Source organism: Hemiscyllium ocellatum, chromosome 12, assembly GCF_020745735.1.
Source record: "Hemiscyllium ocellatum isolate sHemOce1 chromosome 12, sHemOce1.pat.X.cur, whole genome shotgun sequence".
Taxonomy (NCBI): Eukaryota; Metazoa; Chordata; class Chondrichthyes; order Orectolobiformes; family Hemiscylliidae; genus Hemiscyllium; species Hemiscyllium ocellatum.
The window spans coordinates 3,216,198-3,288,286 of record NC_083412.1 but is presented as its reverse complement, the minus strand read 5'-3'; the positions used below and the strand labels follow the sequence as shown (position 1 = coordinate 3,288,286).

Below are 72,089 nucleotides of genomic sequence, written 5' to 3'. Positions count from 1 at the left end.
GACAGAGTATTGCAGAACAGGCCTCGCCAATGTCTGTGCAATCTCAACATAACGTCCCAAATCCTACACTCAATGGACTGAGCAATAGTCAGGCATGCAAAGCACTGCCTTATCCATCCTGTGATGCAAACTTCAAGAATTATGTACCTGAACCCGGAGGTCCCTCTGCTCTAAAACACTAACTGAGGCCCGAACATTAATTGTATAAGCTGTACCCTTGTTTGTTTTACCAAGTGCACGACCTCGCATTTATTCAGATTGAATTCCATCTACAGGTTTTCAGCCCATTCACCCATATCATAAAGATCCCTTTGCAATCTCAGCAAACCTCCCTCACTGTCCACTATGTCACCCTCCAGCCTTCCAGCCCATCACACATGGCTGTCAATGGTACAAATACCTTTGTTAGCGGCTCCACAGTTCCTTCCCTAACATCCCACAATGCCCTGTGATACATGTAATCAGGTCCTGGGGCTTTCCATACCTTTGTGTTTTAAAACGTCCAGCACCGCCTCTTCTATAACATGCCCTCTTTTCAAGGCATAGAGATGTACAAGGGAAACAGACCCTTCGATCCAACTCATCCATGCTGACCAGAAGATCTAAATAAGTCCATCCCATTTATCAGCATTTGGCCTATGTACCTCTAAACCCTTATTATTCACATACACATCCATTCCTTAAATGTTGTCATAGTATCGGTATCTGGTACTTTCTCTCTCAGCTCATTCCATACACACATCACCGTGTGCATAAAAAAGCTGTCCCTTCAGTCCCTTTTAAACATTTCCCCTTTAACCTTAAACCTATGCCCTTTAGTTTTGGACTCTCCAACCCCTGGGAAAAGACCTTGAATGTTTACCAATCCATGCCCCTCATGTTTATATAAACCTCTGTCAGGTCACCCCTCAGTCTCTGATGCTCCAGTGAAAATAGCCCGAGCTTATTCAGCAACAACCCGGCAACATCTTGTCAATCTTTTCTGAACACTTTCAAGCTTCACAACCTCCTTCCTATAGCGGGGAGACTGGAATTGCAGTGAACTCCAAATATGGTCTAACGTATTCCTCTTGTTCCCTGAGTTCCCCAGTCTTTGTCCACAGTAAGTTCTGGAGTCACAAAATGTGTGTAAAGTCTTAGCCATATCCTGCGGTTCCACACATCAATGGTCTCATTGATCTTTAAGGAACACTATTTTGTCTCGAGTTACTCTTTTACTCAATATATTTATACAATCACTTTTGGATTCTCTTTATCCTTCTCTGCTGAGTCTATTTCATGTTCCCTTTCTGCATTCCTGATTTCCACCCAAAGTGTATTCCTACAGCCCTGTATATCCTCGGGGATTCCCTTGATCCAGCTGGCTATACCTGACATGTGCCCCCTTTTCCTTGACCAGACCCTCAATAGACAGCCAGTGTTTCCGAGTGCTGTCAGCATTGAGCTGCACACACACAGGAACATGCTGGTGGTGATCGCTCAATTTAGCTCACTTTTAAAATATTCTCAGTAGCCAGACTTCCCTTTTCCTGCAAATAGATTCCCCCATTACCTTTTGAAAGTTCCTGTCTAATACTGTCAAGATTGGTCTGGTCCCATTTCATACCTTGAACTTGTGGACCAGACCTGTCCTTTTCCATCCCTATTCTTAAGCTAAGAGAATTGTGGTCATTTTGGCAAAATGGGTTCCCACTCACTCCTCTGAGTATGACTAACTTCATCGAGTCTCCCCAAACATCCCTACCTCTAATGTTCAAGAGAATCCACAATCCTCCCTATTGCGTTAACCTCCTCCAGTCCCTCTCATGGACACCATCTATGTAAACGTCTCCTGTTCCTGACTATATTCTCCTCCTGTTCCAATAAACCCTTGTGAACTTGTAACCTGGTTCAATCTCTGCAGTGCTCTGTATAATGAGCCTCACTGTACCTGGAACGTGGCTTCAATTCCAGCCTTGGCCGACTGTCTGTGTGAACTTTGCATGTTCTCCCCCCTGACTGTGTGGGTTTCTTCCGGGTGCTCTAGTCTCCTGCCACAGCCCAACATTTGCAGAATACGTGGATTGGCCATCATAAATTGACTGTAGTATCCAGGCAAGTGTGGTTCAGATGAGTTCACCATGAGAAATGCAGAGTTTATTGGACAGGGAGAGGGATGGGTCTGGTTAGAATGCTGTTTAGAAGGTTGGTGTGGACTTGTTGGGCCGAATGGCCTGTTTCCACACTGTGGAGATTCTATTCAGTTTATTGCACAGTCCTGTCAACCATCCCTGTCTCTTGAACCTTGCCTCATCCCCAATACTCTCTTTATATGTGGAGTCTCCAACAGTCTCTAAAACACTCCTTGGTGATGTAAGTTTCTCCAGTCCTTACCACGATCGATATGACTGTCACCTCTTCCTGCTTTTAGAACAATCCCTGTTGTCATTTGTTACATCACTCCCAATCACTGTTCCATCCTGAAATCCCCAAAAACATTTATATCTCTGTAAACCCATCTGGACTATCTATACTTCCTTTTGACAGTCCCATTCTGAGACTTTCTCTATATCAAAAATGTCATTAAATGTAGGTCACCCTTATTATTGCAACCTCCCTCCAGCCTTACAACACTGAGGATCTGTAGAAGCTCTTTTCAAACTGACAGCCATTTCTGTGTCTGTAATCTCCTCCACTCTCCATAATACATTCTCTCTGACTTCTTCTGTAGTCCATTAAACACTCCCTAACACTGTCTGTATCAGTGTAACCTTCTCCAAAAACACAACCTTCCCTATCTGTGTAAATTCCTACACTGGTCCCTATTCCTCTCAGCTCCGCCTAACAATACAACCCTTCATGTTTGTGTATTCACCTTCAGTCCCAACATTCCTCCCTATCTGTGTAACCTTCCACAGGCATTTTTGCTTCAGTCTCTTCAAGTGTCCCGGTCAGTGTAATCTCTTCCGGACATGAAAACTCTCCCTCTCTTTAACTTTCTCAGGCCACACAACGCTCACGATCTGTGACCTACTCCTGTCGGAGAACCCTCCTTCTGTGAACTGCTCCTAATCTTCAACAATCTATGAGCTCCTGCAGTCTTACAGCCCTCCCTGTCTACAAAACCTCTTCCAGTCCCTAAAATGCCATCAGTCTATGGAGACCCGACCACCATCCCTATCTGTGTAAACATCACTCTCCACTCGAACCCTCGCGACCGCAGGAACTTCCTCCTGTTTTTGTAATGCTCCCTTATCTTTGAAACTGTCTCCAACCAAACTTGCCACCCCAATCTCTCAAAAACGAACCCAGATTCCACAGCCTCCATGTCTAAATAACCCCCAGAGCCTAAGCCTTCCTAGATCTATAAACATCTTCAGTCACGATGACCCTCCATATCTCTGTTTGTTCCGCCAGATGTAACAAACCTCTTTATCTCTGTAATCTACTCAGCTGCCAAAAACAGTCCCTGTCTGTGTAATTCAGCCCTGTCCTACCAACAACCTTATCCCTGTAAACTTCGCAATCGCTTGTAGCATTCCAACTGTTGGTAATTTTTATTAATGACTTGGATGAGGGCATTGAAGGATGGGTCAGCAAGTTTTTAGATAACACAAAGATTGGAGGTGTCGTTGACAGTATAGAGGGCTGTTGTAGGCTGCAGCGGGACATTGACAGGATGCAGAGATGGGCTGAAAGGTGGCAGATGGAGTTCAACCTGGATAAATATGAGGTGATGCATTTTGGTAGGTCAAATTTGAAAGTTGAATACAGGATTAAGGATAGGATTCTTGGCAGTGTGGAGGAACAGAGGGATCTTGGGGTGCAGGTACATAGATCCCTTAAAATGGCCACCCAAGTGGACAGGGTTGTTAAGAAAGCATATGGTGTTTTGGCTTTCATTAACAGAGAGATTGAGTTTAAGAATCGTGAGATCTTGTTGTAGCTCTATGAAACTTTGGTTTGAACGCACTTGGAATACAGCGTCTAGTTCTGGTCGCCCTATTACAGGAAAGATGTGGATGCTTTGGAGAAGGTTCAGAGGAGGTTTAGCAGGATGCTGCCTGGACTGGAGGGCTTACCTTATGAGAAGAGGTTGACTGAGCTCAGACTTTTTTCATTGGAGAAAAGGAGGAGGAGAGGGGACCTAATTGAGGGATACAAGATAATGAGAGGCATAGATAGAATCGATAGCCAGAGACTATTTCCCAGGGCAGAAATGGCTAACACGAAGGGTCATAGTTTTAAGCTGTTGGAGGAAAGTATAGAGGGGATGTCAGAGGCGGGTTATTTACACAGAGTTGTGAGAGCATGGAATGCGTTGCCAGCAGCAGTTGTAGAGGCAGGGTCATTGGGGACATTTAAGAGACTCCTGGACATGCATATGGTCACAGAAATTTGAGGGTGCATACATAATGATCAGTGGTCGGCACAACATCTTGGGCTGAAGGGCCTGTTCTGTGCTGGACTGTTCTATGTTCTATGGTCTAATTAGAGACAGTCAGCATGGGTTTGTGAGGGACAGGTCATGCCTCACAAACCTTATTGAATTCTTTGAGGATATGACAGAATACGATGATGGCTCATGCAGAAAAGAAGGAAAATTGGGATACAGGGAAATCTATCTGTCTGGATACAGGATTGGATGACCCAGAGAAGACAGAGGGTGGCAGCAGATGGACAGTGTTGAGCCTGAAGCTCAGTGACCAGTGGGGTTCTGTAACAATCGGCTCTGGGACTCTGCTGTCCTTGATTTTTGTCAATGACTTGGATTGTGGGTTAGTACGTTTGCTAATCACATGAAGGTTGTTGGAGTGGTGGGTAATGTGGAGGGCTGTTGTAGGTTGTAATGGGACATTGACAGGACGTAGAGCTGGGCTGGGAGAGGCAAATGGAGTCCAATCTGAAAAAGTGTGAAGTGATTCATTCTGGAAGGTCGAATTTGAATACAGGATACAGGGTGAAAGGCAGAATGCTTGGCAGTGTGGAAGAACAGAGAGACCATGGGGTCCATGTCCATTGATCCCTCAAAATCACCACGCACATTGGTAGGGTTGTTAAAAAGGCATATGTTGTGTTGGCTTCCCGAAGAAGGGGATTGATTGTAAGAGCCGCGAGGTTTTACTGCATCTTTATAGCATCCTGGTGAGACCACACTTGGAATATTGTGTTCAGTTCTGGGCCCCTGTTTACAGGAAGGATGTGCAAGTTTTAGAGAGCGTACACAGGAGATTTACCAGGATGCTGCCTGGAATGGAGGGCATTTCTTACAAAGAAAGATTGAGGGAGCTACGCCTTTTTTCATTGGAGTGAAGAAGGGGGCGAGGTGACTTCATGGAGGTGAACAAGTTGATAAGAGGCACAGAGAGAGAGTGAATAGTCAGAGACTTTTTCTCTGGTGGAATAAATGGCTATTACAAGGGGGTGTAATTTTAAGGTGATTGGAGGATGGATAAGAGGATCGAGAATGGTAGGCGGTTGGATGGACTGCCAATGGTGGTATTAAAATTAGACACATTCGGGACATTTAATAGACTCTTGGACAGACACATGGATAATAGTAAAATGAAGGGTATGTAGGTTAGTTTGATCTTATAGTTGGATAAAAGGTTGGCATGAAATCATGGCTGAAGGGTCTTGGGCTGAACTGTTCTGCGTTCTGTGTTCTGTCTGGTAAACTGGGTGATAAACTCAGATCAGTGTAAAAGGATATGGCATTCAGGAGGAGCGAGTGAACTGGATACAAAATTGGCTTGATCGTAGGAGACAGAGGGTGACGGGAGACATGTTGTCTTTCTGACTGGAGGCATGTGACCAGCGGGGTAGTGGGCCCACTGTTGTTTGTCATTTAGATAAATGGTTTGGATGGGAATATTGGTTTCCTGGTAAGTCATTGTTTTGGGTGACACTGACATTGATGGTAAAGTGGACAGTGAAGAAGGTTATCCATGATACAACAGGATGAACAGTACTGCTGGGATAGTGGGCTGAAGAATAGCAGATGGAGTTTAATTAGATAAATGTGAAGTGTTCCATTTGGTGAAACAAACCAGGGTGGGACTTGTACAGCTAATGTTCGGGCCCTGGGTGGTGTTGTCAGTCAGAGACCCAGGGATGCAGGTACACAGTTCTTTGAAAGTGGTGTCACAGGTAGACAGGCTGGTGAAGCAGGTGTTTGGGATGGTTTCCTTCATTCGGGAGAGCATTAAGCGTAAGAGTTGGGATGTCATGTTGTGGCTATAAAAGACATTGGTGGGGCCAACATTAAAACATTGTTGATCAGTGGGAAGAACTCATCTAGTTCACTAACCTCCTCTAGTGAAGGACATCTGACATTCGAACCTGGTCTGGCTAATATGTGACTCCACTCCCACAGCAATATGGCTGACTCTGAGCTGCCCTCTGGGTAATTAGCAGTGGGGTCAAAGTTCGTTGTTCCAGGCAGTGACACCCACATCCCATGAATGAATATATAAATATACCTATGTCCCTCCCTACCTCTGCAAACCCCTTCAGCTGCAGCAATTCAGACTGGCTTTGTAACACCCAGACCACTCTCTGTAACACTCTCACCACCTCCAGCACCTTCACCTCTCCCTGTTCCTATTGTGTCAATGAACCCTGACCAAGGTTCCCCTTCCCACAGCCCTGCTCCTGTGAGCAGACCCATTGCAATCCATTAACATTTACTCCTAAAACACACTCTCACTTCAGGACTTTATGGTGATCTTCTCAGCCTCATAATCTAGTATGATCCCTTTTGTCCTGAGTGAGGGATCAGTGGGAGTTTCTTGCTGAGGCTTTTAGTGTTTCAGTGGAATGTCCTTTTGTTGAGTGATTTACACTGTTCCTGCAAATGTTTTCCACTGTTCATTTACAGACACATATTTCAATCTGTTTACCTTGGTCAGTTCTCCTCTCAAACTCACATCATTGGCTATTTTTGTTTCTAGTTGTAGCTTGTTCTTTCTGTGATTCACTTTAAAACTTTATATTTCTTTAAACTGTATTTTATCACAATTTCCCGAAGGATCTCTCCAGGTGACATTACTCATTCACTAAGTTTCATGACACGGTCGCTCTGCGATAGTTATGTCCCTTAACAGTTGCACAATGTGTTTTTCAAAGAAACACTGAAAAAAAATTAACCGAACTCCCCTTCCAATATCAATGTCGTCCGTGTGATTGTCCCAGATTATACAAATATTGAAGTTTTCCAAAATTATCACAATGCCTTTGTTAAAAAATTCCAATGAGTTCCTGTTTAATGCAGTGATGAGCAATGGAATGCTGTTCGGTGGCTAAAACTGCTGCTTGTGTCCTTGGCAAGTAGTAGACAGAGTTTACATTCAGACTGACTCTACTTCATGATCTGCGGCCAAATGCTTTCTCTGTAATGCCTTTGTTATCCATTATTGTTAGCGTTACCCATTTTGCCTGAGTTTGCTCAAGATTACGAACCATTGAATATTTTTGTTCACCCTGTATCCGTGTCTCCCTGGTGTCTAAATCTCTTTTATCTCTGTGTCACAAATCCATCGACCTTATTGCAGCAACGTTGTCCATTAAAAAAAACATAATAATCCTCTCTTCCACAATTTTCTGTCACAAATCTATTTGCTGATGTACAATTTTAGTTAAACTCTGTCCCATCCTGTTCCTTTCTGCTTCTCTTCAGCCACATTCCCATGTTGTTCCATTGCTTCACCTTTTCCCTTTGGATTTGGAAAGCTCCTTTCACCTGCATCCTCTCTGTCAGTTTAATGCCCTGTCCAATAACCTACCGACATGACTGGCCAGGACACAGGTCCCAGCACAGTTCCAGGGGGACCATCCTAATGGATTATTTATCAAATCAGGTCTGGGATGTGTGAGTCTCTGACTGACCAGCCTTTCTTGCCCAGCCCTAGAAGCCCATGAACTGAGTGACTTGCTCGGCCATTTCAGAGGGTCATTGAGAGGCAAACACTTTGCTGTGGGTATGTCGTGCAGACCAGGTCAGGATGGGCAGATTCCTTCTCGAAAGGACAAGTGTTTGGATTTGTTGTCCATGAGTAATGGTTTCATACTTAATTGTGGATTGTTAATAATTATTTTTTAAAATTATTGATTTCAAATGTCTCCTTTTCAGATGGCGGGATTCAATCCTGCCTCCCCTGAATATTAGCTGAGGTTTTGGATATATTCTCTCACAATAATACCACGAGGCCATTACTTCACCTGCTCACTGGGTGCTCATCCCTGAGCACCGATACCAGGGCATCATGAAGCTAAACCCATTCTTCCAACATGACTGTGTGATCCTGACATCTTCCAGCAATCTGGGGCTATTACTTAATATCGCTCCATTTTACAGATCTCTGTGGGACTCAGTGCCATTCTCCATGTGTAACCATCACTGCATCTGTTTAATTTCCCATTCTGTCTATTTCTCTGTCTCCTGTAGGTACTCAGGAAGGTCCTGACTCAATAGCCTTCCCAGCTGCGGGGTGGATTGTCCATCACCACATTGAAAGCAGTTGGTCTGCCAGAGGGAGACAAAGGGCAGGGAGATCTGGAGCCTTCAATAAATCCTGTAGTGAGGTAAGGCCCCCCACAGTGCACAGAGCAAAGAGCAATGAGAGGGCTCCAAACATCTGTTAACACAACATGACATAGACACAGTGCTGGAGGGGAGCACACACACACACACACACACACACACACACACACACACACACACACATACACACACACACATACACACACACACACACACACACACACATATACACACACACACACACACACACACACACACACACACACACACACACACACACACAATGTAAGTTCTGTTATATTAAAGCTCACTACTCTGCAACACTGTATCTATGACATGTCTTGTAGTCAGTGTCTTCAATAACGTTTAATTCCTGTATCAGATCCTATCGCTCTAACCTCCTCCCTTCCTGATCGTCCCTCCACATATTTGAAATGTAATGCATTCCAGACGACCATCCCTATCCCTGTAACTTTGTTCAGTGTCTACAACATGCCTTATCTCGGTAATCTCCTCCTTCAATAAGGTAAAAACAAGGACTGCAGATGCTGGAAACCAGAGTCTAGATTAGAGTGGTGCTGGAAAAGCACGGCAGGTCAGGCAGCATCCGAGGAACAGGAAAATCGATGTTTCGGGCAAAAGCCCTTCATCAGGAACAGAGGCCGGGAGCCTGGACAGTGGAGAGATAAATGAGAGGGGGTGGGGATGGGGAGAAAGTAGCATAGAGTACAATAGGTGAATAGGGTGGGGAAGAAGGTGATAGGTCAGAGTGGAGGATGGGGGAAGGTAGCAATGAGTACAATGGGTGAATGGGGGTGGGGATGGGGGTGAGAGGTCAGAGATGAGGATGGAGTGGATAGGTGGGAAGGGAGATAAGCCATTAGGACAGGTCATGAGGGCGGTGCTGAGCTGGAAGGCTGGAGGTGGGGTGAGATGGGGAAGGGGAAATGAGGAAACTGGTGAAGTCCACATTGATGCCCTGGGATTGAAGGGTTCCAAGGCGGATGGTGAGGCGTTCTTCCTCCAGGCGTCGGGTGGTGAGGAAGCGGCGATGGAGAAAGCCCATGACCTGCATGTCCTCGGCAGAGTGGGAGGGGGAGTTGAATTGTTGGGTCACAGGGCGGTGGGGTTGATTGGTGCGGGTGTACCAGAGATGTTCCCTAAAGCGCTCTGCTAGGATGTGTCCAGTCTCCCCAATGTAGAGGAGACCGCATCGGGAGCAACGGACACAATAAATGATATTGGTGGATGTGCAGGTACAACTTTGGGTGTGGAAGGCTCCTTTAGGGCCTTGGATGCTGGTGAGGGGAGAGGTGTGGGCGCAGGTTTTGCAATTCCTGCGGTGGCAGGAGAAGGTGCCAGGAAGGGAGGGTGAGTTTTTTTTGGGGGGGGGGCGTGGAACTGACCAGGTAGTCACGGAGGGAATGGTCTTTGCGGAAAGTGGAGAGGGGTGGGGAGGGAAGTATATCCCTGGTGGTGGGGTCCGTTTGGAGATGGCGGAAATGGCGGCGGATGATTTGGTTTATGCGAAGGTTTATAGGGTGGAAGTTGAGCACCAGGGGCATTCTGTCCTTGTTACGATTGGAGGGGTGGGGTTTGAAAGCGGAGGTGCGGGATATGGACGAGATGCGTTGGAGGGCATCTTTTAACACGTGGGAAGGGAAATTCCGATCTCTAAAGAAGGAGACTATTTGGTGTGTTCTGTGGTGGAACTGGCTTCCTGGGAGCAGGTACGGCGGAGGCGGAGGAATTGGGAATAGGGGTTGGGAATTTTGCAGGCGGTAGGTTAGGAAGATATGTAATCTAGGCAGCTGTGTGAGTCGGTAGGTTTGTAAAAAATGTCGGTGTCAAGTCGGTTGTCATAAGGGGATGGAGAGGTCCAGGAAGGGGAGGGAGGTATTGGAGATGGTCCCGGTAAATTTAAGGTCAGGATGGAATGTGTTGGTGAAGTTGATGAATTGCTCAAACTCCTCAAGGGAGCACGAGGTGGTGCCAATGCAGTCATCAATGTTGCGGAGGAAGACGTTGGGAATGGTGCCATTGTAACGACGGAAGATGGACTGTTCTACGTAGCCAACAAAGAGACAGGCATAGCTGGGGCCCATACGTGTGCACATGGCTACCCCTTTGGTCTGGAGGAAGTGGGAGGATTTGAAGGAAAAATTGTTAAGGGTGAGGACAAGTTCAGCCAACCGAATGAGAGTGTCGGTGGACGGGTACTGTTGTGGACGTCGGGAGAGGAAGAAACGGAGGGCTTTAGAGGTCCTGGTCATGGTGGATGGAGGTGTAGAGGGATTGGATATCCATTGTGAAGATGAGGCGATGGGGGCCAGGGAAACGGAAGTGTTGGAGGAGTGGAGGGTGTGGGTGGTTTCTCGAATGAATGTGGGTAGTTCCTGGACTGGGGATAGGACAATGTCGAGGTAGGCAGACATGAGTTCGGTGGGGCAGGAGCATGCTGAGACAATGGGTCGGCCAGGGTGGTCAGGCTTGTGGATCTTGGGAAGGAGGTAGAACCGGGCAGTGGGGGATCCAGGACAATGAGGTTGGAAGCTGTGGGTGGGAGATCTCCTCCTGAGGTGATGACGTTCTGTATGCTCTGGGAGATGACGGTTTGATGATGGGAGGTGGGTCATGGTAGAGGGGGTGGTAGAGGGAGGTGTCTTTGAGTTGACATCATGGTTTCAGCGGTGTAGAGGTCAGTGTGCCAGACTACCTCTGCACCCCCTTTATCTGCTGGTTTGATGGTGAGGTTGGGATTGGAGCAGAGGGAGTGGAGGGCTGGGCGTTGTGAGGGTGAGAGGTTGGAGTGGGGGAGTGGGTAGATAGGTTGAGGCAGTTAATGTGTCGGTGGAAGTTGGAAATGAAGAGATCGAAGGCAGGTAATAGGCCAGCTCAGGGTGTCCAGGCGGATGGAGTGTATTGGAGGCCGGAAAAGGGGTTCTCAGAAAATAGGCGGGAGTGTTCATTGTCAAAATAAGCTTTGAGGCGGAGGCGGTGGGAGAAGTGTTCGACGTCACGGCGTGTATAAATTAATTGATGTGTGGACGGTGAGGGATAACGGTGAGGCCTTTGCTGAGGACTGATCATTCGTCCTCAGTGAGGGGGAGGTCAGGGGGAATGGTGAAAACTCGGCAGGACTGGGAGCTGGGAGGTGCCGTAGGTGTGGAGCTGGGGGCGGCGACGGTGCCTGTAACTGGTGTGGGTGTGGTGTTAGGGGGAATGGGGATGGAGTCATGAGCAGGAGTGGTGTTCCCCTCAGGGTTCTAGGGGCGGGGATGTTGACGGTGGGACTTGGGGGTGGTGTCAGCAGAATGCAGGTGAGTGGTGTTGGTGGGGACAGAAGTGGTGGCAAACACGGGCAGTGGGGGGGAGCGTGGAGGTCACTGAGTGTGTGACATCAGCAATGGTGTGAGGTGCGGAAGTGATGTCACTTGTGGTGTATGAGGAATTGTGAGGGGCGGAAATGGCATTTACTTTATTTTAACCAATAATTTCCTGTCACAAATCTATTTGACAATGTTGTATTTTAATTAAACTCAGTCCCTTAATGTTTCTTTCTGTTGGTCTTCATCCACATCTCCATGGTGTTCCAATATTTCAACTTTTCTCTTTGGACTTGGGAATTTCCATTCACCTCAGACCTGTCCCCTCCTCATCTGTGTCCGTTTATAGCACACTGCATAATCCTGGTACCAGAGGAGCCTATCCCAATAAAATAGCTCAGTCCTCCCTGAGTACTGGGAGCAGTGCTCACTGGTCAGAACCACTTCTGATGATACCATTGTGTGATCCTGACACCTTCCAGCACTCTGCTGATATCACTCAGTCTCTGTCCATGTGATATCCCTCACTGTGTGGGTCTATTGGCTGCCTCTGTCAGTGTCTCTCACTCTTGCAGTTACTCCAGATCCTGAGCCAACAGCATTCCCCACTCCAGAGGGAAGCAACTGCACAGGCCATGGATGGAGAAGGGAATTTCCATATCTCTGTGGGACTCAGTGCCATTCTCCACTGTGTAACCTTCATTGCATTAGTCTAATTTCCCATTCTGTCTACTTCTGCCTCCTGTAGGTATTCCTGATGTCCCTGACTCAGCAGAATTCCCAATTCCTTCTCGTCCATCACCACAGTGAAGGTGGTTGGTCAGCCAGAGAGAGATGGAGAGTGAGATCTGGAGCCTTAGTAAATCCTGCAGCCGGTAAGATCACTCACAGTAAACAGCACAGGGAGGAGTTCATGGGCTTTAATTCAGACCATGAGGGCATGATGTAGGAACAATGCTGTGCAAGGAACATGAGAACATTCTCTGGCTTCATTATCACCATCTTGTCTGTCAATTCATCTGTTCCACAGAACCCTCCCTATGTCTGCCAGCTTCTCCACTGTCTGTTTCATGGATACCACTTCCCCTATCTCTATCAACCCCTACAATCCTGCTTATCCCTGTAAGCTCCTCATATCAGTAAAACTCTCCAAGTTTCTGCCTTTGCCTTTAATCCTGGGTTCTGTCACATCTCTCCTTAACTGAAGAAAATTAACTCTTCAGTTCCTTAAGCCATCCCTGTCAGTGTAGTCCTTTCCAGACCTGAAAAACCTCCCTGTCTTTGTGACTTTGTTGAACTCCTACTACCTTCATGATCTCTGTAACCTTCCCGTCATGACAACAAAAAAGCTCTGTACCTTCGTAACCTCCTCCAGCTGTTAGACTCCTCCTTGTCTCTGGACACAAAGCAGAGTGACGCTGCTCCTCTCATAAATTAGTTTCTGCATTTCTAATGATGACTATATACTCTTCCTGTCTCTAAGACACACTCAGTCTCTGTAAACTGTGCTGGTCCCGACTGATGTAATTTCCTTCAGTAACTACAAAACTTTATACCTTTAATCTCCTCCAGACGCGACCACACAGTTTATTTCTATAACCTCCACGAGTGATACAGTCATAGAGATGTAGAGCACGGAAACAGACCCTTCACTCCAACCCGTCCATTCCGACCAGATATCCCAATCCAATCTAGTCCCACCTGCCAGCACTTGGCCCATATTCTTCCAAACCCTTCCCATTCATATACCCATCCAATTGCCTCTTAAATGTTGCAATTGTACCATCCTCCACCACATCCTCTGGCAGCTCGTTCCATACACTTACCACCCTCTGCTTGAAAAGGTTGCCCCTGAGGTATCTTTTACACCTTTCCTCTCTCAAACTAAATCTATGCCCTCTAGTTCTGGACTCCCTGTCCCCAGGGAAAAGGCTTTGTCTATTTATCCTATCCTGTCCAAACCCCTCATAATTTTGTAAACCACTGTAAGGTCACCCCTCAGCCTCCGAACCTCCAGGGAAAACCGCCCCAGCCTGTTCAGCCTCTCTCTGTAGCTCAAATCCTCCAACCCTGGCAACATCCTTGTCAATCTTTTCTGAACCCTTTCAAGTTTCACGACATCTTTCCGACAGGAAGGAGACCGGAATTGCACAAAGCATTCCAACAGTGGCCTAACCAATGTTCTGTATGGCCGCAACATGACCTCCCAACTCCTGTACTCAATACTCTGACCAATAAAGGAAGCATACCAAATGCCGCCTTCACTATCCTATCTACGTGCGACTCTACTTTCAAGGAGCTGTGAACTTGCACTTCAAGGTCTCATTGGTCAGCAAAACTCCCTTGGAACTTACCATTACATGAATAAGCCCTGCTAAGAGTTGCTTTCCCAAAATGCAGCACATCGCATTAATCTGAATTAAACTCCATCTGCCACTTAGCCCATTGGCCCATCTGGTCCAGATCCTGTTGCAACCTTCTTCGCTGTCCACTACACTTCCAATTTTGGTGTCATATGTAAACTTACTAACTATACATCTTTTGCTCGCATCCAGATCATTTATGTAAATGACAAACAGAAGAGGGCCCAGCACTGATCCTTGTGGCACCGCTCTGGTCACTGGCCTCCAGTCTGAAAAACAACCCTCCACCACCACTCTCTGTCTTTTACCTTTGAGCCAGTTCTGTATCCAAATGGCTAGCTCTCCCTGTATTCCATGAGTTCTAACCTTGCTAATCAGTCTCCCATGGGGAACCTTGTCGAATGCCTCACTGAAGTCCATATAGATCACATCTGTCACTCTGCCCTCCTCAATCTTCTTTGTTGCTTCTTCAAAAAACTCAATTAAGTTTATGAGACATGATTTCCCATGCACAAAGCCATGTCGACTATTCCTAATCAGTCCTTGCCTTTCCAAATATATGTGCATCTTGTCCATCAGGATTCCCTCCAACAACTTGCCCACCACTGAGTTCAGGCTCACCGGTCTATAGTTCCCTGGCTTGTCTTTACCCACCTCCTTAAACAGTGGCACCACGTTTGCCAACCTCCAGTCTTCTGACACCTCACCTGTGACTATCGATGATAAAAATATCTCAGCAAGAGGCCCAGCAATCACTTCTCTAGCTTCCCACAGAGTTCTCGGGTACACCTGGTCAGGTCCTGGGGCTTTATCTACTTTTAACCGTTTCAAGACATCCAGCACTTCCTCCTCTGTAATCTGGGCATTTCGCAAGGTGTCACCATCTATTTCTCTGCAGTCTATATCTTCCATATCCTTTTCCACAATAAATACTGATGCAAAATATTCATTTAGTATCTCCACCATTTCCTCCGGCTACACACAAAGGCCGCCTTGCTGATCTTTGTGGGTCCCTATTCTCTCCCGAGTTACCCTTTTCTCCTTAATATATTTGTAAAAACCCTTTGCATTCTCCTTAATTCTATTTGTCAGCCCTATCTCATGTCCGCGTTTTGCCCTCCTGATTTCCCTCTTAAGTATACTCCTACTTCCTTTATACTCTTCTCTGGATTCCCCCGATCGATCCTGTCTGTCCCTGACATTTGCTTCCTTCCTTTTCTGAACCAAACGCTCAATTCCTTAGTCATCCAGAATTCCCTATAGGTACCAGCCTTCCCTTTCACCCTGACAGGAATATACTTTCTCTGGACTCTTGTTATCTCATTTTCTGAAGGCTTCCCATTTTCCAGCCATCCCTTTACCTGCGAACATCTGCCTCCAATCAGCTTTCAAAGGTTCTTGCCTAATACCGTCAATATTGGCCTTTCTCCAATTTAGAACATTAACTTTTAGATCTGGTCTATCCTTTTCCATCACTATTTTAAAACAAACAGAATTATGGTCGCTGGCCCCAAAGTGCTCCCCCACTGACACCTCAGTCACCTGTCCTGCCTTATTTCCTAAGAGTAGGTCAAGTTTTGCACCTTCTCTAGTAGGTACATCCACATACTGAATCAGAAACTTGTCTTGTACACACTTAAGAATTTCCTCTCCATCTAAACCTTTAACACTATGGCAGTCCCAGTCAATGTTTGGAAAGTTAAAATCCCCGACCATACCTACCCTCTTATTCTTACAGATAGCTGAGATCGCTTTACAAGTTTGTTTCTCAATTTCCCTCTGACTATTGGGGGGTCTATAATACAATTCCAATAAGGCGATCACCCCTTTCTTATTTCTCAGTTCCACCCAAATAACTTCCCTGGATGTATTTCTGGGAATATCCAACCTCAGAACAGCTGTAATCCTATCCCTTATTAAAAATGCCACTCCCCCTCCTCTCTTGCCTCCCTTTCTAACCCTCCTGTAGCATTTGTATCCTGGAACATTAAGCTGCCAGTCCTGCCCATCCCTGGGCGATGTTTCTGTAATAGCTATGAGATCCCAGTCCCATGTTCCTATCCATGCCCTGAGTTCATCTGCCTTCCCTGTTAGGCACCTTGCATTGAAATAAATGCAATTTAATTTATTAATCCTACCTTGTCCCTGCCTGTCCTGACTGTTAGTCTCACTTCTGTTCTCAGCTGTACCTGTCTCAGATCAAGCTCTCAAAATCCTCCCTGTGATTGTTACCATGTTCCATCCCTGCATTCCTCCAAATCCGTGTAAAGTCCTCCCATTCCTAAAACCCGCCCTGTATCTGTCATCTGTTCCAGCTTCCACAACCCTCCCTATCTCTGTAAGACACCCCCCCCCCCACACCGTCCCAGTTACTACAGCCTGCTGTATCACTGAATGCCAGTCGTCACTATAATATCAGGGTTAGGTGTCAAAGCAGGAACACTGGACTGGGTTAGATATCAGTCCTGATCATATTGAATGGTGGGACCGACTCTGTGTTCAAATGGTCGATATCTGCTCTTCTTTCCTGTGGTTCTCTATAAACTTACTATCTATATAACCTCCTTCAGTCCCCACAGTCCTCCCTATCTCCATAAACTCCTTCAGTCCCCACGACTCTTCCTATCAATGTAACCTGAATCCTTCCCCACAAACCTCCCTAACTCCATAATCTCATCCTGAACCAACGACCCTCCCATTCAGAGTAACCTCCTTCAATTCCATGATCCTCCTGATCTGTGCAACCTTCTTCAGGCCCAACAGCCCTCCGACCTCTTTGTTCTCTTTCAGGCCCCACAGCACTCTCTACCTCCATGATGTTCTTCAGTCACCACTGCTCTCTCTATGTCCATAATCTCATACAGTCCCCACATCACTCCCTATCTCCATAATGTCCCTTCAGTCCCCATGACCCTCCTTATTTCCAAAACATCTATTACCTGTTGAACCTGTAAGCTCCCTTTTTCAGATTGTTAAACACGAACTCCCATAACCCTTTCTGCTGCCAGTCTGAAACCAAACAGTGTTGGCCTGATAGTAGGTCGGGAGCTGGAATGTGTTTGAAAGGATATGTCAGTGAACAATAACTGGACCCTTAGAAACACACTTAATAAAAAGAGAATGTTGCTTTGAGCCTGTAGGATTGTATTTTTATTGGTGTGAGCATAAATGGCAGGATAGATACAGGTGTAGGAGTGGCTGTACCGAAGATACGATTTATTTGAATTTTCAGAAACCTTTACACAAGTTTCAATAAGGGCTAAAGAGTAACTTGGGAGAGAATAGGGCACCATAACTGGAGGTGGTTGAGATATTATACAAAATAGTGATGTCAGAATTTTCTGTGGAGGAAGACATGGAATCTCGGGAACTTGGGGAAATAAATAGCGATGTCTTGGAAAGAATCCTCTCCAGAGAAGAGAAAGTGCTGGAATCTTAAAACAATTAAAGGTTAATTAATCCTCAGTAGCTCATTGGGTCTATGCCTGAATATTCATGGGAAGCTAGGGAAGAGATTGTATTGTCCCTAACAGAGATATTTATATTATCAACAGACACAATGAGTTACCGGAAGAGTGGAGGGTGGCTAATGTTACTCCATCACTTAAGGGCTGCAGGGAAAAGCCAGGAAATCACAGCCCAGTGAGCCAGTGCAGGGTAAGTTGTTGGAGGAGATTCTGAAAGAAAGGAGCTCCATATATTTGGAAAGGCAAGGGCTGATTCGAAATATTCAGCATGGCTTTGTGAGTGGGAAACCGTGTTTCACAAACTGGATTGACTCTTCGAGTGAAGAGATAGATGAAGGCAGAGCAGTCAAGCATTGTCTACATGGACTTCAGCAAAGCATTTGACAAGGTTCCAAGGGATGTAGAACATCTAGTCAAGAGGAAGAAGGAAGCTGACTTAAGGTTGAGGAACCAAGGATCAGAAGGAGGGCTCTAGAGAGTTACATGGGGCAGCACGGTGGCTCAGTGGTTAGCACTGCTGCCTCACAGCACTAGGGACGCGATCACAATTCCAGCCCCAGGTGACTGTCTGCGTGGAGTTTGCACATTCTCCCATGTCTGCGTGGGTTTTCTCCGCGTGCTCCGGTTTCCACCCACAGCCCAAAGATGAGCAGGTTAGGTGAATCAGCCATGCGTTGTTCAAGAAAGGGAATAGAGATAATCCTGCGAATCACAGACCTGTCAGTCTTCTGTCTGTGATGTCCAGATTATTGAAGACTCTGAGATACAGGATTTATGATTCCTTGGAAAACCATAGTTTGATTAGAGAAAGTCATCATGGCTTTGTTAGGGACAGGTCATGACTCACAAATTTTATTGAATCCTTTGAGAATGTGACAAACCCATTTACGGCTCATTGAGAAAGTACAGAGCATGGGATACATGGAAACCTGTCTGTCTGGATACAGAATTCCTGGCCCATAGAAGACAGAGGGTGATGCCAGATGGAAAGCATTCAGCCTGGAGCTCGGTGACCAGTGGTTTTCTGCACGGAGAGGTTACAGGACCTCTGCTCTTGGTGAGTTTATGAATGACTTGGATTTGAGAGTGGAAGAGTGGGTTAGTAAGTTTGCCAATGAGACGAAGGTTGGTGGAGTGGTGAATAGTGTGGATGTCTGCTAGAGGTTGCAATGGGACATTGACAGGATGTAGAGCTGGGCTGAGAAGTGGCAGATAAAGTCAAATCTGGAAAAGTGTGAAGTGATGCATTTTGGAAGGTGAGACTTGAATGCAGAATACAGGGATAAAGGCAGAATACTGGATAGTGTGGAGCAACAGATGGATCTTGCATTTCATGACCAGAGATCCATCAAATTGCCACCAAGCTGATAGTGTTGTTAAGAAAGAATATGTTGCATTGGCTTTCATTAGCTGGAGGATTGAGTTTTATAGCCATGAGGTTATGCTGCAGCTCTATACAGCCCTGTTTACATCCCAATTAGAATATTGTGTTCAGTTTTGATCACCTCATTACAGGAAGGACGTGGAAGCTTGAGAGAGGGTAAAGAGGAGATTTACCAGTATGCTGCCTGTTCTGGAGAGCATGTCTTATGAAGAAAGGTCGAGGGAGCTAAGGCTTTTCTCATTGGAGTGAAGAAGAGTGTGGTGTGATTTGGTAGAAGTGAACAAGGTGGTGTGAGGCAAAGAGAGAGTGAACAGTGAGAGACCTCTTTATCCCATGGCATACATGGTACCAGGGGGCATGATTGTAAGGCGATTGGAGGATGGGTAAGGGGAGATTTCAGATGTAGGTCCTTTACACAGAGAGTGGTGGGTGGGGAGAACGGGATATTTTAACAGACTCTTGAATAGGCACATGGATGATAGTAGAATGAAGGTTATGTAAGTTAGTTTGATCTTACAGTTGGGTCAAAGATGGGCATGACATCATGGCCGAAAGGTCTTGGGCTGAACTGTTCTGTGTTCTGTGTTCTGTTTGGTAAACTAGGTGATAAGCTCAGATCAATGTAAAATGATATGCTATTCAGGAGGAGCTAGTCAACTGGATACAAAATTGGGCTTGATGGTGGGAGACAGAGGGCAATGGGAGGCATGTTGTTTTTCTGACTGGAGACATGTGACTAGCGGTGAAGTGGGTCCCCTGTTGTTTGTCATTTGGATAAATGGTTTGAATGGGAATATCGGTTTTGTGGTAAGTACGTTTTTTTGAGTGACACTGAAATTGATAATATGGATAGTGAAGAAATTTATCCAAGATACAACAGGATGAACAGTACTGCTGGGACAGTGGGCTGAAGAATAGCAGATGGAGTTTAACTCGATAAATGTGAAGTGATCCATTTTGGTGAAACAAACCAGGGTGGGACTTGTACTGCTAATGTTCGGGCCCTGAGTAGTGTTGTCAGTCAGAGACCCAGGGATGCAGGTAGACTGTTCTTTGTAAGTGGTGTCACAGGTAGACAGGTTGGTGGAGCAGGCCTTTGGGATGGTTACCTTCTTTGGGCAGAGCATTGAGAGTAGGAGTTGGGATGTCATGTTGTGGCTGTACATAAAAGCATTGTTGACCAGTAGGAAGTACACATCTGGTTCACTTACGTCCTTTAGAGAAGAACATCTGACATTCTAACCTGGTCTGGCCTGCACGGGACACCAGACCCACAGCAATATGGCTGACTCTGTGCTATACTCTGGGTAATTAGCAGTGGGGCAAAGAATGTTTGTCCAATCAGTGACATCCTCATCCCATGAATGAATAAATAAAAATACCTATGTCCCTCCCTACCTCTGCAAACCCCTCCCGCTGCAGCAATCTGTACTGGCTTTGTAACACCCTTCAGACCCTGACCACTCTGTGTAACACTCTCACCACCTCCAGCACATTCAGCTCTCCCGGTTCCTTTTGTGACATAAAACCTTGACAATTATTCCCTCTTCCATCTGACCTCCTCCTGCGAGCAGAACCTTTGCAATCCCTTTAAAACTAACTCCTAAAACATTCTCTCACTTCAGGATTTTAAATACTTATTGGTGATCCTCTAAGCCTGATAATCTAATATGATCCTTTTTTACTTGAGTGAGGGACCGATGGGAATTTCTTGCTGAGGATTTGTCTGTTTCAAGGGAATGACCTTTTGTTGAGTGTTTTACACTGCTCTTTCAAATGTTTTCCACTGCTCATTTACAGGCACATATTTCAGTCTGTTTAGCCTATTTACCTTGGTCAGTTCTTCTCTCAAACTCATGTTATTGGTAATTTTTGTTTCTAGTTGTAGTTGGTCCTTTCTGTGACTCACTTTAAAACTTTATATTTCTTAAACTGCACTTTATCACAATTTCCCTGAGGATCTCTCCCGGTGACATTACTCATTCACTAAGTTTCATCACACAATGGTCACTCTGAGATAGTTATGTCCCTAGCCAGTTGCACAATGTGTTATTCTAAGAAACAGTGAAAACTAATTATCTGAACTCCATTTCCAATATCACTGTTGTCGGTGTGACTGTCACACATTTTGTGAATATTGATGTTTCCCAAAAATTATCACAATGTGTTTGTTAAAAAATTCCAATGAGTTCCTATTTAATGCAGTGATGAGCAAGGAAATGCTGTTTGGTGGCTAAAACTGCTCTGCTGCGTGTGTCCTTGGCAGAATTTCCATTCAGACTGACTCTACTTCATGATCTGTGGCCAAATGCTTTCTCTGTAATGCCTTTGTTCTCAATTATTGTTAGCGTTACCCACTTTGCCTGAGTTTCCACAAGGTTGTGAGCCATTGAATATTTATGTCACCTTTTGTTCACCCTGTAACCACATCTCTCTGGTGTCTAAATCTCTTTTATCTCTGTGTCACAAATCCATCTGCCTTGTTGATTAGACTTCGTCCATTCAAACAAAACCATAATTTACTCTTTCCCAAAATTTCTTATCACAAACCTACTCACTGATGTACAGTTTTAGTTAAACTCTGTCCCATCCTGTTCCTTTCTGTTGCCTTCAGCCACATCCCCATGCTGTTCCGATGCTTCACCTTTCTCTTTGTATTTGGAAAGCTCCTTTCACCTGAACCCTGTCCCTGCCTCCTCTCTGTCAGTTTAAAGCCCTGTCCATAAACCTACCGACATGATTGGCCAGGACATTGGTCCCACCACGGTTCCAGGGGGACCATCCTCTTGGATTTTTTATATAAATCAGGTCTGGGATGTGGGTGTCTCTGGCTGACCAGCCTTTATTGCCTATCCCGAGCTGCCCATGAACTGAATAGCTTGCTCGACCATTTCAGAGAGTAATTGAGAGGCAAACACTTTGCTGTGGGGATGTCGTGCAGACCACGTCAGGATGATCAGATCTCGTTGTCGAAAGGACAAGTGGGCGCCACGGGATGGCTCAGTGATTAGCACTCCTTCCTCACAGCACCAGGGTCCCAGGTTCGATTCCAGCCCTGGGCGACTGTGCGGAGTTTGCACATTCTCCCTGTGTCTGCGTGAATTGCCTCCGGATGCTCCGGTTTCCTCTCACAGTCCAAAGCCGTGCAGGTCAGGCGAATTGGCCATGCTAAATTGCCCATAATGTTAGGTGTATTAGGTCGAGGGAGATGGGTATTAGTGGGTTACTCTTCGGAGGGATGGCGTGGACTGGTTGGGTCGAAAGGCCTGTTTCCACACTGGAGGGAATCTAATCTAAGGGATTATGATTTTTGTACATCAGCAATGGTTTCATATTTATTTATGGATTGTTAATTGCTATTTTTAAAATTATTGATTTTAAATTCCACCATATCTTATGATGGGATTCAAACCTGCCTCCCCTGAACATTAGCTGAGGTTTTGTACAAATGCGTTAACAATTATGTTACTAGGCCATCACTTCACCTGCTCACTGGTTGCTCATCCCTGAACACTGATACATGAAGCTAAACCCATTCTTCCAACATGACTGTGTGATCCTGAAGCCTTCCAGCACTCCGGTGATATCACTCAGTATCTGTCCATGTGGTATCCCTCCCTGTGTGGGTCTAATTGCTGCCTCTGTCAGTGTCTCTCACTCTTGCAGCTACTCCAGATCCTGGGCCAACAGAATTCTCCACTCCAGAGAGACGCAACAGCACAGGCCAGGGGTGGAGTTTGGGATTTCCCAGATATCTGTGGGGCTCATTTCCATTCTCCATGTATAACCCTCACTGAATCAGTCTAATTTCCCATTCTGTCCATTTCTTTGTCTCCTGTAGGTACTCGGGAAGTTCCTGACTCAATAGACTTCCCAACTGCTGTGCGTCTCATCCATCACCTCATTGAAGATGGTTGGTCAGCCAGGGAGACAAAGGGCAGGGAGATCTGGAGCCTTTAATAAATCCTGCAGTGAGGTAAGATCACTCACAGTGCACAGAGCAGAGAGCAATGGGAGGGCTGCAAACATTGGCTAACAATACATAATATAGATACAGTGCTGGATGGGGAGCACAGTATAGACACACCCCATGCTCAATCACCACGTCTACTTTAACTTTAGTTGCACTGAGACACATCGGGAGTTCATAGTTATCAATCCAGTCCTGTGATGTCTTAGTGAGCATCAGTACAACAGAGGGGAGAGTAGGCCTCCGACAAGAGGTTGGGAATGCTGCCTGGGATCTTTCTGTTCTGTGTTCTCCCGCCAACACTGTACTAAGACTCACAACTCTGCAACACTGTATCTGTGGCATGGCTTGTGCACAGTAGTTGTCCCTGTAACCTGCTCCATTCCCGATAGTCCCTCCACATAGTTGAGACGTACTGCATTCCAGACTACCATCCCTATCGCTGTAACTTGTTTCAGTGTCTACAACATGCCTTATTTTGGTACACTAATCCTCTTTAACTGGATACAGAGTGATACAGCACGGAAACAGAACCTGTGGTCCTACTCCTCAATACTGCCCATGTTACCTAAACTGAATGAGTCTCATTTGCCTGCATTTGGCCCTTATCTCTTCAAACCTTCTCCTCTCCATGTACCTCCCAAATGTCTGTTCCATGCTGTAATTGTTCACGTTTCTCCCATGTGCCTGAGGCAGCCTATTCCGTCTATGCACCATCCTCTGTGGATAACGTTCCCCCTCAGCTCCCTCTTTAAATCCTTGCGCTGTCACCTACTGTTTATACCCTCTAGTTTTGGACTCACCTACCCTTGGTTATTCACCATTCTTAGGGTCACCCCGTGGATTCCTCAGCCCAAGGGAAATATTGACGACAATGTTACAAATATCTCCAACGTATGTAACAAAGTGCTAGCCAATGACGGCAAATGTGCCAAATGCCGCTTTCCCCACCCTGTCCACCTGGTATGCCACTTCCGAGGAACAATGAAACTTGCACCCCTGGTCTCTCTCTTCTCTCTCTCTCTCTCTCTCTCTCTCTCTCTGTTCGACAACCCTAGCCAGAGCCCTTCCATTAACTATATTAGTCCTCTATGGTTTGTCTTTACAAAATCCAACAGCTGAATTAAACTCCATCTTTCATTCCTTGGTCCACTGGCCCAGTTGGTCAAGATCCCCTTTGATAACCGTATTTACTGCCCACTACACCATTAATTTGATCATCAACAAACTTTCGCACAATCACTCCTATATTTTCAACCAAATCATTTATATAGATGATGCACATCAGTGGACCCAGCCCTGATCCTTCCTTCAATAATGGAATAAAACCATATTCTTGTCATAAAGCAAAACAGCATGGAAACTGACCCTTCAGCTGATACCCACCATCATCTAAAACTCAACTCTTCCCAGCTGCCTGTTGCTGGTCCATATCACTCCAACCATTTCCTATTCACCTGATTATCCAAATATCTTTTAAATGATGTAATTGTACCCGCATCAACCCCTTTCTCAGCAAGTTCATTCCACACTCAAACCACCCTCGCTGTAGCAAATTGCCCCATATCTTTTTTTTGAACAGCTCTCTCCTCTAACCTTAAAAATGTGGTCCCTACTCCTGAGAGTCCCCCATCCTGAGGAAAAGGCAACGACCATTAAATTGATCTATATACCTCATTTTTTTTCATAAACCTTTATAGTATAATGTCTCAACCTCCAGGCTCCAGTGAAAAAGACTCAGCCTATCCAGCCATTTTTCAGAACCCGATCCTTCCATACCCAGCAATATCCTGGTAAATCACTTCTGAACTCCCTGCAGCTTAATCAGATCCTCCCTATAACTCGGCGACCAGAGCCCTGCACAGAGTATTGCAGAACAGGCCTCACAAATGTCTGTGCAATCTCAATGCCGCTCATGTTCTTATAAACCTCTGTAAGGTCATCCCTCAGTCTCCGATTCTCCAGTGACAGTAACCCCAGCTTATTCAGCAACAACCCGGGCAGTATCTTGTTTATCTTTTCTGAGCACTTTCTAGTTTCACAACACCCTTCCTGTAGCAGGGAGACCTGAATTGCAGAGGACTCCCAATTGTGGTCTAATGTATTGCTCTTATTCCCTGAGTTCCCCAGTCTTTGTTCACAGAAAGTTCTGGAGTGAAAAAATTGTTTAGGATCTTAGCAAATATCCTGCAGTTCCACACATCGATGACCTCATTGATCTTTAATGGATACTATTTTGTCCCGAGTTCCTTATGCACTCTTAATATACTGATACAATCACTTTTGGATTCCCCATTCCTTCTCTGCTGAGGCTATTTCATTGAGCCTTTCTCCATTCCTGTTTTCTACTCAAAGTGTATTCCTACAGCCCCTGTATATCCTCAGGGATTCCCTTGATCCAGCTGGCTATACCTGACATGTGCCCCCTTTTCCTTGACCAGACCCTCAACAGACAGCCAGTGTTTCCGAATGCTGTCGGCATTGAGCTGCACACAAACAGGAAAATGCTGGCGCTAATCGATTAGTTTATCTCACTTTAAAATATTCTCACTTGCCAAACTTCCCTTTCCCTGTAAATAATTCCCTTCCCCAATCACATTTTGAAAGTTCCTGGCTAATACGATCAAGATTGGTCTGGCTCCATTTTATAACTTGCACTTGTGGACCAGGCTTGTACTTTTCCAAAGCTGTTTTCAAACTACTAGAACTGTGGTCACTTTGGCAAAATGCTTGCCCACTCACATCTCAGACCCTTTCCCTACCTTGATTCCAAGGGGAGGTCAGGTTCTGCCCCTTTCTCTTTTCATACCATTGACATATTGATTGGGAGTTTTCTGGAACACACGTACCAAATTCCTCCCTTGCAAACGCTGAACACTGGCAGTCCCAGTCTAGGTTTGGAAAGTTCAATAACCCTACCAAAACAGCCCCATTATTATGGTTGATATTTAAGATGTCCCGATACATTTGTTCCTCAGTCTGCCACGGATTATTTGGGGTCAGCAGTCAGATCGTATCAACGTGATGACCCATTCTTATTTCTCAGTTCCACTAACATAGCTTCACTGGGCGATCCCACAGGAATATCCTCTCTAAATCATAGAACATAGAACATAGAACATAGAAGGATACAGCGCAGTACAGGCCCTTCGGCCCTCGATGTTGCGCCGACCGAATCCTACCTAACCTATACTGCCCAATAACTTCCAAATGCCTATCCAATGCCGCTTAAATGACCATAAAGTAGGAGAGTTCACCACTGATACGGGCAGGGCATTCCATGAACTCACAACCCGCTGTGTGAAGAATCTACCCCTAACATCTGTCCTATACCTACCACCCCTTAATTTAAAGCTATGTCCCCTAGTAACACCTGACTCCATTAGCGGTAAAAGGTTCTTAGTATCTACCCTTTCTAAACCCCTAATCATCTTATACACTTCTATCAGATCTCCCCTAAACCTTCTCTTCTCCAATGAGAACAGCCCAAGTGCCTCAGCCTTTCCTCATAAGATTTTCCTACCATTCCAGGCAACATCCTGGTAAACCTCCACTGCACTCGTTCTAAAGCTTCCACATCCTTCCTATAGTATGGCGACCAAAACTGCACACAATACTCCAGATGAGGCCTCACCAGAGTCTTATACAACTGCAACATGACCTCAGGACTCCGGAACTCAATTCCTCTGCCAATAAAGCCCAGTACACCATATGCCTTCCTCACAGCACTATTTAACTGGGTGGCAACTTTCAGAGATCTGTGTACATAGACACCAAGATCCCTCTGCTCATCCACACTACCAAGTAGCCTACCATTAGCCCAGTAATCCATCATCTTGTTATTCTGACCAAAGTGAACGACTTCGCACTTAGCTACATTGAATTCCATTTGCCACATTTCCGCCCAGCTCTGCAACTTATCTATATCCCGCTGTAACCTACCACTTCCTTCCTCACTATCCACAACTCCACCGACTTTTGTGTCATCCGCAAACTTGCTTACCCAGCTTTCAAGTCCTTCCTCTAGATCATTTATAAAGATAACAAAAAGCAATGGTCCCAAAACAGATCCTTGTGGTACACCGCTAGTAACTGCGCTCCAAGATGAACATAATCCATCAACTACTACCCTCTGTCTCCTTCCAGCCAGCCAATTCCTAATCCAAACCTCTAATGTATCCTCAATGCCATACCTCCGAAGTTTTAGCATTAGCCTACCATGGGGAACCTTATCGAACGCCTTACTAAAATCCATATACACAACATCTACTGCTTTATCCTCATCCACTTCCTTAGTCACCTTCTCAAAGAACTAAATCCTGCTGTGATGATTCATGGAATCAAAACCCACCACCACACCTCCTCTCTTGTCTCCCCTTCCTGTAGCATCTCAACCTTGAAACAATGAACTGCCAGTCCTGCCCCTCCCTCAGCTGTGTTTCTGTAATAACTATAATATCCCAGTCCCATATTCCAATCCATGCCTTGAGCTCATCTTCCTTAGCTGTCAGGCCCCTTGTATTGAAATAAATGCAGTTTAATCATCATTTTTCCCCAATTCCCTGCTATGTTGTTGCCTGCCTTGTCTGCTGAAATTGCTGTCTTTAACTCATGTACCAGCATCAATCTTCTTTCTGGCCTTATGTCTATTTAAGGTCCAACACCCTGCCAGACTAGGTTATATCCTCTCCAGCAGCTCTAGCAATTCACCCCAGCAGGATGTGGGTCCCTCTCCCGCTCCCAGTTGAGGTGCCTTTCCCACCCTGTCTCCCTGTGCTGACACCTTCAGGGATCTATGGACTTGTCCACCAAGATCCCTGTATTCCTCAGTACTCCGCAAGGTCCTACCATTCATTATGTCTGTCCTTCGCTTATCGTACCTCCCACAGACTATTACCTCACTTCGATCAGAACTAAACTCTGCTTAGATTATCATCTGATCGACATCGAACAGCAGACGGAGACCATCCCCCTCACTGTGGATAACACCCTCACCTTTCATATCATCTGCAAACCTACTAATGATACCTTCTGCTTTCATATCCGAGTTATTAATGTTCAATGGTTCTTGCACAGATCCCTGTGGTATACCCGCTGGTGAAAGTATTGTATACACCAATTTTGCATCCAATTTGCCAACCTGCCTTGGAACCCAGTCCATTTGGACCAGCCTTTCACGTTGGATCTTGTTTAAGGACTTAGTCAAGTCCATGTAAACCACATCATCTGCACTGCCCTCATCAATATACTTCAGCACCATTTAAAAAACAAACTGAACTGAATTCCTCAGACAGTACCTTCCTCTGCCAAATCCGTGATGACTAAACCAAGTTGATCCTTACCTTTGCAAGTGTCGATTCATCTTCACAATTTATTCCATTAATTTCCCTCCCCCTGCTGTCAGACTATCTGCTCTGTAATTACCTGGCCTGTCCCTGCTGCCCTTCCTGAACAAAGGAACCACATTAGCGATCCTCCAGTCATTCAGCACTTCACCTGTGTCCAGCAAAGTATTATATATATCCACCAGGGGCCCAACAATCTCTGGGTAATTAGCAGTGGGGTCAAAGAATGCTGGTCCAGGCAGTGACACCCACATCCCATGAATGAATAAATAAAAATACAGATGTCCCTTCCTAACTCTGCAAACCCTCCCGCTGCAGCAATTCGTATAGGCTTTGTAACACCGTTCAGGCCCTGACCACTCTCTGTAACTCTTTCACCACCTCCAGCACCTTCATCTCTCCCTGTTCCTAACGTGTCAATAAACCTTGGCAATGATTCCCCTTCCCATTGCCCCCCTCCTTCTAGCAGACCCATTGCAATCCCTTTAAAACTTACTCTAAAACTCTCTCTCACTTCAGGATTTTAAGTACTTTTTGGTGATCTTCTCAGCTTCATAATCTGATGTGATCCATTTTGTCCTGCATGAGGGGCCGGTGGGGATTTCTTGCTGAGTTTTTGTCTGTTTCAGTCAAATGTCCTTTTGTTGAGTGTTTTACACTGTTCCTTCAAATGTTTTCCACTGTTCATTTCCAGACACCCATACTTCAGTCTGCTCAGCCTGTTTACCTTGTTCAGTTCTCCTATCAAAACCAAGTAATAGGCTATTTTTTTCTAGTTGTAGCTTGTCCTTTCTGTGTTTCACTTTAAAACTTTATATTTCTTTAAAATGCACTTTATCACAATTTCCCAGAGGATCACTCCAGGTGACTTAACTCATTCACTAAGTTTTAACACACAACAGTCGCTCTGAGACAGTAACATCCCTACCCAGTTGCACAATGTGTTATTCTATGAAACACTGAAAAAAAATTCTCTGAACTCCTCTTCCAATATCACTGTTGTCAGTGTGATTGTCCCAGACTTTGCGAATATTGACGTTTCACTAAATGATCACCATGCCTGTATTAAAAATTCCAATGAGTTCCTGTTTAATGCAGTGATGAGCAATGAAATGCTGTTCGGTGGCTAAAACTGTTCTGCTCCTTGTGTCCTTGGCAAGTAGTAGCCAGAACTTACATTCATACTGACTCTACTTCATGATCTGATGCAAAATGTTTTCTCTGTAATGCCTTTCTTACCCATTATTGTTAGTGTTACCCATTTTGCCTGAATTTCCGCAAGGTTGTGAAACATTGAATATTTATGTTCCACCTTTTGTTCACCCTGTAACCACATCTCTCTGGTGTCAAAATCTCTTTTATCTCTGTGTCACAAATCCATCTACCTTGTTGCAGGGACTTTGTCCATTAATAAAAAACATAATTTACTCTTTCCCACAATTTCCTGTCACAAATGGTTTTGTTGATCTACAGTTTTAGTTAAACTTTGTCCCATCCTGTTCCTTTCTGTTGTCTTCGGTCACATTCCCACGCTACTCTGATGCTTCACGTTTCCTCTTTGGATTTGGAAAACATCTTTCACATGAAGCCTGTCACTGTATCCTCTCTGTTAGTTTAAAGTCCTGTCCATAAACCTACCGACGTGATTGGCCAGGACATTGTTCCACTGGAACTGTGCTGGGACCAATCTGAATGGATTTTTTTTTAAAATCAGGTCTGGGAGGCGGGTGTCTCTGGCTGACCAGCCTTTATTGCCCATCCCTTGCTGCCCTTGAGCTAAGCAGCTGGCTCGCCCATCTCACAGGGTCATTGAGAGGCAATCACTTTGCTGTGGGTATGTCGTGCAGACCACATGAGAGTGAACTGTTGTCTTTCCCTGAAGGTCAAGTGTTTGGATATTTACCAATACTTATTTATGGAATGTTAATTCCAATTTTCAAAACATATACTCCTTTAAAATCCACATGGTTAGAAGTTAGAAAGAAGAAGAGGGGTGGTCACTTTGTTGGGACTGTATTGTAGACTGTTGTAGACCCAACAGGTACCAGTGGAGCAGATGTGTGTAGAGATTGCAGATAACTATAGGAATAATAGAGAAGTACAGGCTGGATATTTTAATATTCCTTGTATTGACTGGGCCACCTAGAGTATAAAAGATCTGGACAGAGTGCAATTTTTCAAATATGTCCAAGAAAGGTTCCTAAACCAATATGCAGAGGGCCCTACTCTACTCAGGCAGGTGCAACACTGGACCTCCCCCACCTCAGAAAACGAGGTCGGGCAAGTGACTGAAGTGTCATTCGGAGAGCACTTTGGGTCCAGTGCCCACAACTGTCTTCTTTTTAACATAGTTATGGAGAAGGATCAGCAGGTCCCCAGATTGAAGAGGAAAACTGGAACAGGGCCAGGTTTGGGACCATTCTGCAGGATCTGGCCAGCGTCAATGCTGTGAATTTAAAATTGCACAATGCCCAGTTATAATCCAACTCGCTTTGGAAGCGCTGGTGATCACCGTAACAGATGAAAGGCTTCAACTAAATTTGTTTGATATTATATTCCATGACCCTGCCATCCTGTTGCTATAAATTCTGTGCCTTAGGATTGTGCTTCACAACCACCTGATGAAGGAGCAGTGCTCTGAAAGCTAGTGCTTTCAAATAAACCGGTTGGACTGGAACCGAGTGTTGGGTGATTTTTAACTTTGTACATCCCCAGTCCAACACCAGCACCTCCATATTATGATTCCAGTCGATTGGGTGAGTCTGTTTGAAGTAAAAGGAACAACTGGCAAATGGGAGGCTTTTCAAAGTGTGATCTCAAGAATCCAGGACCAGTCTGCCCCATTGGGATAAAGGGAAAAGCTGGCAGGGTTAGGGATCCTTGGCTGGTGAGGGATAATAAGGCTCTGGTCTTGAAATGACGACTGCATGCATTGGGTTTAAGCTTTCCATATCTACATAAACTCTTCTATTCTTAAAGACATGATCAATCTTTGGAGACCCTACAATCCTCTCAGTCCCTGTAATACTCCCAGTCTGCAGAAGCCATTCCAATGCCTGTGACCCTTTCAATCCAGTTCCTACAAAACCCACTATCTATGTGATATCTTTTCATTGCCAGCACCCACCCTGTCAATGGAAGCTCCTCCAGTGTCTCCATCCATCTACTCATTTCCATAATCTTCTCCAGCTCTTACACGTGTAAACCTAACCCTCCCCTACAACCCTTCCCACTTTGACCAAACTGGAGGAGGTTACTAATGCTCCCTAATCTGTGAAACTGTCTCCAACCAAAATTGCTGTCTTTGTCACTTGGAGAATCTGTCTGATTCCACACCCTCTTTATCTAAATAACTGGCAGAACCTAAGCCTTCCTGTATCTATAAACATCTTCAGTCACGACTACCCTCCATATGTCTATTTGTTTTTCCAATCTGTACAACCCACTTTACCTCTGTACTCAGCTCCATTCACCTGAAACGTTCCTGTCTGTGTAAAACACCCCATCCTACCACTATCCTTATCCCTGTAAACTGCTCCATTCCTCCCAACCTCCCCATCTCCATGAACTCCTGTAGGCCCGCCAGCTCTCCACATCTCTGTAACCTCCTGTGGCTCTGTGCTCCTCCCTCCCTGTGAAAGCACCTCCCAGTCTGGTCATCTGCTCCAGATCAGACCATTGCTGTCTCTGTTACCCCATACAACCTTAGCAACGCCTCCTATTTGTGTCACTTCATTCAGATCACATCCTCTCCCACTTCCCGGAACCTCTTGCTGCCATCATAACCCTTGCTATTTAGAACAAGGAATAGCACATTCCGGTACAAGCCATTCAGCCCTCAATATTGTGCTGACCTTTTATCCTACTCTGAAGACGAAGCGAACCTACATACCTGACATTTTACTGTCATTGATGTGCCTATCCAAGAGTTGCTTAGATGTCTGTAATGTGTCTGCAATTTACTACCACGGCTGGCAATCCATTCCATGCACCCATCACACTCTGTGTAATAACATACCAGTCCTGTCCATGCCGACAGGATATCCCAACCCATACCTGCCAGCACCTGGCCCGTATCCCTCTGATAGCTAAGCTAAATACTCCGCCAATTACCTTAAACTTATGTCCCCTTGTGATAGCCATTTCTCCATGGGAAACAGTCTCTGGTTATCCACTCCATCTATGCCTCTCATTCCCTTGTACACCTCTATCATGTCACCATTCTTCCTTCTTCGCTCTGATCAGAAAAGCCCCAGCTTCTACAACCTACCTTCTATGGGCATGCCCTCCAGTCCAGACAGTAGCCTGCTCAATCTCCTCTGCACCGTCTTTAAAGCTTCCACATCCTTCCTATAATGAAGCGAACAGAACTGTTCACAATATTCCAAGTGTGGTCTAGCTGGGGTTCTGTAGAACTGCAGCAAAATCTCGCATCTCTTAAACTCAATCCCCCTGCTAATGAAAGCCAACCCACCATCCGCCTTCTTAACACCCTGTCAACTTGGGTGGTGTCCTGAAGGACACAGGATCCCTTTGTACCTGCACGCTGCTAAGAATTCTGCCTTTAACCACATAAAGGTTTTCTTCAGAATCCTCCAATCTCAAACTATCCCTACCTTTGTAAGTTGCTCCAGTCCCTACAACACTCATAAACCGTGAAACCTCCTCAGGTCCTTACATTCCTAATGTCTGCAAAATCCTGATGTCCCTCCATATCTCTCTAACCCTCACCATTCTCCAATGCCCTTCTGCGGAACATTGCATACAAAGGAGGAGTTGGAGAGTCTGGGCCATGTTACGAGGTATGAAGGGCTGCAGAACCTGGAGGGTGGTACAAATGTAGGAAGGGACTTGGGACCTGCAGGAGGTTGGGGGATTCATAGAACCTCAGGATGTGACCGAGGATGGGTTTTGGAACCTGGAGGGTATTATGATTTGAACCACAGGTAATTTTTGAATGGAGCATTCAGCCGATCTTACAGTTATAGAGACGTACAGCATGGAAACAGACCCTTCAGTCAAGCGCATCCATGCCAACAGGATTTTCCAACCCAGTCTAGTCCCACCTGCCAGTACCTGGCCTATATCCCTCCAAACTATTTCTACTCACATATCCATCCAAACGTTTCTTAAATGTTGCAATTGTACCATCTGTAAGATTGGCTGAAAGATCCAATCAAAAGTTACCTGTTGTTCAAATCATAACATCATCCAGGTTCCACAACCCATTCACGGTCTCATCCTGCAGATCAGATATCCCAACCCAATGTAATCCCACCTGCTAACACCCGGCCCATCTCCCTCTAAACCCTTCCTATTCATACACCCATCCAGGTGCCTTTTAAATGTTGCAATTGTACTAGCCTCCACCACTTACTCTGGCAGCTCATTCCATACATGTACTATCCTCTGCGTGAAAAAGTTGCCCCTTAGTTCTCTTTTATATCTTTCTCCTCTCACCCTAAACCTTGCCCTACAATTCTGGACTCGCACACCCCAGGGGAAATACTTTGTCTATTTACCCTATCCATGTCCCTCTTGATTTTATAAACCCCTATAAGGTCACCCCTCAGCCTCCGACTCTCCAGGGAAAACAACCATCAGCTGTTCAACTCTCCCTATAGCTCAACCCTGGCTACATCCTTGTAAATCTTTTCTGAAACCTTTCAATTTTCACAGCATTCTTCTGATTGGAAGTAGAACAGAGTTGCATGCAGTATGCCAAAAGTTGCCTGACCACTGTCCTGTACGGCCGCAACATCACCTCCCAACTCCTGTATTCAATACTCTGACCAGTAAAGGAATGCATACCAAGTGACTTCCTGTGACTCTACTGTCAAGGAACTCTGTATTTCATTTGAAAAATTGCACAGACAGATAGAGTGGCCCGAGGTCTTCTGGGTAATGCTAGTTCAGTCTAAGCTGGTAGGCGGAGGCAGTGAAGTATTTGCAGTGCTGTCTGATGAATGGTCGAGAGATAATGCACATGTCAAACAGGCTGTTTTAAGTGCTTATGGATTGCTTATGAAACGGAAGCCACTACAATTCCCTCTACTGTACCATCACTAACTGACAAAGCTCCTTCAGATCTATATCCTCTGAATTGTTGAAACCCGCTATCACCATTGCAACTCTCATTATTTCCTAACATTGTTGAATCTCTAAAACCGTCCCTATCAGTTTAATCTCCTCCACTGCATACAACACTCCCAGTCTGTGTAACCTCTTTAAGTCCTTCAGTTCCTATATACCTATGTATAGGTGTGACTGCTTTGTGGCCATTGTATCGTCGTTTATATCTGCAAAAGATTCTGCTTACTCTAGCACATCCTATGCTCATAAGTGAAGCTGGTCTCTCACAAGCCTCTCTATGACTCTCTCCTCCAGTCTCTACAAGCTTCCTTATCCCTGTAGTGTTTTGCAGCATGCACACCACTCACTCTCTCTGACATACCTTCCAGTGCATAAAATTACCTCTCCTTCTAAGTTTATTCGGTCTACAGCTTCCTCCATATCCGTGCAACATTCTCCTGTTTGTATCATCTTCCATGTGCTTGCAACATTCTCCAGTCCATACCACCCTCCCTTTCCCTGTAACATTCTCCAGTCCATACCACCCTCCCTATCACTGCGATATTCTCCAGATCCCACAACTGTCGTTAAATGTATGACATCCTGGAATCATGTGAATGTTTCTACACCCTGATCAACAAAGTCCATGTAACGATCCACAACCCTACACACATCCCTTTCTCTGAAGTCTAATCAAAGACGCTTTATCTCTCTAACTTCCTCCAAACAATGAAATGTTTTCTCCTGCAAACCTTCTGTAGCAACTGTAACTATGTTTAACCCTGCAACATTGTCGTGCCCCCAAACATCCCTCCCACTGTGTGACCTCTATCCATCCCTCCAAGGCCCTCTCTCGGTGACACGCGCCATGCATTTGCAACAAGGCAGATGGAACGACAGCATTAACAGAAGAGAACAGATATGATCGAACTGTTATTGTGAGCGGTGGCTGCACAATGACCATGACAGCAATGTGATTATTGAAGGGGTTGTACGGATTTAGGCAGATCAACAAAAAACCAAACAATGTCCCATTTTGTTGTGAAGAAAGGATGCAATCAGTGCATTAGTGAGACAGCCAATTTAATCTGGGAATCAAAACATAGAGTCATTTTGAATGGACAGCTTACAAATAGCAAGGGGCATCTGGAAGAACAAATCACAATCCATGCTCGTTGGTAAGTTGGATACAATATTGTCTTGGTGATAGTAGACAGAGGCATGTGGAGTGGTCAATTTCTAATTAGAAGTCTGTGACCAATGGTGTTTCACAAGGATCAGTGCTGCGATGTCTGTGTGTAATTTATATCTGTGATTCAGATGAAAAGGTCAACAGTTTGATTCGAATTTTGCAGAATACATTTGGAAAGGCATGTAATGATTAGGGATAGTTAGGGGAATTGTGGATAGTGAGGAGGAGTGTTAAAGGTTGCAGCAGTGTGTAGGTCAGCTGGAACGCTGTGCAGAGAAATGGCCAATCAAATTTCATCGGGACAAGTGTGAAGTGATACATTTATCAAGTCAAATGGAAGAGAGAGGTACACTAATTGACTAATTGGAAACATTGATAAACAGATGACCTTGGATGGAAATCCGTAGCTCCCGGAAAATAACAACACAGGAGGATGTGGTGGTAAAGGAGGAGTATGGTATGGTTACCTTCATTGGTCACAGTATTGAGTGCAGACGTTTGCATGTCATGTTGTGACTGAATGAAACTTCATTCGGCCATGTTTGGAAGGTTGCGTGTTGTTCTCATCGCCACACTACAGGAAGGATGTGGAGGCTCTGGGGAGGTTGCAGCAGAGGGTTGGCAGCATGTTGCCTGAACGAGAATGTGTTTACTGTAAGGAGGTTGGACCCAATTGAATTGTTGTGCGAGGATATCAGAGAATGAGGGGTGACCTGGTACAGGTATATAGCGTTAGGAGAGGCGTGGATAGTTGGACTCCTTCTTCCAATGTCGAAATATCAAATACCAGGGCGCCTCGGTTTAAGGTGAGAGTGAGAAGTTTTAAGTGAGATGAATGAGGCCAGTTTTCTTTACCGAGAGGGTGGAAGCTGCTCAGGAGGTGGGAGAGGCGGCAATGAGAGCAAAGTTATGAAGTGGCATTTAGACAGAAACATGAACAGGCAGAGAATATAGGGATATCGCCCATGTGCAGGCAGGTGGGATTAGTTTAGAATAGCATCATGGTCAGCACAGCCATGGTGGGCCGAAGGGCCTATTACTGTGCTGTACTGTTCTATTTTCTAACTTAACGGCATCTACCCTGTCAAAGCCCCTCACAATCCTGGATGTTTCATTCAATTTCTCTCCTATTCTACAAAACCCCAATGGGTTCCAAGTCAATCTTCTCCACCTCTGCTCATTGGAAAATCCCACTATCTTCAGGATCAGCCGAGTGAACCTTCCCTGGCCTGCCTCCAACACAAGAATGTCTTTCCTTAGGGCACGCATACTGTTCATTATAACCTAGGTGTGGTTTGACTTGTACCTTGCATCATTTTACCAAGACCTCCCTATTTTCAGACATTCCCTCTGTAACAAGTGCCACCATTTGATTTGCCTTCTCTATTACCTGCTGATCCGTAAGCTACATTTTTCAGATTGATAAACAAGAACTCCCTCACCCCTTTCTGCTGTCAATCTGAAACCAAATAGTGTTAGCCTGACAGTAAGTCGGGAACGTGCTGGAATGTGTTTTAAAGGATATGACAACAAATGATAACTGGATGCTTAGAAACAATGGGAGACACATGATTTTAGAAAAAGGGAATATTTTAAATCTGTTGGATTCTGCATTTTGGTGTGACCATAAATGCAGAATAGATAAGGGTAGGGAAGGCTAGTTGCAGTAGAGGGATATTTGAAATTTCGATAAGTTTCAACAAGGGCTAAAAATGAGCTCGGGAGAGAATCGGGCCCCTGAAAGGTCAATGCGGCTGTCTGTGTGGAATCACTGCTGATGGGGGAGATACTGAACAAATATTTTGTGTTCGGATTTACTGTGGAGAAAGACATGGAAGCTGTGTGCTCTTCCAGCACCACTAATCCGGAATCTGGTTTCCAGCATCTGCAGTCATTGTTTTTACCTCATTGATTTTAACCGGACTGCGAATCCTCTTGCAAGGATGCCTGCCTTGAAGAAGTTTTCCTCCTCTCTCTGCAAGAATCTCAGGGAGTCCCTCCACGCTGCAGGCTCACTGCCTTTATTCCTGATGAAGGGCTTTTGCCCGAAACGTCGACTTTGCTGCACTTTGGATGTTGCCAGAACTGCTGTGCTCCTCCTGCAACACTAATCCAGAATCTAGTTTCCAGCATCTGCAGTCATTGTTTTTACCTCTGTATCTAAATGGCTAGTTCTCCCTGTGTTCCATGAGATCGAACCATGCGAATCAGTCTCCCATGGGGAATCTTATCGAACGTTTTACTGAAGTCCATATAGATCACATCTACCGCTCAGCCCTCATCAATCCTCTTTGTTACTTCTTCAAAAAACTCAATCAAGTTTGTGAGACATGCATAAAGCCATGTTGACTATCCCTAATCAGTCCTTGCCTTTCCAAATATATGTACATCCTCTCCCTCAGGATTCCCTCCAAACAGCTTGCCCACCACCGAGGTCAGGCTCACTGCTCTGCAATTCCCTGGCTTTCCTTTCCACTCTTCTTAAAAAGTGGCACCACGTTTGCAAACTTACAGTCTTCCGGCGTCTCACCTATGACAATCTATGATACAAATATCTCAGCAAGAGGTCCAGTAATCACTTCTCTAACTTCCCACAGAGTTCTCGATTACACCTGATCAGGAAGTGGGAATTTATCCACCTTTATGCATTTCAAGACATCCAACACTTGCTCGTCTGTAATATGGACATTTTGCAAGGTGTCACCATCCATTCTATATCTTCCATATCCTTTTCCACAGTAAAATCTGATGAAAAATACTCGTTTAGTATCTCTGTCTTTTAACCGTTGTAATTGTACCCACATCCACCCTTCCTCAGGAAGTTCATTCCACAATCAAAACACCCTCTGTGTAACAATTTGCCCCCATGCCTTTTTTTTGAACATCTCACTCTTCTAACCTTTAAATTGTGGTCTCTCCTTTTGAGACTCCCCCATCCTACAGAAAAGACAATTACCATTTAATCGATCTAAAAAACTCATTTTTTAAAATAAACTTTTATAACATCACGTCTCAACATCCAGACTCCTGTAAAAAAAAAGACTCACCCGATCCAATCATTTTTCAGAACTCAAGCCTTCCATATTCAACAACGCCCTGGTTAATCTTTTCCGAATCCCCTGCAGCTTAATAATATCCTCCCTATAACTGGGCGACCAGAACTGGGCAGAGTATTGCAGAACAGGCCTCACCAATGTCTGTGCAATCTCAACATGACGTCCCAAATCCTACACTCAATGGACTGAGCAATAGTCAGGCATGCCAAGCACTGTCTTATCCATCCTGTGATGCAAACTTCAAGAATTATGTACCTGAACCCAGAGGTCCCTCTGCTCTAAAACACTAACCGAGGCCCTAACATTAATTGTATAAGCTCTGCAATTGTTTATTTTACCTTGCATTTATTCAGATTGAATTCCATCTACAGTTTTTCAGCCCATTCACCCATTTCATCAAGATCCCTTTGTAATCTCAAAAAACCTCCTTCACTGCTGACAATGCCACCCTCTAGCCTTCCAGCCCATCACACATGGCTGTCAATGGTACAAATATCTTTGCTCGGGGCTTCACAATTTATTCCCTAGCATCACACAATGTCCTGTGATACACTTAATCAGGTCCTGGGTCTTTCCATAAATTTGTGTTTTAAAACCTCCAGCACCACCTCTTCTATAACATGTCCTCTTTTCAAGGCATAGAGATGTACAGGGTAGTAACAGACTCTTCAGTCCAACTCGCCCATGCTGACCAGAAGATGTAAGTACATCCATCTCATTTTACAGCGCTTGGCCCATGTACCTCTAAACCCTTATTATTCATAAACCCATCCAGATATCTCTTAAAAGTTGTCATAGTATCAATATCTGCTACTTTCTCTCTAAGCCCATTCCATACACACATCGCCATGTGCATGAAAAGGCTGTCCATTTTTATTCCTTTCCCCTCTAACCTTAAACCTCTGCCCTCTAGTTTTGGACTTCCCAACCCTTGGGCAAAGACCTTGAATGTTTACCCAATCCATGCCCCTCATGTTTCTATAAACCTCTGTCAGGTCACCCCTCAGTCTCCGACGCTCCGGAGAAAATAACCACAACTTATTCAGCAACAACCCTGTCAACATCTTGTGATTTTTTTCTGAACACATTCAAATTGCACAACCTCCTTCCTATCTTGGGGATACTGGAATTGCAGCGAACTCCAAATATGGACTAAAGTATTACTCTTATTCCCTGAGTTCCCCAGTTTTTGTCCTCAGTAAGTTCTGGAGTAAAAAATGTGTTTAATGTCTTAGCCATATCCTGCTGTTCCACACATCCATGCCCTCATTGATCTTTAAGGAGCAATATTTTGTCTCGAGTTTTCTTTTACTCAATATATTAATACAATCACTTTTGGATTCTTATTCTCATTATCTGCCAAGGCTATTTCATGTACCCTTTCTGCATTCCTGATTTCCACCCAACGTATATTCCTACAGCCCCTGTGATCCTCAGAGGTTCCCTTGATCCAGCTGGCTATACCTGACACGTAGCCCCTATTCCTTGACCAGACCCTCAATAGACAGCCAGTGTCTCCTAATGCTGTCAGCATTGAGTTGCACACAAACAGGAACCTGCTGGTGGTGATCGCTCAATTTGTCTCAATCTTGAAATATTCGCACTTGCCAGACTTCCCTTTCCCTGCAAATAGACTCCCCAATCACCTTTTGAACGTTCCTGGCTAACACGATCAAGATTGGTCAGGCCCCATTTTATGACTTGAACCTGTGGACCAGGCCTGTCCTTTTCCGAAGCTGTTTTCAAATTAATAGAATTGTGGTCACTTTGGCAAAATGCTTTCCCACTCACACCTCAGTCCCTTTCCCGACCTTAATACCCAAGGGAAGGTCAGGTTTTGCCCCTTTCTCTTTTCAGACCATTTTCATATTAATTGGGAGTTTCTGGAACACAATTACCAAATTCCTCCCTTGGAAACACTGAACACTGACAGTCCCAGTCTAGGTTTGGAAGATTTGAAAACCCCAACCATAACAGTCCTATTATTATGATTGATATTTGAGATCTCCTGATATATTTATTCCTCACTCTGCCACTGATTATTCGGGGTCAGTGGGACAATCGTGTCAGAGTGATGACCCATTCTTATTTCTCAGTTCCACAAACATAGGTTCACTGGGTGATAACATCGGAATATCCTCTCTAAGTACTACTGGGATGATTTATGCAATCAAAACCCACCACCACACGTCCTCTCTTGCCTCCCCTTCAATGCTTCCTGTAGCATCTCGAACTTGAAACAATGAGCTGCCAGTCCTCAACCTCCCTCAGTTGTGTTTCTGTAGTAACTATAATCTCCCAGTCCCATGTTCCAATCCATGCCGTGAGGTCATTCTCCTTAGCTATCAGGTCCCTTGCATTGAAGTAAATGCAGTTTAATCATCAGTTTCCACCCCTCCCCCATTTCTTGCTATATTCGTGCCTGCCTTGTCTGCTGAAATTGCTCTCTTTAACTTGTGCACCAACCTCAATCTTCTTTCTGGTGTTCCAACTGTTTAACTTGCAACATCCTGCCAGATCAGATTATATCCTCTCAAGCAGCTCTAACAATCGCCCCACCAGGATATGGGTCCCGCTCCTGCTCCCAGTTCAGGTCCATTATGCTGGCACCTTCAGACGTCCAGAAACTTGTTCACCAATGTCCCTGTGTTCCTCAGTACTCCAGGAGGACCTACTATTCATGATGTATATCGTTCACTTATGAGACTTCCCATAGTGCATTGCCTCACAGTGATCAGAAGTAAACTCCATCTGCCATTACTCTGCACAGTTTATCATCTGATTGATATCTGACTGCAGTCTGAGACCATCCCTCACCTTTCATGTCATCTGCAAACCTACTAATGATTCCTTCTGTTTTTACATCGGAGTTATTATTCCACAAAATAACCAGCAATGCTTCCTGCGCAGATCCCTGTGGTGCACCCACTGATGAAAGAATTCCAAACACGAGAAGTCTATCCACTGTTTTTTTTAATCCACATTACCAACTTGCCTTGGATCCCATTGGCTCTTTACATTTGGACCAGCCTTCCACGAGGGACCTTGTCAAAGGCCTTATTCAAGTCCATGTAAACCACATCATCTGCACTGCCCTCATCAATATTTTTCGACACCATTTCAAAAAAACTGAACTGAATTCCTCAGACAGTATCTCACTCTTCCAAATCTGTGATGCTGCTGCAGAGGTGATCCTTGCCTTTGGAAGTGTTGATTCATCCTCAAAATTCATTCCAATAATTTCCCTCCCTCTGCTGTCAGACTATCTGCTCTGTAATTACCTGGCCTATCCCTGCTGCCCTTCTTGAACAAAAGAACCACATTAGCGACCCTCCAGACATTCAACACTTCACCTGTGGCCAGCAAAGTTTTATATATATCCACCAGGGGCCCAACAATCTTCTCCCTTACCTCCCATAGCAGCCTGGGATACATTTCATTAGGCACTGGGGATTTCTCCACCTTTATGCCTGTGAAAACATTTAATACCTCCTCCTTATTCATCTTTTCTTGTTCTCGAACCTCACCGTCCCAACTGAAATCCCCGGTGACAATGTCTTTCTCCTGTGTGAATACAGATGGGAAGTATTCATTGAAGTTCTCACCGATTTCCACTGGCTCCATTACAGATTGGCCCTTTGGTTTCTAACAAGCCTCGCTGTTTACCTGGGAATCCTCTTCCTCGAACTGTACTCATTAAATTCCCTGTGGCCTCTCCTTAACAGTATCTGCCAAGGATATTTCATGCCCATTATTTGCCCGTCATTTTAAGGATTGCCTTGCACTATCTATATGTTGGTCGGTCTTTGCCTGTTTTCATCGCCTTGTATTTCCTTCATCAAGCTCAGGATATCGCTTGACCAGTATTCACTGGAGTTACTGCCTTTGTCATTCACTCTTCGCAGAACACACTGGCCTTGAATTCTCCCTGTATCAATTTAACATACTTCCTGTTTCTGAGTGTGAACCCAACAGCAAAAAGTTCCTCCCAGTCTGTGTTTGCCAGATCCTGTCTCGTGGTAGTGATAATGCCCAGTGACAGTAATATTCTAATGATGATGGGGCTTCCACAAATTTGGCGTCTTCACTTCTGCCCTATCCTTATTTTACCAAAATGACTTTGAAAGCTAGTGTTAGGACTACTATCACCGAAACACTCTAAAAATCCTTATGTCTGTCATCTTGTCCAGCACTAAAGCCCAATCACGTTGCTGTAACCTTTTCCAATCCCAACAGCAGTCCTCCATCCTGTCCTACAGCACCTCATTATCTCTAACCTTCCATCATCCAATTCACCTCACTGTTTGTACAGCGTTTCCTACCAACCCTCCCATTATGTAATGTTCTGAAGCTTCCTGAACGCTCCCGAGATCTGTAACCATGCCCCGTCTCTCTCTCTCTTCAATCTTCTCTGTCTCTGTGACTAACTCCCAACACTACAATGTTCCGTACCTTTGACCACCTCCAGTCAGTACTAGCCTTCCTAGCTCTCGAACATCCTGCAGCCACTAAAACCATCCATGTACCTGAAATATCCTCTCAGTTGTTGTAACAACTCTCATTCTCACAACTGCCTCTGTCGATAACCTCAGCCAGTCCAAAGAATCCTTGCTAACTCAGTAACCTCACCCAATGTGTACAACTCTGAGTATGACTAACTTCATCCAGTCTCCCCAACTGTCTCTAACTCTAATTGTAGAGAGAATCCACAACCCTCCCTATTGCGTTCACCTCCTCCAGTCCCTCTCATGGACACCATCTATGGAACCTTATCCTGTCCCTGACTATATTCTCTTCCTGTTCCAATAAATCTTGTGAACTTTGTGACCTAGTCCAATCTCTGCAGTGCTCTGTATAATCAGCCTCACTGTGCCTGGAACCTGGCTTTAATTCCAGCCTTGGCCGATTGTCTGTGTGGACTTTGCATGTTCTCCCCCCTGACTGTGTAGGTTTCTTCCGGGTGCTTTAGTTTCCTGCCATAGCTCGACATTTGCACGATACGTGATTGTCGATCATAAATTGACCGTAGTATTCAGGCAAGTGTGCTTTAGGTGAGTTCATCATGAGAAATGCAGGGTTTAATGGACAGGGAGAGGGATGGGTCTGGTTAGGATGCTCTTTAGAGGGTTGGTGTGGGCTTGTTGGGCCAAATGGCCTTTCTCCACACTGTAAAGATTCTATTCAGGTTATTGTCCAGTCCTGTCAACCATCCCTGTCTCTTGAACCTTGCCTCATCCCCAATACTCTCCTTATATGTGTAATCTCCAACAGTCTCTAAAACACTCCTTGGCGATGTCAGCTTCTCCAGTCCTTACCATGACCAATATGACTGTCACCTCTTCCTGCTTTTAGAACAATCCTTATAACTGTTGTCATTGGTTACATCACTCCCAATCACTGTTCCATCCTGAACCCCCCCCCCCCACCCCCCCAAAACATTTATATCTCTGTAAACCCATCTGGACTGTGTGTACCTCCTTTTGACAGTCCCATTCTGAGACTTCCTCTATATCAAAAACGTCAATAAGTGTAGGAAACCCTTATTATTGTAACCTCCCTCCAGCCTTACAGCACTGAGGATCTGTAGAAGCTCTCTTCAACCCGCCAGCCATCTCTGTGTCTGTAATCTATTCCACTCCCCAGAATTCATTCTCTCTGAGCTCTTCTGTAGTCCATTAAACACTCCCTCCCACTGTCTGTGTCATTGTAACCTTCTCCAAAAACACAACCTTCCCTATCTGTGTAAATCCCGACACCAGTCCCTACCCTTCTAAGCTCCGTCTAACAATATAACCCTCCATGTTTGTGTATTCAGCTTCAGTCCCTACTCACCTCCCTATCTGTGTAACCTTCTCCAGGCATTTTTGCTTCACTCTCTTCAACTGTCCCTGTCAGTGTAATCTCTTCTGGACCCGAAAACTCCCCTCTCTTTAACTTACTCAGGCAACACAACCCTCACTATCTGTGACCTACTCCTGTCGGAGAACCCTCCCTCTGTGAACTGCTCCAAATCTTCAACTCTCCATAAGCTCCTGCAGTCTTAGAGCCCTCCCTGTGTACATAACCTCTTCCAGTCCCTAAAACGCCATCAGTCTGTGGAGACCCTACCAGCATCCCTATCTGTGTTATCCTGTCAGGTCCCTGCAACACTCCCGATCTGTAGATCCCACTCCAATGCCTGTGTTTCACCCGGTCCTGTTCCTACAAGACTCATTAACTATGTAACATTCTCCCGTCGCTATCACCCACCGTGTCAATGTAAGCTCCTCCTGTATCTCCATCCAGTTACGCATCTCCATAACCTTCTCCAGCTCTTACATCCCTATCTGTGTAAACATCACTCTCCACTCGAACCCTCCCTACCGCAGGAACTTCCTCCTGTTTGTGTAATGCTCCCTTATCTGTGAAACTGTCTCCAACCAAACTTGCTACCCCAATCTCTGAAAAACGAATCCAGATTCCACACCCTCCTTAACCCCCAGAACCTAAGCCTTCCTATATCTATAAACATCTTCAGTCACAATGACCCTCCATATCTCTGTTTGTTCCGCCAGATGTTACAAACCTCTTTATCTCTGTAATCTGCTCAGTTCCCTAAAACAGTCCCTGTCTGTGTGATTCAGCCCTGTCGTACAAACATCCTTATCCTGGTAAATTTCTCTATCCCTCCCAGCATTCCCAACTCCTTGAACCCGTCAGCCCTACAGCTCTCCACATTTCTGTAACCTCCTGTGGGCCTATGGTCCTCCCTCCCTGTGAAACCACCTCCAGTCCCCACATCCCTCCCAATCTGGGTCCTCTGCTCCAAATCAGACCATTGCTGTCTCTGTAAACACCTCCACCCCTGACAACTCTTCTCATTTGTGTAACCTCGTTCAGACCCCATACTCTCCAGCTTCCTGCATCCTCTTCCTGCATTGCAACTAAAACCACATGTTTATGTAATATCCACCAGTGCTTAAACCTCCCCAACTCAGTAACCACTTGCAGCCCTAACAAAGCACCTAAACTGTGAAACCTCTTAATTCCCTACAATCCTCCCTCCCTCCCTCCTCAACTACCTTCATCACCATGAAACCTCACAATCACTGAAGTCACCTTTTGGCACTGCAACCCTCCTAATGTCTGCAAAATCCTTTTGTCCTGATATCCCTCCCTGTCTCTGTAACCCCCACCACCCTCCAGTGCCCTTCTGGGGAACCTGGCAGAGGAGGGATGTTTTGTAGAGTCCGGGCCATGTTACAGAGGTACAATCCTGGGAATTACAGATTTAGTCTAATGTCTGTGGGGTGCAGATTATTGGCAAAGACTCTAAAGACAGGATTTATGACTACTTGGAAAACTATCGTTTCATTAGAGACAGTCAGCACGGGTTTGTGAGGGGCAGGTCATGCCTCACAAATCTTATTGAATTATTTGAGGATATGAGCGAATACGTTGATGGCTCATTCAGAAAATAAGGAGGCATGGGATACAGGGAAATCTGTCTGTCTGGTTACAGGATTGGATGGCCCAGAGAAGACAGAGGGTGGCAGCAGGTGGACAGTATTGAGTCTGGAGCTCAGTGACCAGTGGTGTTCTGTAACAGTCGGCTCTGGGACTCTGCTCTCTGTGATTTTTATAAATGACTTGGATGTGGATTTTGGAGAGTGGGTTAGTAAGAAGTGAGGCCATACTGGATTTGGTTCTGGGTAACGAACCAGGCCAGGTGTTAGAATTGGAGGTAGGTGAGCACTTTGGGGACAGTGATCACAATTCGGTGACTGTTAATCTGGTGATGGAGAGGGATAAGTGTGCACTGTAGGGCAAGAGTTATAGCTGGGGGCAGGGAAATTATGTGCGGTGAGGCATGACTTAGGATGGAAAAGTAGGCTTCAAGAGAAGGGTGCAATCGATATATGGAGCTTGTTCAAGGAGCAACTATTGAGTGGCCTTGATAAGTATGTACCTGTCAGGCAGGGAGGAAAGGGTCATGTGAGGGAGCCGTGGTTTAATATGGAATTGGTTACCCTGGTTAAAGGGAAGAGGGCGGCCTATGTAAAGATGAGGCGTGAAGGTTCAGTTGGGGAAATTGAGAGTTATAAGGTAGCCAGGAAGGATCTGAAGAGAGCTAAGAGCAGCAAGGAGGGGACATGAAAAGTCCTGAGTTGGTAGGATTAGGGAAAACCCAAAGGCTTTCTATAGGTATGTCAGGAATAAAAGAATGACTAGGGTAGGAATAGGTCCAGTCAAGGATAGTAATGAGAAGTTGCGTGTGGAGGCTGAAGAGATTGGGGAGATACTGAATGAATACTTTTCATCAGTATTCACTCAGGAACAGGGCATTGTTGCCGAAGTGAATATTGAGTCACAATTAGAATGGATGGCTTTGAGGTATGTAGGGAAGAGGTGTTGGAAATTCTGGAAAGGGTGAAAAGTCCCCTGGGCCTGATGGCACTTATCCTAGGATTCTCTGGGAAGCAAGGGAGGAGATTACCGAGTCATTGGCCTTGATTTTTATGTCCTCGTTGTCTACAGGAATAGTGCCAGAAGACTGGAGGATAGCAAATGTGGTTCCCTTGTTCAAGAAGGGGAGTAGGGATAACCCTAGTAACTATAGTCCTGTGAGTCTCACTTCTGTTGTGGGCAAAGTCTTAGAGAGAATTGTAAGGGATAGAATTTATGAACACCTGGATAGGAATAATGTGATCAAGGATAGTCAGCATGGTTTTGTGAAGGGCAGGTCGTGCCTCACAAAACTTATTGAATTCTTTGAGAAGGTGACTAAGGAGGTGGATGAGGGTAAAGCAGTAGATGTGGTGTATATGGATTTTAGTAAGGCATTTGATAAGGTTCCCCATGGTAGGCTACTGCAAAAAATACGGCGTTATGGCATTGAGGGTGCGTTGGAGGTTTGGATTAGGAATTGGCTGGCTGGAAGACGACAGAGGGTAGTAGTTGATGGTAAAGGTTCATCTTGGAGTGTAGTTACTAGCGGTGTTCCACAAGGATCTGTTTTGGGACCATTACTGTTTATCATTTTTATAAATGACCTGGAGGAGGGGCTAGAAGGTTGGGTGAGCAAGTTTGTGAATGATACGAAAGTCGGTGGAGTTGTTGACAGTGAGGAAGGATGTGGCAGGTTACAGCGGGATATAGATCAGCCTGCAGAGCTGGGCAGAAAGGTGGCAAATGGAGTTCAATGTAGCTAAGTGTGAAGTGATTCACTTTGGTAAGAGTAACAAGAAGATGGGGTACTGGGCTAATGATCAGATACTTGGTAGTGTGGATGAGCAGAGGGATCTTGGTGTCCGTGTACACAGATCTCTGAAAGTTGCCAGCCAGGTAAATAGTGCTGTGAAGAAGGCATATAGCGTACTGGCTTTTATTGGCAGAGGAATTGAGTTCCGGAGTCCTGTGGTCATGTTGCAGTTGTATAAGACTCTGGTGCGGCCGCATCTGGAGTATTGTGTGCAGTTTTGGTCGCCATACGATAGGAAGGATGTGGAGGCACTGGAACGGGTGCAGAGGAGGTTTACCAGGATGTTGCCTGGTATGGTAGGAAGATCATATGAGGAAAGGCTGAGGCACTTGGGGCTGTTTTCATTGGAGAAAAGAAGGTTTAGGGGTGACTTGATAGAGGTGTATAAGATGATTAGGGGTTTAGATAGGGTTGACCATGAGAACCTTTTTCCACGTATGGAGTCAACTATTACAAGGGGGCATAGTTTTAAATTAAGAGGTAGTAGGTATAGGACAGATGTTAGGGGTAGATTCTTTACTCAGCGAGTTGTGAGTTCATGGAATGCCCTGCCAGTAGCAGTGGTGGATTCTCCCTCTTTCTGGGCATTTAAACGGGCATTGGATAAGCATATGGAGGATAGTGGACGAGTGTGGGTTAGGTGGGCTTGGATCAGCACAACATCGAGGGCCAAAGGGCCTGTACTGCGCTGTATTTTTCTATGTTTTATGTAAGTTTGCTAATCATATGAAGATTGTTGGAGTGGTGGGTAATGTGGAGGGCTATTGTAGATTGCATAGGGACATTGACAGGACACAGCTGGCCTGGAAGTTGCAGATGGAGTTAAATCTGGAAAAGTGTGAAGTGATTCATTCTGGAAGGTTGAATTTTAATACAGAATTCAGGGTTAAAAGGCAGAATACTTGGCAGTGTGGAGGAACAGAGAGACCATGGGGTCTATGTCCATAGATCCCTCAAGTTGCCACGTACTTTGGTAGGGTTGTTAAAAAGGCATATATTGTGTTGGCTTTCCTTAGCAAGGGGATAGATTTTAAGAGCAGTGAGGTTTTAGTGCATCTTAATAGCCTCCTAGTGAGACCACACTTGGCATATTGTGTTCAGTTCCGGCCCCCTGTTTACAGGAACGATGTGCAAGTTTCAGAGAGGGTACACAAGAAATTTACCAGGGTGCTGCTTGGAATGGAGAACATTTCTCATGAAGAAAGTTTGAGGGAGCTAAGGCTTTTTTCATTGAAGTGAAGAAGGGGGTGGGGCAACCCTGTAGAGGTGAACAAAATGATGATAGGCACACAGAGAGTGAATAGTCAGAGACTTTTCCTCTTATGGAATAAATGGCTGTAACAAGGCGGCATAATTTTAAGGTGAATGGAGGATGGATAAGAGATAGAGAATGGTAGGTGGTTGGATGGACTGCCAATGGTGGTAGTAAAATTAGACACATTTGGGACATTTAATAGACTCTTGGACAGACACATGGATAATAGTAAAATGAAGGGTATGTAGGTAATTTTGATCTTATAGTTGGATAAAAGGTTGGCATGAAATCATGGCCGAAGGGTCTTGAGCTGAACTGTTCTGCGTTCTATGTTCTGTCTGGTAAGCTGGGTGATAAACTCAGATCAGTGTAAAATGATATGGCATTCAGGAGGAGCTAGTGAACTGGATTCAAAATTGGCTTGATGGTAGGAGACAGCGGGTGACGGGAGACATGTGTTTCTGACTGGAGGCATGTGACCAGCGGTGTAGTGGGTCCCCTGTTGTTTGTCATTTGGATAAATGGTTTGGATGGAATATTGGTTTCCTGGTAAGTAAGCTTCTTGGGTGGCACTGACATTGGAGGTAAAGTGGTTAGTGGAGAAGATCGTATATATTACAACATGATGAACAGTACTGCTGGGATAGTGGGCTGAAGAATAGCAGATGGAGTTTAATTAGATAAATGTGAAGTGTTCTATTTTGGTGAAACAAACCAGGGTGGGACCTGTACAGTTAATGTTTGGGCCCTGGGTGGTGTTGTCAGTCAGAGACCGAGCTATGCAGGTACACAGTTCTTTGAATGTGTTGTCACAGGTAGACAGGCTGGTGAATCAGACATTTGGGATGTTTACCTTCATTGGGGAGAGCATTCAGAGTAAGAGTTGGCATGTAATGGTGCATCTGTAAAATACATTGGTGAGGCTATCATAAAAATATTGTTGTTCAGTAAGAAGAACTCATTTGGTTCACTTACCTCCTTTTAGGAATCTGATCCAGACCTACAGCAATATGGCTGACTCTGAGCTACCCTCTGGGTAATTAGCAGTCGGGTCAAAGAATGTTCGTCCAGGCAGTGACAACTACATCCAACGAATGAATAAATAAAAAGACCTATGCACTTCCGTACCTCTGGAAACAAGTCCAGCTGCAGCAATCCGTACTGGTTTTGTAACACCATTCTAGACCTGACCACTCTCTATAACACTCTCACCACCTCCCACCTTCACCTCTCCCTGTTCCTATCGTGTCATTAAACCCTGACAATGATTCCCCTTCCCACTGCCCTCCTCCTGCTACCAGACCCTTTGCAATCCATTTAACATTTACTCCTAAAGCACTCTCTCACTTCAAGATTTTAAGTATTTTGTGCTGATCTTCTCAGCCTCATAATCTAGTATGATCCCTTTTGTCCTGAGTGAGGGACCAGTGGGGATTTCTTGCTGAGGGTTTTACTGTTTCAATGGAATGTCCTTCTGTTGAGTGTTTTATACTGTTCCTTGAAATGTTTTCCACTGTCCATTTACAAACACATATTTCAGTCTGTTTAGGCTGTTTACCTTGGTCAGTTCTTCTCTCAAACTCATGTAATTGGCTATTTTTGTTTCTAGTTGCAGCTCGTCCTTTCTGTGATTCACTTTAAAACATTTTGTGTATTTAGCTGTACTTTATCACAATTTCCCGAAGGATCTCTCCCGGTGACGTTACACATTCACTAAGTTTCATCACACGGTCGCTCTGACATAGTTACATCCCTAGCCTGTTGCACAGCGAAACACTGAAAAAAAAATAACCGAACTCCTCTTCCAATATCAATGTTCTCCGTGTGATTGGTCCAGATTATACAAATATTGAAGTTTTCCAAAATTATCACAATGCCTTTATTAAAAATCCAATGAGTTCCTGTGTAATACAGTGATGAGCAATGGAATAAAGTTCGTTGGCTAAAATTGTTCTGCTGCTTGTGTCCTTGGCAAGTAGTAGCCAGAATTTACATTCAGACTGACTCGACTTCATGTTCTGATGCCAAATTCTTTCTTTGTGATGTCTTCGTTATCCATTATTGTTAGCATTACACATTTTGCCCGAGTATCGGCAAGGTTGTAAACCACTGAATATTTTTGTTCACACTGTATCCATATTTCCCTGGTGTCTAAATCTCTTTTATCTCTGTCACAAATCCACCTTATTGCATCGACTTTGTCCATTCAATTAAAAGTATTCCTTTCCTTAATTTATTGTCACAAATCTATTCACTGACGTACAATTTTACTTAAACTCTGTCCCATCCTGTTCCTTTTTGCTTATCTTCAGCCAGATCCCCATGCTGTTTTCGTGTGTCACATTTTCCCTTTGGATTCGGAAAGTTCCTTTCACCTGAACGCTGTCCCTGCATCCTCTCTGGCAGTTTAAACCCTTGGCCATTAACCTACCGACATGATCGGCCAGGACAATAGTCCCAGCACCGTTCCAGTGGGGCCATCCAAAAGGATTATATTTAAAATCAGGCATGGGATGAAGTATCTCTGGCTGACCAGCCTTTCTTGCCCAGCCGGAGCTGCCCTTGAGCTGAATATCTTTCTCAGCCAGTTCAGCGGGTCAGTGAGAGGCAAACACTTTGCTGTGGGTATGTCGTGCAGATCAGATGAGGATGGGCAGATGTCCTTCTCGAAAGGGCAAGTGTTTGGGTTTTTTGGTCATCAGCAATGGTCTCATACTTACTTGTCGATTGTTAATTACTATTTTTAAAATTAGTGATTTCAAATTCCACCATTGTTGATGCTGGGATTCCAGCCTGTATCCCCCGAACATTAGCAGAGGTTTGGGATACATGCTCCAGCAATAATACCACGAGGCCATCACTTCACCTGCTCACAGGTTGCTCATTCCTGACCGGTTATACCAGTGCATCATGAAGCAAAACCTGTCAATCCAACACAGTTGTGTGATCCTGATATCTTCCAGCACTCTGGTGATATCACTTAGGATCTTGCTTTCTGTCTGTCTCTGTCTCTGTCTGTCTCTGTCTGTTTCTCTCTTCTGAAGAAAGACGAGGCAGCACAATTCCCATTCTGCCTATTCCTGTCTCCTGTAGGTACTCAGGAAGGTTCAGACTCGATTAACTTCCCAGCTGCTGGGTGTCTCGTCCATCATCACATTGAAGATAGTTGGTCAGCCAGAGAGACAAAAGAGAGGGAGATCTGCAGCCTTCAATAAATCCTGCAGTGAGGTAAGATCACTCACAGTGCACAGAGCAGAGAGCAACGAGAGGGCTCCAAACATCGGCTGACAATATATGTCACTGATACAGTGCTGGAGGGTGAGCACAGTTCACACACACCCCAGGCTCAATCACCGCCCCAGTCTAAGTTCTGTTGTACTAAGACTCACTACTCTGCATCACTATCTATGGCATGTCTTGTACACCAGTGTCTTCAATAATTTGTAACTCCTATAACAGTTTATATCTCTGTAACCTCCTCCTATCTCAATAGTCCCTCGATATATTTGAAATGTACTGCATTCCAGACTACCATCCCTATCGCTGTAACTTGCTTCAGTGTCGACAACATGCCTTATCTCAGTAGTCCCCTCCTCCAATAACTGGAGACAGAGGCATGCAGCACAATCCTTCAATCCAACTAGTCCATGCTGACCAGAGTCCATGAACAAGTCACGTTTCCCTGTATTTGACCGGATCCCTTCAAACCTTCTCCTCCCAAGTACCTGCCCAAATGTATTTTACATGTTGTAATTGTACTTTTCTCTACCACTTCCCCTGGAAGCTCATTCCATAACTGCACCATCGTCTGTGTAGAAATTTTTCTCCTAAAATCTCTTTTAAGTGCTTCCTCTCCCATCTCATATTTATGCCCACTAGCACACAGAACATGACAGCGCAATGCAGGCCCTTCGGCCTTCGATTTTGCACCAACCTGTGGAACCAATCTGAAGCCCAAGTAGCCAACACTATTCAAATTCATGTCCATATGCCTATCCAACGACCGTTTAAATGCCCTTAAAATTGGCGAGTCTACCACTGTTGCAGGCAATGCATTCCATGCCCCGACTATTCTGAATAAAGAACCTACCTCTGGCATCCGTCCCATATCTATTTATTAATATTAGCATCTACCTAAATTTAAAGCTATCTCCCCTCCTGGTAGACATCGCCACCCAAGAGAAAAGGCTCTCACTGTCCAACCCATCTCACCTGCTGATTATCTTATATGTCTCTATTAATTGACTTCAAACACATTCTTTTGAACAAAAACAGCTTAAAGTCCCTCAGCCTTTCCTCATAAGACCTTTCCTCCGTACCAGGTAACTTTCTAATAAATCTCATCAGATGTGGTGAGTGTGGACTTGTTGGGCCGAAGGGTCTATTTCCACACTGGAAGTAATCTAATCTAAGGGGACAACATTTGCTATCCGCCAGCCTTCTAGCACTATTCCTGTAAACAATGATGACAAAAAGATCAAAATCAAAGGCTTGGCAATCTCCTTCGTGGCTTCCCAGAGAATCCGAGGATAAATCCCATCCGGCCAATAGATTTATCTATTTTTAGACTTTGCAGAATTGCTAACACCTCCCCCTTCTGTACTTCAATTCAATCTAGTTATGGACTCCACTGCCCTGGCTAATCACCTTACCTGTATCCCTCGTGGTTTTAATCATCGTCCTGCGACTTGTATCATCGAAGGACAATGATACAAATAGTTCTGCTCTTGTCCCTGCCACTACTTATCACAATGTTCTGGGATACACTTATTCAGGACTTAAGGCGTTCTCTACCTTTGTGTTTGAAGACCTCCAGCACTACCTCTTCTATAATGGGAACTCTTTTCAAGCCATCACTGTCTCTTTAACTGACTTGTCTGCAGTAATTTCTGACAAAATGTTCATTTAGGGTCTTACCCATCTCCTGTGGTTTCCACACATGGATGTCCTTATTGATCTTTGCAGGGCCCTATTGTCTCTCTAGTTGCGTTTTTGTACTTGTGTGCTGTAGAATTTTCTTGCAATCTCCTTAACCTTATCTGCCAAAGCTATCTCATCCCCCCATTTTGCTTTCCAGCTTTATCCGGCTTCTCTGTTTCTCTAAAACCCTCCAGTATCAGTAACATCTTCATCAATCTTTGCTCCATTTACAGTTTCCGGAAATGCTTCCTAAAACAGGACGATCAGAATTCTCCACAGTACTCCGACTGGGGACCCAGCAATGCCTTGTACAGCCGTATCATGATGTGCCAACTTATGTATTCAATTCGCTGACCCATGAGGGCAAGTGTTCCAAATTCCACTTTCCCCACCTTGTCCACCTGTGATGCACCATCCAAGGAACTGCATTCCTTGGTCTATCTATGTTCGACAGCACTGCCCAGTGCCCAACTATTAACTGTGTTAGTCCTCCCTGGTTTGTCTTGACAGAATCCATCACCTGAATTCAGCTCCATCGGTCATTCCTTGGCCACTGGCTCAGTTGTTCGAGATCCCCTTCAATAACTGTATTCCCTGCCCACTATAACCCGTGTTCTATCCGGACGTTTATCAAAAAACTGACTAACAATGACTCCTATGCTCTTACTGAAATGTTTTCTGTAAATGATGCATAACAGTGGACCCAGCACTGTTCCTTATGGCACACTGCTGGTCATAGGCCCCCAGTCTGCACAACAACGCTCTCCCACCACTCTGTCTCCTATTGTCAAGCCAATTTTGTATCCAGTTGGCTAGTTCTCCCTGAAACCATGTGATCTAACCTTACTAACCAGTGTTCCACGCTAAACCCTGTCCAATGCCTTGCTGTGGTCAGTATAGACACAGTCTCCTGTTCTGTCTTCTTCTATCTTCTTAGTCACCTCTACAACAAACTCAGGCAAGTTTGTGAGACACTACTTGTGTACTTTGTGTCAACTGTCCCTAATTAACCTTCGCCGTTCGAAATGCATGTAACTACTGTCCCTCAGAGCCCCCTCCAACACCGTACGCACCACTAACATCAAGCCAATTGGTCTTTAGGTGCCTTGCTTTCCCTCGCGTCAGTTTTAAATAATGGCACAACGTGAAACACCCTCCAGGCTTCCAGCTCATCACCCGTGGCTGTCACTGATATAAATATCTCTTTAAGGGACAATTCTTCCAGAGTTTCCCCCAGTGTCCTCAGATATACATGATTAGCTCCAGGGATTTGACTTTTTTTTAGGCGTTTTAAAATCGCCAGCACCTCCCGTTTTGTTATGCGGAGTCTTTTGAAGACTTCATTTCCCTGACTTCCCCAGTCTTTAAGTTCTGATGTGAAATTTTCGTCAAGGATCTCACCCATCTCCTGTGGTTCCACACATGGATTAACCCATTGATCTTCAAGGGGCATATCCTGTCTCTAGTTAATCTTCTCTCGTTAGTATTCATGTCGAATTCCTTTGGATTTCCCTCAGCATTATCAGCCAAAATTTTCTCAGGTCTCCTGCTTGCCCTCCTGCTCTACCTCTTCAGTGTATTACTGTACCCACAATGTTCTTTGAGGAATCCAGCTGGCCATATATGACATGGACGCCTTTATCTTGACCAGAACCTCAATACCCCCAATCATCCAGAATTTCCTTCTTGTAATCAGCATTGTCCTTCACACTAACAGAAATATCCTCACGCTGAACTCTCATTTTATCTTTCTTTTGATAGTTTCCCACCTGCCTGAGGTCCATTTACCTGCAAATACTCTCCACAATCAACTGCTAAAAGTTCTTGACCAATACCGTCTGGATTGGGGCAGACCAATTTTGATCTTTCACTTGTGGATCAGGCCTGTCATTTTCCATAACTGTTTTCAAATTAATACAGTTGTGGTCACTTTGTCAAAGTGCTTCCCAACTTACACCTCAGTCCCTTTCCCTACCTTGTTTCCCAAGGGGAGGTCAGGTTTTGCCACTTTCTCCAGGGAGAGGGCAAGCAACCAGTGGTAATTGTGCACATCAGTACACATGACATAGATACAGTTGGATGGGATCTGGTCAAGTGAGTATTAGGAGTTAGGTAATAAGTTAAAAAGCAGGACTACAGGGGCAGTGAGCTCCAGATTACTCCCAGTGCCGCTCGTAGTGAATATGGAAGTAAAAAGACTAGCCGGATGGATGAGTGCCTGAGGAGCTGGTGGAGGGGGAAGGGTTTTTACGTCTTGGATCATTGGGGTCTCTTCTGGGGTAGAAGTGACCTGGACAATGGGGATTCTGAAAAATAAAGAGACCATCGACCAGTCAGAGGAAAATCCACCAGCCACCGAGAGCACGTTTCCTATTCAGGATATCCAGGGGCACAGTCAAGGGAGAGAAAAGACTTCTGGTTTAAAGGAAATTTATTTCATGAGGCCTGACTGGTAAGGCAGACGAGCTCAGAGCATGGATTGCCTCTGGGGACTGGGATGTTATAGCCATAACAGAAACATGGCTGAGAGAAGGGCAGGAATAACAGCTCAGTGTTCCAGGATACAGAAGGTACAAGTGTGACAGAAAGACAAGTAATTGAGGAGGGGGAGTGCGCTTTTGATAAATGAGAGCATAACAACAGTGATCAGAGAGGATACTCCTAAAGAGTAATCAAATGAGGCCATATGGTTGGGAGTTAGAAAGAAGGGGGCGGTCACTTTGTTTGGACTGTATTACAGACTCGCAAATAGCCAGCGGGTATGAGAAGAGCAGATGTGTAGAGAGATTGTAGATAGGTGTTGAATAAGTAATAAGAGAGTAGTATTGATTGGAGGTTTTAATTTCCCCTGGATTGACTTGGGACCTCAGAATACCATATGGGTAACAATTTGTCAAATGGGTCCAAGAAAGTTTCCTTGACAATATATAGGCTGTCCTACTCTATTCAGGTGGGCGCAACATTGAACATCCCCTGAGAAAACAAGATGAGGAAGTGACTGAAGTGTCAGTCGGAGAGCACTTTGGGTCCAGTGACCGCAACTGTGTTAGTTTTAACATAACTACAGAAAATGATAGGAGAGGTCCACAGGTTAAGGAGCTATGCTGAAACACAGGCAGTTTTGGGGCCATGAAGCAGGATCTAGCAGAGGTTGAGTGGGTGAGTCTGTTTGAAGGAAAAGAAACGACTGGAAAATGGGAGGCTTTTAAAAGTGTGATACTGAAAATCCACGGTCAGTATGTACCTGTTAGGGTGAAAGGAAAATGGCAGGTTTAGGGATCCCTGGCTGATGACGGATATTGAGTCTCTGATCTGGCAATTGAAGATGGTATACATTGGGTTTAAGGTTTCCGTATCTACCGAACCTCTTCCGGCCCTAAAGACAGAATCAATCTGTGGAGACCTTATCAGGTCCATGCCACACATCGATCTGTTGAACCCACTCCAGGCCCTGTGACTGTTCCAATTCAGTTCCTAAAGGAACTGCGGTCTGTGTAACATGCTCTCATCACTATCACCCACCCTGTCAGTGTAAGCTTTTCCAGTATTTCCACCCATCTACTCATCTGCATAAACTTCTCCAACTCTTACACCCCTATATCTGTGTTAACGACAACCTCCCCAACAACACTTTCCCACTTAGGCCAAACTCGAGGAGATGACTAATGCTCCTTTAGCTGTGTAACTGTCTCCAATCAAAATTGCTGTTCTCATCTCCAGGAAAATCCGTCCGATTCCACATCCTCCATGTCTAAATAACACCAGAACCTAAGAATTTCGACATCTCTCAACCTGTTCAGTCACGAGTACCCTCCATATGTGTGTTTTTTGCTTCCAGCCTAGACAACCTACATTATCTCTGTAATCTGCTCCATTCCCTAAATAGTACCTGTCAGTATAAACCAGCACTGTCCTCCCACTATCCTTATCCTTGTAAACTGATCCATCCCTCCCAACCTCCTCATCTCCATGAACTCCTGCAGGCCCTACAGCTCTCCACATTTCTGCAACCTCCTGTGGGCCTATGGTCCTCCCTCCCTGTCAAACCACCTGCAGTCCCCACATTCCTCCCAATCTGGCTCCTCTGCTTCAGATCAGACCATTGCTGTCTCTGTAAGCACCTCCACTCCTGACAACTCTTCCCATTTGTGTAACCGCGTTCAGACCCCATACTCTCCAGCTTCCTGCATCCTCTTCCTGAAATTGCAATCAAAACCACATTTTCTGTATTATCCACCAGTGCTTAAACCTTCCCCAACTCAGTAACCTCTTGCAGTCCTAATCAAACACCTTAAATTTGAAAGCTTTCAATTCGCTACAATCCTCCCTCCCTCCCTCCTCAAATGCGTTAATTACCATGTAACCACACAATTACTGAATTCTCCTTTTGCACTGCAACCCTCCTACGGTCTGCAAAACTCTCCTGTCCTGATATTCTTCCCGATCTCTGTAACCCCCACCACCCTCCAGTGCCCTTTTTGGGAACATGGCAGAGGAGGGAAGATTTGTAGAGTCCGGGCCATGTTACGGAGGTAGAATTCTGGGAATTGCAGATTTGGTCTAATGTCTGTCGTGTGCAGATTATTGGAGAGGACTCTGACAGACAGAATTGGAAAATCTTAGTTAAATTTTAGACAGTCAGCATGGGTTTGTGAGGGGCAGGTCATGCATCACAAACCTTATTGATTTCTTTGAAGATATGGCAGAATATATTGAAGCTCATACAGAAAATAAGGAGGCATGGGATACAGGGAAATCTATCTGTCTGGATACATGCTTGGATGGCCCAGAAAAGACAGAGTATGGCAGCAGATAAACAGTATTGAGCCTGGAGCTCAGTGACCAGTGGGGTTCTGTAACAGTCGGCTTTGGGACGCTGCTCTCTGTGATTTTTATAAATGACTTGCATGTGGATGTTGGAGAGTGGGTTCGTTAATTTGCCAATCTGGTGGAGTGGTGGGTAATGTGGAGGGCTGCTGTAGGTTGCAATGGGACATTGACAGGACACAGAGCTGGGCTGGAAATCTCAAATGGTGTTCAAGCTGGAAAAGTATGAAGTGATTTATTCTGGAAGGTGGAATTTGAATACAGAATACAGTGTGAAAGGCAGAACACTTGGCAGTGTGGAGGATCAGAGAGATCAAGGTGTCCATGTCCATAGATCCCTCAAAGTTGCCACACACGTTGATAGGGCTGTTAAAAAGCATATGTTGTGTTGGCTTTCCTTAGCAAGGGGATTGATTTTAAGAACAGTGAGGTTTTACTGCATCTTTATAGCATCCTGGTGAGACCACACTTGGAATATCGTGTTCAGTTCTGGTCCCCTGTTTACAGGAAGGATGTGCAAGTTTTAGAGAGCATACACAGGAAATTTACCAGGATGCTGCCTGGAATGGAGGGTATTTCTTATGAAGAAAGGTTGAGGGGGCTAAGGCTTTTCTCATTGGAGTGAAGAAAGGGGTGGGACAACGTGGTAGAGGTGAACAAGATGAAGAGAGTCACAGAGAGAGTGAATAGTGAGAGACTTTTTCCCCTATGGCATAAATGGCTAATACAAGGGGTATAATTTTAAGGTGAATGGAGGATGGATAAAGGATAGAGAATGGTAGGTGGTTGGAATGCACTGACAATGGTAGTAGTAAAATTAGATACTTTCGGTACATTTAATAGACTCTTGGAGAAGCACTTGGATGGTAGTAAAATGAAGGGTATGGAAGTTAGTTTGGTCTTATAGTCGGATAAATGGTTGGCATGGCATCATGGTCGAAGGGTCTTGTGCTGTACTGTTCTGTGTTCTATGTTCTGTTTGGTAAATGGGTAACAACCTCCGATCAGTGTAAAAGGATATGGCATTCAGGAGGAGCTAGTCAACTGGATACAAAATTGGGCTTGATGGTTGGAGACAGAGGGTGATGGGAGACATGTTGTTTTTCTGACTGGAGGCATGTGACCAGCGGTGTAGTGGGTCCGCTATTGTTTGTCATTTGGGTAAATGGTTTGGATGGGAATATTTGTTTCCTGGTAAGTAATCTTCTTGGGTGACACTGGAATTGGTGGTAAAGTGGGCAGTGAAGAAGGTTATCTATGATACAACAAGATTAACAGCACTGCTGGGAGAGTGGGCTGAAAAATAGCAGATAAAATTTAATTAGATAAATGTGAAGTGTTCCATTTTGGTGAAACAAACCAGGATGTGACTTGTACAGTTAATGTTCAGGCCCTGGGTGGTGTTGTCAATCAGTTACCAGGGATGCAGGTAGACAGTTCTTTGAAAGTTGCGTCACAGGCAGGCAGGCTGGTGAAGCAGGCGTTTGGGATGGTTACCTTCATTGGGCAGAGCATGGAGAGTAAGAGTTGCGATTTCATGTTGTATCTGTACAAGACATTGGTGAGGCCACCATAAATACATTGCTGATTAATAGGAAGAACTCATCAGGTTCACTTCCCTGCTTTAGGGAAGAACAACAAATATTCTCACCTGGTCTGGCCAACATGTGACTCCAGACCCACAATAAGAGGGCTGACTCTGAGCTGCCCTCTGGGTAATTAAGAATGGGGTCAAAGAATGTTAGGCCAGGCAGTGGCATCCACATGCCATAAATGAATAAATAAAAATACATATGTCCCTCCCTACCTCTGCAAATCCCTCCAGCTGCAACAATCCGTACTTAGTTTGAAACACACTTCAGGCCCTAACCGCTCTCTGTTACACTCTCACCACCTCCAGCACCTTCATCTCTCCCTGTGCCTATTGTGATGTTATACCCTCACAGGGATTCCTCTTCCAATTGCCCTCCTCCTGCTAACAGACCCTTTGCAACCCCTTTAAAGCTTACTCCGAAGTGAAAATCTTTCACTTCAAGATTTTAAGTACTTTTTGATGATCTTCTCAGCCTCATAATCTAATATGATCCATTTTGTCCTGAGTGAGGGACAGGTGTGAGTTTCTGTTGAGGTTTTATCTGTTTCAATGGAATATCCTTCAAATGTTTCCCATTGTTCATTTACACACACTAATGTTTCAGTCTGTTTAGCTTGTTTCGCTTGGTCAGTTCTCCTCTCAAACTCATGTAATTGGCAATTTTTGTTTTTAGTTGTAGCTTGTCCTTTCTGTGATTCACTGAAAAATTTTATATTTCTTTAAACTGCACTTTATCACAATTTCCCAGAGGATCTCTCCAGGTGACATTACTCATTCACTAAGTTTCATCACACAACGGTCGATCTGACATAGTTACATCCCTAGCCAGTTGCACAATGTTATTTAAAGAAACACTGAAAAAAGTCTCCGAACTTCCCTTCCAATATCACTGTTGTCAGTGTGATTGTCACGATTATACGAATTTTGAATTTTCACTGAATTGTCATTATGCCTTTATTAAAAATTCCAATGAGTTCCTGTTTAATGCAGTGATGAGCAATGAAATGCTATTCAGTTGCCTAAAACTGTTCTGCTGCTTGTGTCCTTGGCAAGTAGTAGCCAGAATTTACATTCAGACTGACCCTACTTCATGATCTGCAGCCAAATGCTTTCTCTGTAATGCCTTTCTTACCCATTATTGTTAGCGTTGTCCATTTTGCCTGAGTTTGCGCAAGGTTGTGAACTATTGAATATTTGTGTGCACCTTTTTTCACCCTGTAACCACGACACCCTGGTGTCTAACTCTCTTTTATCTCTGTGTCACAAATCCATCTACCTTATGGCAAAGACTTTGTCCATTCCACACAAAAAAAACATAATTTACTGTTTCCTACAATTTCCTGTCACAAAGTGATTTGCTGACGTACAGTTTTAGTTAAACTTGGCCCCATCCTGGTCTTTTCTGCTGGTCTTCAGCCACATCCCCATGCTGTCCCAAAGCTTCACCTTTTCTATTTGAATTTGGAAAGCTCCTTTCATCTGAACCCTGTCCCTGATCCTCTCTGTCAGTTTAAAGCCCTGTCCCTAAACCTACCAACGTGATTGCTCAGGACACTGGTCCCAGCACATTTACAGCGGGACCATCCGAATGGTTTATTTTTAAACTCAGGTCTGGGATGTGGGTATCTCTGGCTGACCAGCCTTTCTTGCCCAGCCCTAGCTGCCCTTGAGCTGAGTAACTTGCTCAGCCATTTCAGAGGCAAACACTTTGCTGTGGGGATGTCGTACAGATCACGTGAGGATGGCAGATGTCCCCTAGTGTATTTTTGATGAACAAACATTGTTTTGGACATCAGCAATGATTTCGTACTTATCCATAGATTGTTAATTACAATTAAAAAAAAATGATGATTGCAAATTCCACCATTTCTGATGGTGTGATTTAAACCTGCCTCCAATGAACATTGGGTGAGGTTTCGGATACATGCTCTCGCAGTAATACCACGAAGCCATCACTTCACCTGCTCAAAGGTTGCTCATTCCTGAGCACTGATACCAGGGCATCAGGAACCTAAACCTGTTCTTCCTACATGATTGTTTCGTTATGAAATCTTCCTGCCCTCTGGTGATATCACTCAGTCTCACTCCATGTGGTATCCCTCACTGTGAGGGTCTAATTGCTGCCTCTGTCAGCGTCTCTCACTCTTGCAGCTACTCCAGATCCTGAGCCAATTGAAGTCTTCACTCCAGAGAGACAGGACAGCACACGCCAGGGATGGAGACAGGGTTTTTCAGATCTCTGTTGGACTTAGTGCCATTCCCGGTGTGTATCACTCACGAGATCACTCTAATTTCCCAAACAGTCTATTCCTCTGACTCCTGTAGGTACTCAGGAAGGTCCTGACTCAATAGACTTCCCAGCTGCTGGCTGTCTCGTCCATCGCCACATTGAAGATGGTTGATCAGCCAGGGAGATAAAGGGAAGGGAGATTTGGAGTCTTAAATAAATCCCGCAGTGAGGTAAGATCACTCACAGTGAACAGAGCAGAGAGCAAAGACAGAGCTCCAAACATCGGCTAACAAAACATGGCACAGATACAGTGCTGGAGAGGAAGCACAGTACAGACACACCCCAGGCTCAATCAACACCCCTATAGTAAGTTCTGTTGTGTTAAGACTCACTACTCTGCAACACTCTATCTATGGCATGTCTTGGTGACTAGTGTCTTCAATAATTTGTAACTCCTACAACAGATACAGTCCCGGTAACCGCCTCCCTTCCCTCTCCTCCCTCCACATACTTGAATTATGGTGCATTCCAGCCTACCATCACTATTAATATAATTTGCTTCAGTGTCTATTATGTGCCTTATCTCAGTAGTCTCCTCCTCCAATAACATGCAGCACGGAAACGGTTCCTTTGATCCAACTAGTCCATGCTGACCAGAATCCCTGAACGAGTCCCGTTACCCTGCACTTAACACAAATCCCTTCAAACCTTCTCCTCTCCATGTACCTGGACAAATGTCTTTTACATGTTGTTATTGTACTTTTCTCTACCACTTCCCCTCAAAACTTATTCCATACCCGCACCATACTCTGTGTGGAAAATCTTCTCCTCCTAATCCTTTTAAGTTTTTTCCTCTGCCATCTCCTACTTATGCCCTCGAGAACACAGAACATAGAACATGACAGTGCAGTATAGGCCCTTCGACCCTCAATGTTGCGCCAACCTGTGGAAACAATCTGAAGCACATCTAACCTTCCCTATTCCATTCTCATCCATATGCCTATCCAATGACTGTTTAAATGCCCATAAAGTTGGCGAGTCTACCACTGTTTCAGAGCTGAAAATGTATTGCTGGAATAGTGTGTTGCTGATGAACGGCTTATGCCCGAAACGTCGAATTTCCTGTTCCTTGGATGCTGCCTGACCTGCTGCGCTTTTCCAGCAACACACTTTCAGCTCTGATCTCCAGCATCTGTAGACCTCACTTTTACCACTGTTTCAGGCCATGCATTCCATGCCTGACAATTCTGAGTAAAGAACCTACCTCTGGCATCTGTCCTATATCTATTAATTAATGTTAATATTCATTACTACTTCAATTTAAAACTATTTGCCCTCGTGCTAGGAGTCGCCACCTGAGGGAAAAGGCTCTCACTGTCCAAACCATGTCACCCTCTGATTGTCTTATATGTCTCAATTAATTGATCTTAAACTCTTCTCTCAAACACAAACAGGTTCAAGTCCCTCAGCCTTCCTCATGACACCTTCCCTCTGTACCAGGTAACATCGTAGTAAAACTCCTCGGAACACATTCCAAATTTTTAACATCCTTCTAAAGCGGTGACTTGAACCACAGGCAACACTTCAAATGCGGCCGCACCAGAGTTTTGTACAGCTGCAGCATTATCTCATGGTTCCGAAACTCATTCCCTGTCCCAATAAAAGCTCACATGCTGAATGCCTTCTTAACAAACTGGGTGGCAACTGTCAATGATCCATGTACATGGACAAAGTGATCTCTCTGCTCATCTGCACTACCAAGTTCTGCTTTACCCACATCCACCTGTTTGGTCACCTCAAAGTAGTCAACAAGGTTTGTGAGGCATGACCTACCCTTCCCAAAACCATGCCGACTATCCCTCATCAACGTGTTCATCTCCTGATGATTATAAATGCTGGCCTTTACAAGCCTTTCCAACACTTTACCCAGAATCGAAGTAAGGCTCACACTTCTATAATTACCCCGGGTTGTCTCTATTCCCCTTCTTGGTCAAGGGGACAACATTTGCTGTCCTTCTGCCTTCTGGCACTATTCCTGACGCAATGACGACATAAAGATCAAAGCCAACGGCTCAGCAATCTCCTTACTGGCCTCCCAGAGAAGCCAAGAATAAATCCCATCTGGCCCAGGGGACCTTTTTTTGCACTTGCCAGAATTGCTAACACCTTATCCTTCTGCAGTTCAATCCCATCTAGTTATGGACTCCACTACCCTGGGGTAAAGATGTTGGTTACCTGTACCCCTCATGGTTTTATAAACCTTTATACGGTCACCCCTCAGCCACCTACGTCCAGTGGAAATGTGAAGGACAATGATATAAATATTTCTGCTCGCGTCCCTGCTACTACTTTGCCACAATGTTCTGGTATACACTTGTTCAGGACCTAGGGCTTTCTCTACCTTTGTGTTCTAAAACCTCCAGCACCACCTCTTCTGTCATGGAGACTCTTTACAAGCCATCACTGTTTCTTTCCCTTTGTTGCCTAGTCTTTGTCCACAGTACGTTCTGACATGAAATGCTCATTTAGGCTCTCTCCTACCTCCTGTGGTTCGATACTTGGATGGCTTCACTGATCTTTGAGGAGCCCTAGTGTCTCTCCAGTTGCTTTTTTAGACGTGTGTGCTGTAGAAAATTCATCGCATTCGATTTAAACCTATCTGCCAAATTTAACTCATTCCCCCAGAATGCTTTCCAGCTTATCCAGCCTCTCCGTTTCTGTCAAACCCTCCAGGATCAGTAACATCTTCGTCAATCTTTGCTCCATTTGCAATTTCAGGAAATGCTTCCCAGATCAGGATGATCAGAATTCTATGCAGCGTTCCAAAGCTGTGCTGATTATCCCTAATCAATCCTTGTCGTTGCAAATGCATGTAACTCCTGTACCGCAGAATCACTTCCAACAATGTCTGCATCGCTGACATCAAACTAATTGGTGTTGATGTCCCTGACTTTCCCTTGCAGCTTTTCCTAAACACTGGCACAACCTTAGCCACCCTCCAGGCTTCCAGCTCATCACCCATGGCTATCAGTGATAGGAATATCTCTTTATGGGACCCCACAATTTCAGCCTGAGCTTCCCGCAATATCCTGGGATATACTTGATTAGTTCCCAAGGATTTGTCCATCTTATATGCATTTTAGAACCTTCAGTACCTCCTGTTCTGTTCAGTGGAGTCTTTTGAAGACGTCACTGTACCTTATTCCCTGACTTCCCCAGTATTTATCCAAGTTAAGTTCAAACATGAAATTTTTGTTCAGGTCTCACCCATCTCCTGTGTTTCCACACTTGGATGGCCCCATTCGTAATCAAGGAGCTATATTCTTCCCCTAGTTAATGTCCTGAAGAACATACTTGAAGAATCTCTTTGGATTTTCCTCAGCCTAATCTGCCAATGATTTTTGTGGACCCCTTTGTGCCCTCCTGATTTCCCTCTTAAGTTAATTACTCCACCCGCTATCTTCTTCAATGGATTCCCTTAATCCAGCTGCCTATATGTGACACGTGCCCCCTTTTTCTTGACCAGAGCCTCAATGCCCCCAATCATCAGTGTATCCCACTTGTGTCAGCATTGTCCTTCACACTAAAAAAAATATGGTGACCCTGAACTCTCATTTTATCGCTCGGTTGAAAGCTCCCCACCTGCCTGACGTCCCTTTACCTGCAATTGGCCTCCACAATCAATTGCCAAAAGCTCTTCACTAATACTTTCTGGATTGCGGCAAGACGAATTTTGATCTTTAACTTGTGGACCAGGCTTGTGCTTTTCCATCGCTATTTTCAAACTAATACAATTGTGCTCACTTTGCCAAAGTGTTGCCCCACTAATACCTCAGTCCCTTTCCCTACCTTGTTCCCCAAGGGGAGGTCAGGTTTTACCACTTCCTGCTGTCCAACCATTTACATTCTGACTGAGACATTTTTCTTGTACATGCCTAACAAATTCCACCCATTCAAGCTCAGGGCAATCTGGCAGTCCCAGACTAGGTTTGGCAAGTTACAATCCCTGACCATTCCAACCCTATAATTTTTACAGATATCTTAGATCTCCAGACATATTTGCTGCTCAAACTCTCGCTGACTGTTGGGGGCCTGTAGTACAGTCATATCAAACTGATGACCCATTCCCATTTCTCAATTGCACTATTATGGCTTCATTGGTCTTTCCCCAGGAATATCCTCTCTAAGTGTTGCAGTGATGTTTCACTGATCAAAATCTCCATCCCTCCTCTCTCACCTCCTGTTCTATCCTCCCTGTGGAATCTGTACCCTGGAACATTGAGCTCCCAGCTGTGTTTCTGCCATATCTATGGTATTCCAGTCCCATGTTCCCATCCATGCGCCGACTTCATTTGCCTTAATTGTTAGGCCTTTTATTTTGAAATAAATGCACTTTAATCAATCAGTTTTCCCTCAATGTCTGCTGTGCTCTTTCCTGATGCTTCTACTTAAGTTCCTGTCTTGAAATTCTGTCCCAGCCTCTACCTTCAGACTGCAGCCTGGCACCTTCCACCTCACTATGGACAACACCCTCACCTTTCATGTCATTTGCAAACCTATTAATGATACCTTCTGCTGTCACATCAGAGTGATGAATGTATATAATAAACAGCAATGGCTCCCGCACAGATCCCTGTGGTACACCCGTTGGTGAAAGAATTTCAATCGTAAAACAGCCCTCCACCAGTTGTGGATCCTGTTTGCCAAATTGCCTTGGATCCCATTGGTCTGTTGGACCAGCCTTCTATGTGGGACCTCGTCAAACGATGTAATGAACACCATGTAACCCACATCATCTGCACAGCCCTCATCAAAATCCTCAATCGTAATTTCAAGTAAAAATCTCAGCTGAATTTGGGAAAGGATCTTACTCTAACAAATCTATGATGAGTATCCCTAATCAATCTCTGCCTTTCCAAATTTTGATTCATTCTGTTCCACAGAATTGTTCCCAATAATTTCCCTCCCCCTGCTGTCAGACTATCTGCTCTGTAATTACCTGGCCTATCCCTGCTGCTTTTCTTGAACAAAGGAATCACATTAGCGATCCTCCAGTCATTCAGCACTTTACCTGTGGCCAGCAAAGTATTAAATATATCCACCTGGGCCCCAGAAATCTCCTCCCTTACCTCCCATAGCAGCGTGGGATACATTTCATTGGGCACTGGGGATTTCTCCACCTTTTATGCCTGTGAAAACATTTAATACCTCCTCCTTAATGATCTTAATATGTTTGAGAATCTCACCATCCCAACTGAAATCGCCGGCTACAATGTCTTTCTCCTGTGTGAATATAGATGGGAAGTATTCATTGAAGACCTCACCTACTTCCTCTGGCTCCATGTACCGATTGTCCCTTTGGTTTCTCACAGGCTCCACACTTTACCCAGTAATTCTCTTATTCTAATTATCCTGCTAAAATACCTTGTGGATTTTCCTTAACACTATCTGACAAGGATGTTTAATGACCCATTGCTTGTCCCTAATTTTTACGGAGCCCCCTTGCACAATCTATGCTTTCGAATGGCTTCACCTGAGTTTATTGCACTGCATTTTCTTCATCAAACTCATGATATCGCTTACCAGTATTCGCTGGTCTTGCTGCCTTTACTATTCCCTTGTCAGGACCACACTGGCCATGAATTCTCACTGTATCACTTTAACTTACTCTCATTTTCCAAATATGGAACCAATTGCAGATTGTCCTCACAGACTCTGTTTGCCAGATCCTCTGTAATGATAGTGATACTGATAGGAGACTCAGTTGTGAGAGGGACAGACAAGCGACCCCAGGAGGGTGTGCTGCCTCCCAGGTACCAGGGTCAAGAGTGTCTATGCCTGAAACGTTGAATCTCCTGTTTCTTGGATGCTGCCTGACCTGCCGCGCTTTTCCAGCAATACATTTTCAGCTCAAGAGTGTCTCTGAGCGGTTACTCAACATTCTGAAGTGACAGGGTAAATACCCAGAGATCGTTGTGCACATCGGTTCACATGACATAATTTGTCAAGGGGATGGGATCCTGTGAAATATGTACAGGGAATGAGGAAAGCAGTTAAAAAGCAGGACCTCAAGAGTTGTGATCACCGGATTACTCCCAGTGCCACGTGCCAGTGAGGATAGAAATAGAAAGATAGGCCAGATGGAGGTGTGGCTGAGGAGCTGGTGGAAGGGTAGAGTTTTCAGTTCTTGGATCATTGGGATCTCTTCTGGGGTAGAGGCAATCTGAACAAGGGGGGGAGGGGTTTGACTTGAACCAGAAGGGCACCAGTATCCCTGGGTGGAGATTTGCTTGTCTTACACTGGAGGGTTTAAACTAGTTTGGCAGGGGTTTGGACTCTGAGTAAGAGAGGTACCATCAACCAGTCAGGGGAAAATACATCAGCCATCGAGAGCAAGTTTCCTATCCCGGATATCCGGGCACAGTATAGGGAGGGAAAAGACTTCTGGTTTAAAGGACATTTATTTCAACACACGAGGCCTGAGTGGTAAGGCAGACGAGCTCAGAGCATGGATTGGCTCTGGGGAGTGTGATATTATAGCCATAACAGAAACCTGGCTGAGAGAAGGGCAGGATTGGCAGCTCAGTGTTCCAGGATACATAAGGTACAGGCGTGACAGAAGGACAAGTAAGTGAGGAGGGGCAGCTGCCTTATTGATAGGGGAGGACATGACAACCGATACTCTTTTGGGGTGATCAAATGAGGTCGTATGGCTAGAAGTTAGAAACAAAAAGGGGATGGTCAGTCTTCTGGGATGGTGTTCTGGACCCCCAAATAGCCAGCGGGTACGAGAGGAGCAGATGTGAAGAGACATTGAAGGTACCTATAGAAATAATAGAATAGTATTGGTTGGAGATTTTAACTTCCCCTGTTTGGCCTGACCACCCAGAGTGTAAAAGTCCTGTATGGGGTGGAATTTGTCAAATGTGTCCCAGAAACTTTCCTATATCAATAGAGAGAGCCCCATCCTACTCAGGCAGCTGAAAACGGGACCTCCCCTCAGAAAATGAGGTCAGGCAAGTGACTGAAGTGTCAGTCGGAGAGCACTTTGGGTCCAATGACCACAACTGTCCTCATTTTAACATAGTTATGGAAAAAGATTAGGCAGGTCGACAGATTAAGTTCTTAATCTGGAGCAGGGCTAATTTTGGGGCTATTTGGCAGGATCGAGCAGAGGTCGATTGGGTGAATTAAAAATCACACAACACCAGGTTATAGTCCAACAGATTTAATTCAAAGCACCAGCTTTCGAAGTCCAGGTGATCATTCTGAAAGATGAAAACTTAAGCTAAATTTGTTTGATATTACATTCCATCACACTGCAATCCTGTTGCTATAAATTCTGGGTCTGTGTATTGTGCTCGACAACCACCTGATGAAGCAGCGCTATGAAACCCAGTGCTTCCAAATAAACCCGCTGGACTGTAAGCTGGTGTTGTGAGATTTTTAACGTTGTCCATCCCAGTCCAACACCAGCTCCTCCACATCATGCTCCCATCCACTGGGTGAGTGTGTTTGAAGGAAAAGGAATGACTGGCAAATGGGAGGCTTTTAAAAGTGTGAGCTCAAGAATCCACTATGTCCCTGTTAGAGTGAAGGGAAAAGCTGTCAGGTTTAGGGATCCCTGGCTGATGGGGGATATTGAGGTTCTGTTCAAGAAAAAGAATGCTGTACACATTGTTTTCGATGTTTCCGTATCTACGTAACCTCTTCGACTTCTAAAGACACGATCATTCCGTGGAGACACAACAATCCTCTCAGGTCCCTGCAGCACTCCCGATCTGTATAACCCACTGAAAGCCTGTGATTCTCCCGATCCAGTTCTGACGAGACTCACTCTCTGTGTAACATCATCCCATCGCTAACACCCACCCTTTCAATGTAAGTCCCTCCTGTATCTCCATCCATTTACTCATCTCCATAACCTTCTCCAGCTCTTACACCGCTTCCTGTGTAAACTCACCCTCCCCTACAACCATTTCCACTTTGGCCAAACTGGAGGAAGTTACTAATGCTTCCTTATCTGTGGAACTGTCTCCAATCGAAATTACTGCCCTTCTTGATAATCTGTCAGACTCCACACACTTCATATCTAAATAATCTGCAGAAGTAAAACTTTCTATATCTCCAAACATCTTCAATCATGACTAACTGCCATATCTCTGTTTGGTTTCTGGATAATCTGTAAGCCTCCACACAGTTCGTATCCAAATAAGTTGCAGAAGGAAAACTTCCTATATCTACAAACATCTTCAGTCACCACTACCCTCCATATTTGTGTATGGCCGCCAGTTTATACAACCCACTTTATCCCTGCCATCTGCTCCATTCACCGAAAATCCTCCCTGTCCGTGTAAACCGCTCCATCCTACTAACACCCTTCTCCCTGAAAACTGCTCCATCCCTCCCAACCTCTCCATCTTCATGAACACATGTAGACCGTACAGCTCTCCACATTTCTGTAACACCCTGTGGTTCTATGTGCTCCCTTTGAAACCATCTCCAATCCCCACAACCCTCAGAGTCTGTGTTGTTTTCTCCAGATCAGACCATTGCTCTCTGTTACGTCCGACAATCCTCGTAAACCTCCCTAATGTATCTATTCATTCAGATCCCATCCTCTTCAGCCTCCTGAAACCTCTTCCTGCCATTGTAACCCTCCTTATTTAGAACACAGAACAGTACAGCACAGTACAGGTCCTTTAGCCCTCAATGTTGTGTCAATCTTTTATCCTACTATAAGATCAATCTAACCTGCAGGCCATTGAAAGAACAAAGAAAATCACAGCCCAGGAACAGGCTTTTCAGGCCGCTTCCCTCCGCTGATCCAGATTCTCTGTCTAAACCTGTCGCCTATTCCGTCGCCTGTTTGGTGAAGATCTGTAACACTTTGCTCCCTACCCATTCATACATCTGTCTGGATACATCTTAACTGACTTTATAATTCCTGCCTGTACCATCTCCACTGGCAAAATGTTCCAGGCCCCCATCACTCTCTGCGTAAAGATCTTTCCACCCATATCTGCCCTAAATCTTTCCCCTCTCACTGTGAACTTGTGACGCCTAGTAATTGAGTTCCACACTCTGGGGGAATATATGCTTCTTGCTATCCACCTTGTCTATACATCCCATGATTTTGCAGAGAGCAATCAGGTCCCCAGTCAACCTTCATCTTTCTAATGAAAATAATCCAAAACTATTCAATCTCTCCTTATTGCTAGCACCCTCTATACCAGGCAACATCCTGGTGAACCTCCTCTGCTCCCTCTCCAAAGCATGCACACCCTTTTGGTAATGTGGAGACCAGAACCGTACATAATATTCTA

General features: G+C 44.9%; 1 long non-coding RNA gene across 1 annotated transcript; it reads left to right on the top strand.

The window, feature by feature from the left end:
* The first annotated feature begins 18,649 nt into the window (after positions 1 to 18,649).
* Positions 18,650 to 52,414, top strand: LOC132820645 (uncharacterized). Its single transcript, XR_009645226.1, has 3 exons — positions 18,650 to 18,734; positions 22,903 to 23,037; positions 52,286 to 52,414. It is a non-coding gene; the product is annotated as an uncharacterized LOC132820645 (long non-coding RNA).
* The last annotated feature ends 19,675 nt before the right edge of the window (positions 52,415 to 72,089 follow it).